Genomic DNA, 71,331 nt, shown 5'->3' with positions numbered 1-71,331 from the left:
GGTCTGAGAGTAGTTCCAGGTCTGGTCCACTCCCGTCCTGCATCCAGTGAGGAATATGCACAGTCGGCTTAACACCCGTGGCCCGGGCAACTCTCTGTAAATCCTGATCCTGGGCTGAGCAGTTATGGCACATTTTGAGCTTTAAGTTAATTTTGAAAGTTGGTTTGGAGCCAACAGTGGGACTTACCCTGAACCTCGGGGCTGTGTGTAAAATATCAGTCTCCTTGGGTGAGGGACAGCCGGTGTGCTGCTGTGACCTTCTCTGTCCGGAGGGGCACAGGTACACGGGGAGGGTGGAGGCGAGCAGTGGGGATGATTCAAGTCAACTCCTTGGAGTCAGGAGCTGTGCAGAACCCTGGCTCCCTGACCCCTTTAGCTGGTGTTGACCTGGAGCAAGATGGCACAGGAGGTGACGGTGGTGGGGGAGGACCCATGGGCATCCAGGAAAGGGTTTGAAACAGAGACCTTGCCTTTGTTGAGCTGATTCTGCGGAAGGCAAACACAAGCAGTGTGTTTAGGGGGCCATTACTCTGTGTCTGGTCTTGTGCTGGTGGTAAAGATGCTATGGGTGTGCTCCTTGCATGCAGGGAGGGGTGCAGGGCTCTTCCAGGCTATAGGCTGGGGGGTGGTCCCAGTGGAGAGTGGCTTGGTCCAGTGGCAGCAGCTCTGGTGAGCGACTCCTCAAGCACAGAAATTCGGCTGAAAGTCCCTTCAAACAGTCCCGTTGGTCTTGGCAGTCAGGCTGTGTGCGTTCTATTCATCAGCGTCACCTCTGAAATTCCCAGGGGCCCCTCTACGTGGAGTGAAACAGAGACAGCACGTGTGCAGCTGGAAGTGTGTTTCCGCAGCAGTCAGGGCCCCAGGCGGCCCTTGGATGGCGTTCTTGAGGCAGGAGGGGGTTTATTTCTGGGACATCTTACTCAACTGAGAGACACTCCCCAGAGAAACGCGAGCCTGGGGCCGGTGCTGGGAGGGAGCGCTTTCTCCAGCAGAGATGCCTGCCTGCTCAGACACTCCAGGCCTTTCCTGGGAAGCTCAGATGCTCTCCTGGCCATGAGAGATTAGACGCCTCTGGGAGCTGCCCTGATAGAAGTCCGAGCTGGGAGGTTCTGAGACCCAAACAACTCATAGAACAGAAAGGGAGTTTGTGGCCCCAAGAGAAAGAGTCAGAGGCCAACAAATGACATGTTACCGCAGGATAGGGGACAGCTTTGCAGGCAGAGCTACTCAGGCAGAATGGAGAGATTTGCGTTTGTGTGCTCTCTCCTAGAAAAGCAGCAGGCACACGGCAGGTGCTCAGTAACTGTTGAATGAAAGGGCACAGCCCATCTCCACTTCTGGGCCCATCTCCCCACCCTGCGATACTGGCTGGAGTAGGAGGCAGGGAGGTGAGGGGTCCCAGACTTGTGCTCAGGCAGGGGGTGTAGGCTGACCTGCACAGGAGCTCATGTGAGAGCAAAGTGCTGCGACATGCTGTGGGGATTTCTACAGCTGCTCCAGGAACTGTACCCCATGGGGAGTAAGCCCAAGCGAGGAACTCCCCTGCCCCTGCCCCGAGGCCGGTGCCCCGCTGGGGCTCACCCAGAGCTGGCTGAACCAAAGCCTCTTCACCTACTTTGCGATAAGAGGCTGAACGTGTGGACTTACCGGGAGCTCGGCAGCTGTGGGCAATCAGGCAATCAAACCTGCCTGCCTGTGATTGGGCTATTTCTCTCCTAGTTGAGCTGATATCTCACAAGCAGAGCACTAGTGTGTGCCGGGGACACCAGGCTGGGTTGACAGAGACCTGGCTCTCAGCCCCCTTTCTCAAGGACCAGCCATCTGACCGTGACTGTGGAGCCCCTCTCTGCTTCCAGGTACCAGATGGCATAGCCCTGGCTTTCAGGGGAGCAGCTGAACGTACCGTGGGACAGGAAAGGGAGAATTTCAGAAGCAGAGGTGGGCAGCGGACCTGGGATGGTGCGTCTCTAGCAGCTACAGGGAGGCGCTAAGAGGGAGGATGCGCTGGGGGGTACGTAAGTGCGGGTGCATCTGTTCATTTGTGTGTGTAGGGGTACGTGTGTACGGGTACGTGTGTACGGTCATGCAGATGCGTGTAGCCACGTGTGTGTGTGCCTGGTGTCTATATACGGGTGTTAAAAGATAAATTGAGGCATACTAAACATTTTAAGAGTTTATGGGAGCAAAATCGATTTGAACTGGGCAGTGCAAGCGGAGATGGGGCAAGACGTTTGTGGAGGAGGTGCGGAAGCGAGGCGAGGCCATTACTTGATTGGCCACAGCTGAAGGGGTTGCCTCATTTGGGAGAGCCCAGTTGGCTGCTTGTGACGGGTGGTTCTTAGGTTTCAATTTTGGTTTGCTTACATAGGCTACTAAGGCGTTAGAACCACCTCAGTATGTTTAATTTTTAACAGGTATTTCTATTTCTGCGTTCCTGTGTCCCACGTGCACAAATGCATACGGCCCTGGTCGACGTAACGTGTGTGCTTACATGCCTGTGTGTGTGCTTAGGTTACTGTCACCAAGGGCCCACACTCAGACTAGCACAGGCACTGACCAATCTGAATGACACTGTCAGTAACAGGGCAGCGGCTGGAGTGGGGGTCGGGTGGCCCAGCGGGTCCCGTAGGAGGGGCTAGGGTGACGGGGGCGGGGCAGGAGGCAGGCATGTGCAGAGGTACTGACTGGTTCAGATATAGTTCAGTGTTTTAATAGCTGGTATGGCCTTCCTAGTGCATCAGTTCTGCTATCACCAAAAAGAAACTTGGGTGAGTAATTAGGAAAATGTATTTCAGCTGTTAGGTTTTCAACAAAGGGAGCCATAGGATCGGATTTACGTGTTAGAAAGGGTACTCCGTTAATCCTCCTGTAAAACGGGGATGACCATACCCACCTTTATGGAAGGATGAGTTAAAGATGAAATGAGATAAACCCATACAGTATGCATGGGCGGGAAAGTTGTTAAAATTATTGGTGTTATCATTTGTATTACACAAATGGCACAGTATATGCTTCCAGGTGTGGTTTTGGAGATCACACAGGTCTGAATTTTAAGCCCAGTTTTCTGTGTATAAGTTGTAAAGTTGAAGCTACTCAACCTCTGTGAGCCTCAGTTTCCCTGTCTGTAAAATAAGGCCACAGCTGCTGCAATGGGTTTGCTGTAATACTGTGAACGCTGTCTCGCACACAGGAAGTAATCTATAGATGAGTCCATTAGTATTATTTCTGATGATGATGGTAAAAGAAGAGACACAGTCTATCAGAACCTGAAGGCCTTTAGAAATTACCTGGTTCTGCTGTGGTCTGGAGCAATGTGACATGGGACTGACCTCCTGAGGGGCCCACTGAGGCATGAGAAGGCCAATGGGCCTTCAGCTGGGATGGCTTTCTTCACTTTGCTGAGTCCTGGGACTTAGTGACCTTGTGACCTGTGTGACCGCAGCTGACCTTGGGACTTTGCAAGACGTTGGTGCCACACACGTCTTTCATTACTTTTTGTGTGTGTGTGTGGTACGTGGGCCTCTCGCTGTTGCGGCCTCTCCCGTTGCGGAGCACAGGCTCCAGATGCGCAGGCTCAGCAGCCATGGCTCACGGGCCCAGCCGCTCCGTGGCACGTGGGATCTTCCTGGACCGGGGCACGAACCCGCATCCCCTGCATCGGCAGGCGGACTCCCAACCACTGCGCCACCAGGGAAGCCCTTTCATTACTTTTGATCAGCTTGTCAATTGTTGCTTATCGCTGATAACTCAGTCCCATTCTTCGTATGTGTGTTGTGTCCGCAGCGTCCCTGGAACCTGGGCTCCTAGTAACTTTGGAGCAAGGGGAGGAGTGGGGAGGGCATCATGGAGTCTCTTCTCTGCTGGACACAGCAGTAGCCTGGCTGGCTTACCCAGGTCAGGGCTGCCCTGGCCCCATCACCTGAGAAACATCCTCTCCGTGTTGTGAGGTCTGTGTAGATGCTGCCTTTAAGTTAGAGGCAGAAACTCTGTCAAGACAAGGCCTCCTAGTTCCCCAGGTACCAAGGTTACAGGAACTTATTGCTCCTTTGGGGGCTGGTGAAGGAGGTGGAGGCTGATGGCCCGCAAGGTGTTCAGCTGGTTCTCAGGGAATAGTGGGTTTCAGAAGTTAGATCATCAGATACTAAAGACAGCAAGTGCATCTATGGCCTTCACGTTGTGTCAGTCACCACTCTAAGCAACTGACACGTATTAATGCCTCTAATTTTCACAAGAACCCTCTGAGGTAGGTACTATTATAATCCCCATTTTACATTTGAGGAAATGCAGATACAGAATAGCCCAGGGATCTCAGAAGCCCACAGCCCGGGCACACGAGGGAACTGGAAGTAGATCCAGGTGGCCAGGCCCTGGAGTCTGCTCTGCGTCCTCTGTTGGAGGATCGGATTGAAGGACAAGCCCCTGTCCTTCCCCAGAGTGAGATCTGGGCCGAATGTTGGGAAACTGAAAGCATGGGCATTTCTTCGGCACAGGAAGCCCTGGAGCTCCGCGCAGGGCTGGGCGGCTTGGGAAGCGGCTTACTCTGCATTCCACGGCGGCCACGCGCGGTTGCCTGGAGAGCCTCTGGGGAGCATCATTAATCACGGCGTGGCCCCTCGTGGGGACCGGCCCCACCCGCCCTGCCCCTCCTCTCTCACTTGCCAAATTCTCACTGAGAAAGGGAGAGTGGCCTTCCCTTGAAGGGTGGGCTCCTGGCCTCCCACAGGCGTGTAGTTGGAACCAACTCTGCCCTAAAGTTGATCTTTAAGGTTTTTCTGTGTCCCTGCCAGGGGCTTGGGTCCACGAGGCCCAGTCGTGGGCTATGGATGGGATGAGATGTATGAAACCTAGGCCTGGCCCAGGGCACGCACAGGCCACACGGCCAGGAGCCGAGAGGGCAGAGGGCTCACAGGAGCATCGGGGGCCCCGAGGGCTGGGGCACTGGGTCAGAGAAGGCTTCCTAGAGGAGGGGATTCTGGGAGCTTTGTGGCAAAGAGGTGAGCAGACAGGTGTGGCCTGCTACTGGGAAAAGGGTGGGAGTGACAGGGGCTGCTGGCAAGGCCCTTGAGGCCACGTTTGTTGAGTCCTTTTCCTCCCGGGTCAGGAGGGCTGAGACCCCTCTTGGTGCTGGGCCGCAGGGCCCCACCGTGCAGGCTCCGGTATTCACCCCTGTGTACTGGCCTCACGCCTCTGTGCGCCCCACGAGGCAGGGCCCAGAGCACATGGGCAGCACTTAGAGGAACAAAGGACCTAAGGACAAGTAACCGGGTGATTCCCCCCCAGACCTTGGCGCCCCAGCAGAGCCTGCCTGCAGCAGAAGCCCGGGCCAAGACTGGAGGACGGAAGTGTGGTCTTCCTTCACCTTAGCTGTGTGCCTCTCAGGCCCGCCTGAGCCCTGGATTCGTGTATGGGGCAGCTGACCCCGAGGGTGCTGCGTTCTCCTCCAGGGTCCCACCCTCAGCCCAGGCACCTGGTCGAGGGCCCTGGGGAGGCCTCAGCGCCCTTCCCCCTTATACCCTGTCACCAGGCAGGACTGGGGGAGATGCCGGGCAGTGTCAGCAGGGGGCTTCAGCCCTGATCAGTGCCCCTTACTCATTGGTTTCGGGGGACGGGGAACACCCTTGGCCCTACCTTGGTTTAAACTGACCTCAAAGCAAACACAGGGGTGTTTCCTGGGAGCCAGGCCACGGAAGTAAGAAGGCTTCTCCCTCATAGCCAAGGGAACACCACAGAAAATTCAGGGCCAGCCTCTCGCCGTCCTTTCCGCATCTCTAGCAGAGGGATCATCAGGACTTACATACCCTGAAGACCTTTAAGTTTGATTTTCTGTCTGTGGGCAGCTGGGAAAGCCTGTGGAGAGTGTGCCCACGGGCGATAGGCTCCTTCCTCCCGGCTCTGACTAGGTCTCAGTCAAGCCCAATGACCCCGCCCCTGCCAGGCTGGTGACATGGGGTGCGGTGGCTTGATTCTCAGGGGTCGGCGGGTCTTGAAACGTAACCTCTCCCGGGGCCGTTTTATATTCTCACCTCCAGCTTTATGTTTTGTTCAGAAGTGTTCCCATTATACTTTAGCACTTAATTCAACAGCCATAGAAAATATGCTCTTTTTACTTTTTTCATCTTTTTGACCTAAGATCATGTTGGTGCCAATTTCCTTTAAAATAATTCATTACCTGTAGACCGCTGGTGTGAAATCCCAGCGGTAGCACCCACTGACCCTCTCTCTGTAATTCCGTGGCCTCCCCTCGCTCACCCTCTCCTTGGGGAGCCTTGGCCTCTGTGTTTAGACACTAATGTTTTTTCTCACACATTCATTGTGCGGCTTTCCTTAATTTGGTGGCCCGCCGGGCAGCAGCAGGAGGCCACTCAAACATTATGTCAGTGATCTCAGAACTGACCCCCAGGGCTTTCTTCTGCCAGCGGCCCGAGCAGATGTGTGGCACACTTTATTAACTCAAGTACCCACGAGTTGAAAATTTCATTAGTTTGAGGGGAGGGCTAAGTCCCATCCAGAGACCTGGTCTGGACAGATTCTTTGTGTCAACCTGACCCCTAGCAAAACGGATTATTGTTCTAAGTGAGACAAGTGACCTAATGTTCTGCCTGTTACGCACACATGGTCTGTAACCTTTTAAAATATGAGTGTGGGAAAACAGCGTATTCTGCCACATCCCTGACTGCAAATTCCTGACAGGTGGCAGCCGGGCTCTTAGCAACGCCACCAGGAGCCTGGAATTATCCAGGGGCCACGGTGCTTCCCTTAGGGCAGGTAGAGGCCGGATCCGGAGAAGGGAAGGGGGAACCTTGGCCTCCAGCGCTCCTGAGACAGACCAGGGTGCGGCCTTAGCCTGGGGCACAGGACGGACCCCTCCTACGCTCCCTCAGCCTGGGTCCTGCTTTCCAGAAGCACTGGGGGAGCTCTGCCAGGGAGCACGGGAGACTAGCAGGGGAGCGCTGGTTGGTTTGCTGTGTAAGAGAGTTTTCTAAGGCTCTGTGCTGGGCGTTGGGTGCAGCCACGTACCTGCACAAACCCATCTGCTCACCTGGGTCCCCTGCCCCCATCTAAGTGACCTCATGTTCTACCTGTTAGGTGTCCATGGTCTGTATCCTTCCAAAACCCGAGTGTGGGGGGCACGGCACCTCCTGACTCCTCTCTGCCCACAGATTCCTGCCCAGTGGCAGCCGGGCCCTGGGGGAGAAAGGGCATGGTGAGTTCAGCATCTCCTGAGGTTCCCTAGCAAGGCCATGATCTGGGGCCCTCGTGGACGTGGTGACCCCGCTGTGGGCTGGTGTGGTGGAGGCAACGGTCTGTCGGTCTGGAGGAGAGGATGGATGAACAACCAGTTGGGCAGTGGGTACAGTCTCAATTTCATGATGTGGCTGGAGCGGGGAGGCAGATCTGACCACGGGGCCTGCCGAGAAGGAATTGAGCAAGGCTTGAACAGGCAGAGGAGTGGGCGAGGCTGGGGCCTGGGGAGAAGGAATTGAGCAAGGCTTCAACAGGCAGAGGATTGGGCGAGGGCGGGGCCTGCAGAGAAGGAATTGAGCAAGGCTTCAACAGGCAGAGGAGTGGGCAAGGCCGGGGCCTGGGGAGAAGGAATTGAGCAAGGCTTCAACAGGCAGAGGAGTGGGCAAGGCCGGGGCCTGGGGAGAAGGAATTGAGCAAGGCTTCAACAGGCAGAGGGGTGGGTGAGGCCGAGGCCTGGGGAGAAGGAACTGAGCAAGGCTTCAACAGGCAGAGGAGTGGGCGAGGGCGGGGCCTGGGGAGAAGGAACTGAGCAAGGCTTCAACAGGCAGAGGAGTGGGCCAGGGCAGGGGCCTGGGAAGGAAGGCCACAAGGTGTTGGTCTTGGTTGGAGTTTTGGGGGTGCTAAGCGGTGGCTGTGATCATCTACAGTGTGCTTGCCCTGGACTGTGTTTCCGGCTCAGAGACAGGGCAGTTCATGGGTAGAGAGAGAGATCCATGTGGAGTCCTCGGCAGCCTTTCTGGTGGCACTGAGTTCTCCAGTGGGGCCTGTTGTGGGCGTCCACCTGTTGACAATTTCATCTTTGGTGGCTGCATGCCTGGAGACCTAGGACGCAGCCCCTAGGCCTGGGCTTGTCCCTCCCCAGAGGCTCTGTGACCTGGCCTCCCAGGGAGCTGGGGAGAGGGCGGCCGTGGCCCCTACCTCCTGACAGACACAAAGCAGAGCTGGTTGTAAAAACTTAATTAAATGAAATATTTTAACAAGAAATTCCAAGAACAGAATGCACTGCTCGTAAGCAAACCCTCACAGAAATAAAAGCTGACGGGAAACGTGTGTTCTGTCCGACAAGAGAAAGTTTCTGCAGGAATCAAGATGGTGCAGAGAGGCAGCCTTGCTGGGCGGGCCGGTGAGCCAGGCCAGTTCCTGGGTCAGAGCCGGCAGGGGAGGGCTCAGCCCTCTGGGAAAGCCTGGACCATCCTTCACGCCATCAACACATGTTACTCAGCATCTCCTGTGTGCCAGGCTGAGTGTGCCATGCCTTCAGCGGGCACTGGTGTTTCTGTGCTCCTGTGAGAGGGATTTTTATAAGATGCAGAAATGGAGGCTCGGGGAGGTTACGTGACCTCCCAGGCTTAGGTCAGAGGTGCGAGTGAGGAGGAGGTGGGACCAGAACCCAGAGCACTTGACCCCCAAGTCCAGTCTGCTTTCCACCCAACCTGCGCTTTCCACCACAAGGAAATTGCTGGCTGGCCGGAAGCAGGGCCACTTCCAGGGCTGGGGTGTGCTGTCATTCCTTCTCTTGGGGGGCTACAGCCAAGCTCTGTCCCCACAGGGAGCTGAGGGGAGTGGGGAACCTCGTCCCTCCTCTGAGGAGAGGGCCCCGGACCGGTACTGCTGAGGTGTCACAGCGAGACCAGCCTGTGTCAGGCCCAGAGGGCGCATCATGTGATGGAGACAGTGGGGCTGCACTGTGGGCGGACAGGTAGTCAAGACGTACGGAGCGCGGGAGAGGGGGCAGGCGGAGCCCGCGCTGCAGGTGAGAGAGGAGCCCGGGTCCGCTGACTGACTCCCCAGGGTAACCTTGCCCTCATGTATGTGCCGGTGACGATGACGTGGCAGGAAACTTCTGCCTCCGTGTCAGACTGGGGCCTCTGTGAGGAAAAGGCACCATATGTACAAACCAAGTGACCGGCCTGATTTCTCGATTGGATTTTTCCTAGAATAGAAGTATTTCTGTAACAGTAGAAACAAATCCTCCCTGACGTAACCTGGTATATTTACTGCACACTGTCTTGCAGTGCCTTCCAGTGGCCTCAGTAGGACGTGGCTGGGTACCACCCTGATTGAAGAAAACTCCATAAAACTCTGAAAACTGCGAAGAACTTTCATTTTAGGGAGAATGTTTCATAGGATAAGAGGAAACTGCTTTACGAGAATCTTCCCCATCAGATTCTCTTATATTGTACATTTCAAATATTCTTTGGCAACATCAGCTACTGAAATGCTATTTTAAAGACACTTTACTTTTTTCCCTTTATTTTCCCTTCATTATTTAATTTATTTACTTATTTGGCCACGCCGTGCGGCATGTGGGATCAAACCTGTTCCCCCTGCCACGGAAATGCGGAGTCTTAACCACTGGATCGCCAGGGAAGTCCCTCAAATATTCTTTGATTTATCAAAGTGAACACTCACATTTTCTTGGACCTAGTAAATGTGTAAAGTGAGTCAGGGATGTGATTGGCTTAGAAATCACCTTCCAATGTAAGTGACTTTTTTGCAGCGGAAAAATTGCCTGCAAATTCTATCCTCCACTCTCTCCTACCTGTTTCCTTCCCTTAGACACCAAAAGGGAATGCAGAGAATATTCTTTTCTTTTTTTAAAAATTAATTAATTATTTATTTATTTTTGGCTGCGTTAGGTCTTCATGGCTGCGCGAGGGTGTTCTCTCGTTGTGGTGAGCGGGGGTTACTCTTCGTTGCGGTGCGTGGACTTCTCACTACAGTGACCTCTCTTGTTGCAGATCACAGGCTCCAGGCACGTGGGCTTCAGTAGTTGTGGCATGCAGGCTCAGTATTTGTGGCACGCAGGCTCAGTAGTTGTGGCTCGCGGGCTCTAGAGTGCAGGCTCAGTAGTTGTGGTGCACAGGCTTAGCTGCTCCGCGGCATGTGGGATCTTCCTGGACCAGGGCTCAAACCCGTGTCCCCTGCATTGGCAGGCGGATTCTTACCCACTGCACCACCAGGGAAACCCCCGCAGAGAATATTCTATCAGGAACCTGCATCCGCAGGACCCGCCTCTCACAACAAAACCAACGCCTTGACTAAGTTTCCCCATGCAAGGTTCTCATCTCACTCTCTTGGGAGAAGGCAGAAACACATGGGGGCCTCTCGTTACCTATCTACCTTGTCCCAGGAAAACTGCGTGAAGAATTTTCGATAAACAGATTCTTTTAAAAACATGGTAGGATGAATCACTGCCCCATTTTATTTGTGAAAGGTAGGAAAAAATTATTTTAAAGCTGGCTGCAGTTGGAGCCTGTTGCCCTAAAAGGAAGGCAAAATGTTTCCTGGTAAGAAGACTGCTTGTTTTGTCTTAAAGGAAAATAGGTCGATGGGCGTTTGTTGGAAAACGGGAGGCCCCACTGCCTCCCCAGGAAGAGTCAAATCCTCCTGCACTCCACAGTGACAGGAGTCTTCCTCTGTTGGGTGGGCAGGCAGGGTTTGGGGACCTGGGGAGAGTTGAAGGGGGAGGAGGAGAGAGCCCTAGAGAGATGGGAGCAGTTGGCTCACAGGACAGCTATGTGTTAGGGGACCTCGGGGAGGGGCCATATGTGGGCTGGAGCTCAATGGGTTGATTCCGATATTAAAGAGGAGGGAGACCTTGGAGGCTGCATAATGTGACTGCACATCCAGGCAGCCAACACTTGGTGGCGTAGTGAGTTTTAGGTTTGTGTTCTGTGTATATTGGATTTGCTCCAAGTGGGGCACGCCGTGGTCATACTGGACCCACAGGCTGTCAGTCCTGGGAGGACCATAGGAGGCAGGGTGACCTGCGCAGCATCACAGAGCCAGTCAGGTCTGCAGCAGAGATGGAGCCAGGCCTCCTGACTGCCGTGGAGGGCCTCCTCCGAGTAGAGGCCCCGCTTGCAGATGGAGACTGCCCCACTGGCCAGATGGAGGACTCCAGGGAGGCCAGATCTCCACTGGGGTTTCCCAGGACATGGTGGCCCTGTGGGGAGCGTGGAGAAGCTGAGCGGCCGCAGAGGAGGAGGAGGAGTTGGGGTTGGTGTGTCCCGGGTTTGGATTATTCCCTGCCTGCGGTGTGACTGGGGAGTTGAGGCTTTATGTGCCTTCTGTCTTAGCCCCATGGCTTTGCCCCATACGCAGACCTGAGGGGAGTTTGCACCTGTACCTGTTATAGAATAAGACTCAGTCCTGCATGGCCTAGGAGACCTGTGAACGGGGAGGCGGGGTGCCAGGGCCGGGGAGGATAAAGCTGAAAGGTAAAAACACAGAATCTGGCATGGGAGCAAGCACCCAGAGGGAAGGGAAGAAGGCAGTCCAAAGTATCAGGCTCCGGTCAGTGAAGGTGGCCTTCTGTTATCCATCACCCGGGGCGTTAAGAGCCCTGACCAGAGGTCAAGGTAATAAAGCAGGCAGATGAAGCGATCTAAGACATCAGAGAAAGGAGGTACAGTGGGAAATGCCACTAAAAATGGACCAAATGAACTGGCCTGATTGATTAAAATGCACACCCACTCATCTTGGAGCAGAGGAAGTAGTGGTGGCTGGGTGGAGGCTGGGAAGGCAGCAGGTAGGTTGGAAGGGAGTTGGAGTTAGGGGGAGGCCACTTCTTACGGGGGGGAGTGGGTGTGTGGAGGGGCAGTTCCAGGGCTAGGAGCAGGCGTGGAGGAAAGAAGAGACACTTGAGCTTCCCACCACCCTGAGCAGCCCCTGGCAGCTCAGCCTCCTTGGAGGACATGGAGAGTCTCTCCCCAAAGAGCCCACATCAGCCTTGTGGGTTTTCAGCCCCCTCCTTCTTCCATTCAAACCCTTTCGTGAGAGAAAAAGTCTACAACTACCACTTCAGTGCAATGGTCACTCAGGCAGTCAACAAACAGCCCACAGCAGGGCTGAGTGGGTTGTCTCAGAGGAGTTTACAGAAGGGAATCGTTTCACCAAACTCAGGGGACCCTCAAAAGAGGCTGGGCCCTTCAAGTACCCAGCCACAAGGTGGAATGTAGAAGAAAACTGACAAAGTCTTAGTGGAAGCCCATTGCAGTGGCCTTGTTGATTTCAGAATTTGGTCTGGGGCAGCAACATGGGGCAGCAAAGAACATGGGTCAGTGCCAGCATGTGGCCTGGGTGTGCATCATAGGTGACCAGAGAAGGTTTCAAGGACTAAGACCCATTATTTTCATATATATATATATATTAAATCAAGTATAGTTGATTTACAATGCTGTATTGTATTAGTTTCTGGTGTACAGCAAAGTGATTCAGATATATATATATATATACACACATATATATCATTTTTCATATTCTTTTCCATTGTGGTTTATTACAGGATATGGAATATAGTTCCCTGTTCTATATAACAGGACTTTGTTGTTCATCCATTCTATATATAATAGTTTGCATCTGCTAGTCCCAACCTCCTATTCCATCCTTCCCCAGTCCCCTTTCCCCCTTGACAACCACAGGTCTGTTCTTTACATCTGTGAGTCTGTTTCTGCTTCATGGACAAGTTCATTTGTGTCATATTTTAGACTCCACATAAAGGTGATATCATATGGTATTTGTCTTTCTCTGACTTACTTTGCTTAGTGTGATAATCTCTAGGTCCATCCATGTTGCTGCAAATGGCAGGCATTATTTCATTCCTTTTTATGGCTGAGTAATATTCCATTGTGTGTGTGTGTGTGTGTGTGTGTGTGTGTATACACACACACACATTTTCTTTATCTGTTCATCTGTCGATGGACTTTTAAGTTGTTTCCATGTCATAGCTATTGTATATAGTGCTGCTGTGAACACAGGAGTGCATGTATCTTTTTGAATTATATTCTGGATATATGCCCAGGAGTGGGATTGCTGGATCATATGGCAACTCTGTTTTTAGTTTTTTGAGGAACCTCCATACTGTTCTCCATAGTGGCTGCACCAATTTACATGGCAAACCAACAGTGTAGGAGGGTTCCCTTTTCTCCACACCCTCTCCAGCATTTGTTATGTGTAGACTTTGTAATGATGGCCATTCTGACTGGTGTGAGGTGTAGCTCGTTGTGGTTTTGCTTTGCTTTTCTCTAATAATTAGCGATGTTGAGCATCTTTTCATGTGCCTACTGGCCACCTGTATGTAAGAGCCATTTTTTGCTGGGCTTGAAGGAGTTTCCTAGAGAGAATTAAAAAGGATCAGTCATGGAGATAAGAAATAAGAAAGTTTAGATAGTGCAGAGGACCAAGACTGATTCAGTTTATCTGGAGTGCATGACTTTTGTGTTCCCATTTCGCAGATGAAGAAACTGAGGATTGAGAGGCAGAGTGACTCTCCCAGGACCCCACGTCTAGTTTCCTTCCCTCCCTCTCTGCCCCCACTATCCCCTGGGACCCTAGGGCTCCTGTGAGTCCTTCCCATTTGGGCCTCCCCCAGCCTCCCACTGCAGAGCCTTGTTCATTTCTGTGTCCTGAATGCTTAGGAGAGTGCCTGGCCTAGGGAAGGGGCTTAATGAATAGCTGCTGAAGATATGAAATAATTTTCTTTTGAAAGAGGAGTTTGTCCATCCAAAAATCCCAGGTTGATGCCATAAAGAAAGGAAACCACAGATTAAGTACTTAATATTTGTCAGGCCCTTGCAGGTTTTCTTTTCTCTCTTTAAATTTTTGAATAAAGTAAAAATATATATATATTTAAATTAATTAATAACATAATAAATGCCCCTAAACTCATCATCCAGCATGAGAGTGAAAGCATGACATAACGCACACCTACCTTTGTGTCCTCACCCATCGTGACAGTTAATTTTATGTGTCACCTTGACTGACCCAAGGAATACCCAGTAGCTGGTAAACATTATTTCTGGGTGTGTCTGTAAGGTCGCTTCCAGAAGAGGTTAGCACTTGAATTGGTAGACTGAATAAAACAGATAGCAGTCACAATACTGCTGGGCACCAAGCAATCTGTTGAGGCCTGGAGAGAACAGAAGGCAGAGGAAGGGTGCCTTTGCTCTTTCCTGAGCTGGGACGTCCATCTTCTCCTGCTCTTGGACATCAGTGCTCCTGGTTCTTGGGCCTTTGGACTCTGACCAGGGCTTACACAATTGGCCCCCAGATTCTCAGGCCTTCAAACCCAGACACTGCTGGCTTTCCCAGTTCTCCAGGTTGCAGATGGTAGATCATGGGACTTCTTGGCCTCCATTTCCTAGACAATTCCTATAATAAATTTCCTGTTAAATCTGTTTCTGTGTGTGTATATATATATGTATATATATATATATATCTACACATACACATATATATATATATACATATATATGTGTATATATACACAGACACACACACATATATATATACACACACACAAACTATTCTGTTTGTCTGGAGAAGTCTGACTAATACACCCATCCTTTCCCCTGTCTCTCTCCACCATATGTAACCTATTTTGAATCTTGAGTCTACCATTCCTTTCCTTTAAAACTATAATTCCAGAAAATAAATTGTTTGGTTTTAGTTGATTTTAACTTTATTAAAAGGGTATCATGCTGTGTTTAGTCTTCTGGGACTTACCTTCTTATTCCATTTATGTTGGTAAAATTCCTCTACATGGTTGTGTGTAATTGTAATTATACTTCATTCGCTTTAACTTCTGTCAATATGATGCATTCAATTAATCCACTTTCTGTGTGCCAGGTACTTCATATACATTATTTCATTTCACCTTCATTACAAGCCTATAATGTAAGAGGGAACCACCCTCTCTTCCTGCTCAGAGTGCTTCAACCTATTCTTTTATTATTCCCATTTTAAAGATGAAACTAGAAAAATCAAGTAATTTTCCTGAGGTTATATAACTCATGAGTGGTGAAGCCTGAATTTGGCTCCAGAGCTTAGCCTTCTTTTGAGAAGAGGGAAGTAGTGGCTGCCCCAGCTCAGCAGAATTACAGGCAGGACTCTGCCCTCTTTCTACTGTTCTTTCCGTGAACTTCCAAGGCATCATGTAATTCCAGGAGTGTCCTAGTGACCTCAGCTCCGATCCATCTAGCCCAGCCCAAGTACAAGGCTCCTGGAGCTGTCCTGGGCCTCACTGCTCTATAGGGGCCTAGGTGCCGGCCTGAGTGGGACCTGCCTGATGGAAGGGAAGAGAAGGAGTGGAGAGTCCACCTGAGGGGCCAGGGAGAACTGGGGAGCTGGGCTGCTGACTGAGCTGCCCTTTCCTCAGGCTACTCTCTAGCTTAGAGTCTGAACTGTGGATGCCTCTGCTCTCTGTGTGGTACTCATGCTGCACAGCTATGGCCCAGACACAGCTTAGAAACAAGGGTGGGGACACAGGTCTACAGCTCACGGACCAGGCTACCTCCAAGGCCTGCGTTGTCTCTCTCACTTAAAACTGGGCCTCGGTGGTGCCAGTGGAGGGGTAAAGTTGACACAAAGGTCAGCGCTTAGTGCCTAGTGCCTGGGTATCACTGACCCAAAGCACTGCTCAGACTCGGAGGAGGCGTGAGCCAGTCTGTACAGGAGAAGGGCAGGGCCCTCTCCTCCTAGAAACGTGTGTACCTCCTACTCCACCAGCTTTTACGAGGCCCTGTAATGTTATTTGTTAGTGACCACCCAACCATCGCACCAACAAATGGAGTGCTTGAAGGGAGTGCAGCTGACCTCTTAATGTGAAACAGCAAGACAAGGAGATGAGCTAAGAGGTGGGGTCTGTTTCTGCACATTTATCTCTGGTTATTAGACACTTTTAGAGAGAACATCTGTTTGTCCACTCTGGCTCCCATGTTACAGGCCCCATTTGAGGGCCAGCTTGGCCCCTTCTCTGACTGAATGGGGACTAAGTCATAAATTAGAGCCAGAAGAGGGACCTAGAATAAGAAGTCAGAGGGGGTTTTGCGCATCTCACCAATAAAGTGCAACTGGGTTCCCCAACTGACCAGCCGCCAGGTGAAAAGTAAAAAGAACTGAGGGGGCTCCAAATGCACCTGGTGGTGCCCACTCTCAATGGACCCAACGATCACAAGTTTTATTCTGGGCACAGCACCACTAGTCTAAGGCAGGACCTGGGAGTCAAACCAAAGCACACAGCTTGATCATGCTTCCAGAGTTCCAGGGACCTGGGCTGGGCGCCATTATCTTATTTCTCCTTTGGTTTTAAACTTTGGATATTTGTTTTACGGGAGGAATAGCTGTGTTTATAGTAGTACTTTCCGAGTCATCTCACAGTATGTTCTCAGGACGTGTACATGTTGGCTCACTCTCAGGTCAATAGGCCAATTAATTGTACAAGAGGACAAACTTTGTTTTCTTGTTATGTTTCTAAAGGTACGTATAAAGACATAAAATCAATGCAATTGGTTAAAATTCTCCTTAGTCCCCATTCCTTTGGATGTTGTTTCTCTAGCCCACAGTTCCAATTTAATATTGGAGATACTTCTGCTTGGACATACCACTGCAACTTGAAACTTACCATGCAATCCCACACTCCCTTTCCAGCTGTCACTGATCATCTGTGAGTCCGTGCCTTACATTAACAGTCTACCCTCAACACGTTTCTCCTATTTCTAGTGATGCCCCATAGGTCTTCACGTTATGCAGGTTCAAAATGTCCTAACTCATTACCACAAAAAGAAAAAAAAAAAAAAAAAAAAAAAAAAAAAAAAAAAAAAAAAAAAAAAAAAAAAAATGTCCTAACTCTGAAGTCTGCTTTAGTCAGTCTTCCTTGTTCTCCAGGTCACTCCAGCAACCCCTCCAATTTTTGGTTCCAGTGAGTTTCCAAGGTAGCTCAGTTCTAATAGCTTTTGTGCCCATCCCTTCTGTCCTAAACAGTCGGCCCCCTGGCTCTGTCTTATGTCCTCATGATGCTTCTTGTATCCAACCGGTCCTCACCATCTGCAGCATGTATGACTTGGCTGAGATGTTCAGCATCTTTTACTTGGACCTTGGAACAGCCTCATACCCAGATTCATCTCATTACAATTCATCCTGCAAAAGCTGCCATATCAGTTTTCTCAAATCACAACCCATAACACCCTCCTGTTCAAATACTTTCATTGGATGCCTTCTCCAGCCAAGAGAGTACCACCTTTCACTCCAGCTTTCAAGACCTCCGCTGCCTTTCCAATCCTGTCTCCCCTTGACTTTTCCTGTGCTTTGGCCACCTTCAAACACACCCATCTATCTTTATTTGCTATTTTCTTCTTCTAGAATGTCATTTCTCCCTTATCTCTTATTAAAGTCTATGTAACTTCAAGATCCATTTCAATGGTCTCCATGAAAACTTCTTGATTCTTATCCTTTCCTGTTATAAAACCTTCATAGTACTTTGTTTATACCCATCATGAGACAACGCATTCCACCTTTCATAAACAGATGGACAGACAGACATCCAGGAACTGTGTCTTGCTGATTTTTGTCTCCTCTGTAGAGCTTTTGTGCTTAGCACATAGAAGCATTTAATAAATGTTTACTAAACTGGCCAGTTCTCCTTGTCTCCATTCTCTCTCCTTGCCATAAACTTGTTTAAATAATCATCTAATAATAATAACACTTCATTTCTACACAACATTAAAGGTTACAAAACTCTTTCACGTTATCATTTCAACTGATTTTCATGGGACAGCCTTTCAAGGCAGGTAGGATAGATATTATCCTCATTTTGTAGATAAGAAAACCGAAGCTCACAGAGGGGAAATAAGATGCTCAAAGCTCCAAACAAGTAAGGAATGTAGCCATTAACTGAACCCAGAAAAGTATCCTGATATGTAGTGGAAGACCAAGGTAGAGGACAAGCAAAGTCCAAGCCCTGCCAAAGATCCCTTCTTCCAACTTTACTGAGCATGATAAAGATATTCTAAGCCAGCCAGGGGCACCTCGTATAAGGGATACCAGTCAGGGAACTGAACAGATGGCACTGTGTGATTCTATGATCATTTTGAATTTCTGTCTATTTTTTCCTCCTCATGCCCCAGACACAGATATGGCCACGTGAGCACCAGGAAGCTTGGACTCCTCCTTTCCCTCCAAATTAAGCCATAATCCCAGGCCTCCTTTCAGTTTGAACACTCAGTAGATCCTTGCTGCTCACAGCTCGTCAGTGAAAGTCTCATAGAGTTATGCCTGGAACCACTTACGTGCTGCTGTGGGACCTGGGCCTAATTTCTCCCCTTATCTCGCGCTTGGAACTGACCCCTTATCTACCCTCTCATTCATTCACTCAACTATCTGTCCATCCTTCCACTCATCCATCCATCCATCTATCTATTGATTCATTAGCCAAAAGACTTTCCGTGAGTACCAGATCCATATATATTCCACCTCCCTATGACTCTTTCTGGCTCCTCGGTTCTAGACAGAAGAATCCTGCTAAGGTACCAAGAGGCTAATGTGTTTTCTTTTCCAGGTAATGCTTGTGCATTTTAAGAGTGGCCTTTACCAAGGGAATTTGAAGGCTTTATGAAAGAATGCTGCAGCTTGAATGTATCTGGGGATAAAAAGGGCCTTTTCCAAACAGGTCTCATGTAGGACTTGGAGTGGTCTCCAATTTCCTATTCCCCGAAGGTCACACCCTTCCTTTGTCCTCCAGTGCCACTGAAATGCAAGTTATCGCTGACCTTCCCAATGACATTAGTGACAGCTGGGCTGCACAACTTCTCTGCAGCCTTCCCTCACCAGAGCTCATCCTGGATGCTCTCACTGGATGTTGCCAGTGTTTAAAATCAGAGTTTGAGGTGAGTGGATATAGTAGGGGAAACGCTTGGGTTTTGATTACACTTAGGATTACTGGATATTAAGTTTGGAGAAATAAAGAAATTCAAGAGCATTAATGTATGCTTGGTCCCAGAAATGTTAGGAACACATGTCCCAAGTCTCCTCTCCTACCCTTACTTCCTCTGCCACGAATGGATCCTGGCTGAGCTGCAGGGAGCCTTCTGGGATCCCTACTGCCATGAAGCCCTTGCGGTTAAGACTTCTTTCTTAGCCATTCCTTTTCCACTGCTGGCAGGCCAGTCAAATAAAGGGCCTGATGGTTTATCTCAGAGCCTAGCAGAGAGCCTTGCCTGGCAAAAGCAGACTGGTTGGTGAGGAAGATTGTGTGGCACATAATAAGATGCTCCTGTGGGTCAAATTATGTGAAAGCCTTTGCAAATAGTTTTTCATTCTCACTTGGCAAACACAGTCTCCGAGATCAGTTATTTTCTTCAAGGTGGCAAAGTATTTCCCTCCCTAAATTCTCCTTTTCCCCTATCACTCAAAACAGTGTGTGTTCTAGAGGTTTTGAAATGCCAGACATTTGAATAAATTACCTCATTTCTCTATCTTTCAATATGAATGAGTCACATTGAGTGGTATGATACACAATAAAGAATTTATTTATTTGTTCTCGCTCTCCCAAAGTTTAGCAAAATAACTCAGATCCTGGTTCTCTTTAACTTGCAAAAAGTTCAGAGACCTTCAGAGATCTGATGCCAGCTTCGATGCAGGTCCAGTTCATATGTGTTTCTGCTTGTAGTCAGCTACCTGCTACAAGGCTGGCTTGGTGGATGATTATATTAATACATACAGTCTGAATTTTTCCCCTACTATGTAGAAGTTTAATTGGAGCAGAAGAATAAATGAGAATTGCTATAAAAAATTAGAAGGTGATAGTAAACTCTCCTGGAGCAACCTTTATGTAGGGGCTCATGCCATTGACTGTGGCCAATTGTAGCTCTTTCAGTAACTCCATTATATATCTCAGAAACATGTGGTATTTTTGAATGGACAGGTCAATCAATCTTTTGGACTCAGCAATGAATTTTTCATAGTAATCAGAGAGTTGGTCTGCAAAATCCTGTAGTTTATATGTGAACTGCTGGCGGTAATCAGAAATGATTTCCTTCACTGCAACAGCCCAGCTTTTAATTATTTCCTGAGCACTGGTAGAAAGCTCTGAAATCTTCTCTTTCCCTTTTCCATCTGCATCGGCAAGGATGCTCAGATATTCCTGGAAATCCTTCTGCACCAGTTGTTCAACCTGACTTGAGAGTTGGGAAGCAAAGCCAGCAGCACTGACAGTGTATTTGGAATGGAAGTCCTTAAGGACATCTACTAGGTTCTTGATCAGGTTGATGATCTTTTCTTCAAGTTCATAATATTTCACTGTCCAGCCAACCATACTTGGATCAAAATATTCTTTGCGAAGAGCCTGCACATACTGATGGAGCTGCTGTAACTCTTGAGAAGCTTCCTGAAGTTTGTTTTGAACAAGTTCATTAAACTCACCAAAGTTATGACCTAGGTTTTCTTTCAGGAGTCTAAAAACAAATGAAATGAATGTGTCGAAGGTTGTGCTGATGTCGTGTTGGATATCATTAATGAGATCAGTAAATTTCTTCTCCTTTAAGCGTTTAAGGTCGTCTTCTATCTCTTGGAAAATTCTTTGTAGAAACCTCTTAAGATCACTTAGCATCTCTGTAGTCTTGACAGACTGGAGGTCACTAAGTGCCTTTTGGATCTCTTGTGATAAAGATTTCAACAGTTTTCCATACTCTGAGCCTATACCTATTAGTTGATAGTACACTGAATCAAAGGGAAATTTATTCTTTAGGTCCTTGATTAATTCAGATTTCTCCATTAGGTCTTGGAAATAGGAAAAGAGTATTTCTAACCCACTATGGATCTTTGAATGTACCTGGGACAGTAACTTACCTACTTTCTTCAGGACCATAGTGTAAAGTTCGTCTTCAGTGTAGTTCCCGGCTCCTCCTGGGAGCTGGAATCTGGTGGACTTCAGGAAATCAATGAATGAGTCAATCACACGGTTGACTGTCACATTGTATTCCTGAGTAACTCCTATTAAGCTGTCAAACACCTTCTTCTGGAGTCTCTGGAAACCACTGTGGTCCTCCTGAGCCAACAGTTCCTGGTACAGACTCTTGGCCTTGTCCTTCCACTGTTGGTAGGTTCTAGTGGTGCCTCTGGCTATCTTTTGGAGCCCCACGTCCACCTCATCAATCTGCCTCACGGCCCCTTGATACACCTGCTCAGCGCTGTTCTGCAAACCTCTTCTCAGTCTTAAAGAAGCATCTCTCAGATCGAGTCCCGTGTACTCCTGGTGGTACTTGTTGACATAGTCATAAGAGGCCCCCGTGGCCTTGGGCATATTGTCTTTGAGAGAGCTTAGCAATTCAGACACTGCTTCTTCTTCCCAGTTAGCTTTAATCTGAACTTCATCATCCGATTCTGGGACCCTCTCAATTTTGACTATGTTGAGTGTTTTATCTGGAGAGGACTAAAACCAGCAAAAAAGGATGAAAAGACCATGTTTTCAATTATCTTGATTACATAATATACTACACTAAAACTTCATTAGCAGTTAAAAGTAAAGATCAGAGGATCTTTCATATTCTGATGGGGATTTATCTTTCATATGTCAGTTCATGTGTTTGTCTTACGGTTAAACAAATACACTCTTGTTAATTCCTCTTTAACACATGCCCCAGAAAGGACAAAATTATGTAAGGCATTTACACAGTAACATTTAACATTTAGGCCTTTCTAGGCCTGAAGATCAGAAGAGGAGGAGGAGGAAGAGAATGGGGAGAAAGAAAACAGGGAAAGACTAATTCAGAGAAAGGAGAAGTAACAAAAAAGAAAGAAGTCCAGGGCCCATCGAGCAGAGACCTAGAAGACCAATATCAGGGGCCATCCATCCTCTAAGCCTATGATAAACTTTAGTGACAGAATCTGATTATTTCCTCTCCTCTACTAGTGGCATCTTTGATTGGGCCCTGGCAGAGCTTGTAAAGTACACGAGAGAAACTTGGCATATCTAACAATCCTACTGTGGGGAAGAATTTTGAAGCCTCAAATACTCCAAGAAGCCCCAGTCTGAAAAATGTACTCAGCATATGGCAGAGTTTTTCCATGATTTAGGTGATGAGGCAAAACTCTCATCTTTCTAGAACTGCCCAAATGTAATAAAATAATAGTGGTAATATGAGGTCATGTGTGCATCTAATACAATCAGTAGAAGACTCCTAATACTTTCTGGAGAATAGCTCCTCAGAAGAGAAGTTCAGCTTGCTCATTGCTTGTGTTTCACCTAGTTTGGGAAAGCCCCTAGGTAATACTTTGTATTACCTGCCCATATTCTCTGTTTGCTCTTGGGGTGTGTAACCCACTAGTTGGGACTCACCTGAGGGCGGTAGTAGAGGTTCCATCTCCTTAAGGTACCGTTAATGTTCTTCACGTCGATGACCACAGTGCCTATGGCTGGGGAGGCTACTGAGGAGGAGTGGTGGTTCTCGCTTTCTTGGTAGCGCAGACGGACATCAGTTAATGTCGGGCTGGTGATATTAAGGTCGACCTTTCCATTCCAGTACCTGAAAGCAAAAGAAAGCAGATGGGCTGTCATGAAAGGGACGTGGAGATGGCAAACATCATAATGACTGGAAAAGAGATGAAAATAGAAGTTCCATACCCAAGTCCTTGATATCTGCCATCTTCTTCATACTCTGCACTGAAGTCATGGTGTGCAAATGATCCGTTAATTTTACAGACTAACATGCCACCTTCAATTTTGTGTGTTCCCACAACTGTATGGGAAAGATTTTATGTTTCATTAGATTAGTAACTGCAGGATATAAACATTTTCATTGTGAAAACAGAGAATTCTATCTTAACTGTCTTATATGTTTGAAACGTGGTCCTCACTTAAAAAAACAGGAGACCGTTTTAGTCCTAAAATGATTACAGAAAAATCTATTTTCTCTGAACCTATTCTTCTGCAATGTCAGTAGGTTTTCAACAGGATGGTTTTCACATGTGGGGTATACATGTGTCTCCTTCCCGCCTCTTTTCAATTTTGCTATAGAGAGCAATTTTGCTTCGAGCCATATCTAAATACATAATTATTTATTCACAACTCGCACTGAAGAAATAAAGCACGTAGGGGAGGCAGGAAATTTCCTTACCGTTTAGGTCATATTCCAGGAACTGAATGGTGGAGCTGCATGTGGAATCCAGGAATGTTTCAATGTGATCTTCTTTATTTTTCAAACCAGCACTCCAAGTGGCATTATACAAGGGAGAGGCCACCTCGAAACGTGCAGTCAGTGTTCCAAAGGAAGGAATGAAAATTCCAGCAGGTACAGAGAACTTCATGGAAGGAATGTCAATAGTCTGCTCAGGCATGGTGATGGTTGGCAACTCGAAGTCTGCAATGTTGCTGGCCACCACATTTAGATCCAAAACAGCACTGCCAACTGAAATACTTTTTGGAAGGGTGAAGTGGGACACAGTTAACTGAGATGCAGGCACAGTTATCTCAAAACAGGGAACTGAGGAGACTTCTGGTTGAGAATATTGTGTTGACACATCAACTGTGGGGAATTGCACTTTGGGTAGTGTTGGTATGTTGAGGGCAAATGGCAAAGTACTTAGCTTCTTGTAGATTTTTATTTCACTGAAGTCAAGTATGTAGGATGGAACCTGAAGATCTGTAAAGGGGACGTGGAATGTAGGTGTGACGTGAAAGGAATTTAGGTTATATAGTTTCAGTCCTGGAATAATGAATTTATCAGCCAATTCTCGCACGGGGATAGAAACAGGATAGCCATTGGGGTTTTTGGTATACACAAGGGCAGTTGAAGCACGGAGATACTGTTTCCTATCGGTGGTGGTGGTTACATCCAGCTTTAGGAGGTCCCATAAGCTCTTGTCATAAACTGGTAGGACAACATCTTTGAGGAACCATAGGTACCCTTCTAAGGAGCCTGCCATGTCGAGGCGTGCCTTTTCTTGGTCATTGGAAAGCTGTATGTTGTTCTGGAGAGACCCAGAATGAACCTGGACCTGACTTTTCCAGCTGATTTTCTGGTTCTCAGTGTTAGCATTCAGGGACACTTCCTGGCCAAGGTAATTGATATTAAGGAAGGAACTGGGCTGACGTGCATGGACCTGAACAAGGGCTGATATTTCCCATAGGGAAAGTTCCAGGGTGGCTTTGCTTGTATGCTCTCCAGATGTTAAAAAGAGGCCCCCTAGCTGTAAATGGTTTTTCGTATCTTGTTCCCAGATGGCATATATGCGTTGGAGAGTGGTTTCTCCAGCAAAATTTTCTTTTACTTCAAGGTTCCAGATACCATCTACTTTGGAAGCTCCTAGCAGCTTCACAGAAGATCGAGTACCCTTGGAATTCAAGTAAGTGCTGGCCTCACTGCCAAGAGTTCCTGAATATTCCTTTGAAAGGATAAAAGCCTTGACACCTCCTTTGGTAGATGACTCAATGGAAAAGTAAGAGGTGAGACATTCTAAGCTGAGCTTGTGGTCAAACGCCCCTGTAGCAGTAGTGTACACGTGGGGCCAATTGAAATCATACTTTAATTCAATGGATGAAGAGACAGTAGGTTTTGACCTGGTATTTCCATTAAGTTCTTGCTTGAAATTCATTCTCAAAAGTGGAATTTGGACTCTTGCGGTTGTTGTCATGGATGCATCCATGTTTTTCTTGGTGAAGCTAATAGTATTGTCATGATTGCCCTCCACGAGTTTGTTACTCAGAGACAAAGCTGTGGCTAACTTCAACCCTCTTTTCCTCGTCAAACTTGAGGTGCCCTCTAATTTGTACTGCAGTGCATCAATGACAGAAGAAGAGGAAGTAAGAAAATGAGCCACAATATCTGATTGGTTATAAAGACCAACATTGGTATTCAGTGTGATGACACTTGACTTAAAGGAAAAATCATAGGTAATATTGCCCATGGCTGGAATTAAAATTTTGTTTGTGGTACTCAGTACCTTGAACTCTGGAAGAGAAAGCTCAAGAAGATTCCTAGGGACATGAAGGGTTGGCAGCTCTAGGAATGGCAGGACTAATGTGTATGAGGGCACGTAGGCGCCAGAACCTGGGATGGTGATGCTGGGGGTGCTGATCTCTTTGGGGATCACATACCCGAATGTCAACATCTTCACTGTGAATGGAGGCACTTCAATGTTGGTAACTGGAATAGTGTACCCAGGAATCTTATAGATCCTGGGTTGCTGGTTGAGGGATTTTTCAACCTTGTACTTATCAAATGTAATTTTTGCTTCATTGTAGGATTTGATAAAAAAATCTAATGCCTTGTTTCTGACTGTTTCGAAATGCCTGTTGAAGGAATTGATGTTACGATTGATAAATGCATAAAATACATCCAGAGGAACTGGGATGGAATGCTTGTCTTTGTTTTTCTTATACTGAGCCTTTACACTTAAATCAAACGATTGCTTTGTTGTTTTCAAGAATTCCTTCAAGCCTGTCTTTTCCCATAAGGAGATACCTTTCACCTGGGGCGTTGTGAGCTTTGTATAAGGTAGAGTCATTTCAGGGATTGTTAAAGGAATGTTTAAAAAATCCAGGTTGGCTTCTCCATTTATCCCTATGTGGGCCTCGATGCTTTTCTCATTGTTTCCAGCAGAGAAATTTTGATTGTACTTATATTGATTGAACCTGGCACTCGCTTGCCAACTTGCTTGCTGGGCACTAGGACTCAGAAACAGTGCATAATTATTCAAAAAGTCTATCTTCCCTGTCAATTTTAATGGAAAACTAACTCTCAAGTTCCCTTCATTGTTTGTGGATGTGGTAAGCGCACGTGGCTGTGCTGAAAAGAAAAGAGAATTTTTCAAAGTTCCAATAACCTTTCCATTTAAATGCGCATCATGGTTGCCAGTTATCTCTGCCTTCCCTTCTCTAAGCAGTGCCATACCTTTAGCAGTTAGAACACTTCGGCCCAAGTACTGGCATTCAGCTTGTGACTGGATTTCAAATGTAGAAAAGTTGAGGAAGCGAGATTCATAAACTATATTTTGGTTTACTCTTAGGTGTTTGCTATTGATCTTATTAGACAATCCAAAGGACGTGATGGGTCCTTCCACAGTAAAGTTACTTTGGGATTCATGTGTTCCCTCATCTGAGAATTTGTGGCAGGCCAATTTCCAGGACCCTGTTCCAGAAGAAGTCCATGCTAGGTGTCCAGCTTCCAACAGGGTCTTGATTTCACTGCGCAGGTCAGCCTGGCTGGAGAAGTCCAGTTTGGGGATGTTCAATTTGTGGAAGTACTTTGTGTTGCTGTCCAGGGTAAGCTGATGATTTATCTTGACGAGCACACTGTTACTAAGCTCCAGTGTATTTTTTTCTGTGTGTAAACCTGCCACTGTGTTTGATTTTCCCTCAATAGCATTCCCAACAAATAGCACTTCACTCTCATGCTCTGTTTTCAGGTACTTGCTGGAGAACCTCATAGATTCCTTCAGAACCAGTGGATTAATCTTAGGGTCTGAAAGTTGTGCGTTTGCTTGAAAATCAAAATTGAGAACTTCTAATTTGGATTCTCCTTTGGCAGTGACAGAAGCCTCAATCTCTGCTTGGTTCGCTGAAGCAGTTACATTCTGAATGTCAGCATTTGCATCTAATATGAGAAGGGGAGATTGGATTTTCAAAATGCCATACAGCTTGCCAAAAGTAGGTACTTCAGTTGTGTGTGAGATGTGGGGAAGCTGGAATTCTGGTATGTGAAGGTCAGAAACTTGAAAATCTGTAACATTGAGATGTGGGATGACAAATTCTGGAATTGTGATTTCTGGTAAATGGAAGTCTGGCACAGGGATTCTAGCAAGAACCGTGTCCACCCCGCTCAGATCCCTCAGGTACACTTCCGGGACTGGCCACTGCAGCTCACTGTTCAGCATCTGGTCAATGGTTCTGATGATCTTTGTTTTTATCTCTACCAAGTCAACTGTAAAGGAAGGGATGTGGAAGGTATTGAGGACAGTAAATTCTGGCGTGGAAAACCTGGATGGGATTTTTATATCTTTCAACTTTTTGAAGTTGATCTGAACGGATGGAATCTTCAGATCTGTCAGGGGGACAATGAAGTCAGGAGTCTGATATGTAGCCTCCTGAAGGGCACGGAGACTGACTTCAAAGGCAGGTATGGTCCCGAAGGTGGTCTGGATTTTGGGAACAGTGAACCCTTGTTCTACTAATGTTTTCAGGTTTTTGGCCCAGTCTTGGAGAGAATACTGTTCTGCAAAGTCAGTAAGGTTCTTAGCAGCAAGAGTCCACCAATCAGAAATGTAGGTGACAAGTGTGCTGTAAACCTGGCCAACTAGGAACAGGTATCGCTGGACTTCCTGCTGCATATCCATTTGATACACTCGGTCTCGTACATCTTCCAGGGTCTCTTGGAATTTGGCTTTCATGTGAACTACAGAAACCTGTAACCAGTCAAAGAATAAGGTTATTTTGGTGGCCTTTAGGTTTTCCAGATGGACTGAGACTGTGGCCTTGACGTCCTCTGTAAACAGTTTTAGTGCTTTAGCTTTCTGTGGAAGTCCCAGAGCCTGAATTTCACCATTGATTCTCTGAGTCACCTCACGAATTTTGTTATTGGTTTCATCTACAAACTGGTGGTAATCAAATGACCTTAATTTCTTTACTAGCATGTCAAGGAATCTGTTTATTTCTTCAATGAACTGTTTAAAAGACAATGCTTCAAGCTGCTTGAGAGCATGGTCGGTAAACCCAATCAATTCCTCAACAAGATCTGCCATCTTGACTTGTTGTAGGACACTGCTTAGCTTCTGAACAGTCTCCTGCAGCTTATATTGGTGGGCCAACTGCACTGATTTATCCATTAAAACCTGGATGTGGTGGTCTATTTTATATGTCTCAGTGAACTCATGGACCATGACTCTGAAAGCATTGATTTCCTCAATTACTTCAAAATCTTCAAAAAGATTTGTAACACAGTATTTGACATGCTCAATAATTTCCTTTATTCTTTGAAATGAGATTGTAGTTCTCAACTGATCTAAAAGCACTCTGACATCAATAGCTTCAACCTGTTGTTTGACCTTTTCAGCAAGGTGCTGGATGTCTACATTCTGAATCTGTGCATTGAGCTGCTGCAATTTTTCTTGTATCTGGATTCTGATTTGATACTTAGTATCCATATTTTGAATCCAAGATGCAGTACTACTTCCAAATTTGTTAAAATCAATATTTTCAATAAACAAACACAGATTGCTGATTTCTTTTAGTACAGTTACACGGATATGATAATGTTCATCAAGACTTTTCAATTGTTCAGTGATTCGATCAATAATCTTAGCAAGAGCTGCCTTAAAATCATGTAAATCATAATTATCTTTAATATACTGATCAAATTGTATCACATATGTTTGTAGCTGAGACAGTTTTCCATTAAGGTTGATTTTGGCATTGTCTAATGCGATCTGCAGATCATTTTCTGTAATTCTATAATATTCTGTGAAAGCAGTTAGTTTCTCCTTGGCACTCAAAACTTGTTTCTCCCAGTTGAATGCATTCAGATAATCATTAACTTGCTGTGGGAGTTTGTCCAAGGCTGCTATGTATTTCCTCATGCGTTCATCAATATTGATGTGTTTCAATTCTTTCTGTATAGCTTCCAGTGCACCTATAACTACCTCTCGAGTCTTCTCAAAATATTCTGGCAGGATTTTAAAGAATGGGAGGTTGATGGTGTGAACATCTTGGTTCTTATCATATTTTACAGAAGCAACAAGAGTGAATTCTTGGGGCTGGTCAATGGCGTCCCTCAGCTCTAAAGCGTCAATTACACTGATGGGCTCACTGAGTAAAAGTGGCACTGTAATAGGGGAGTCCAGCACAGTGAGGTCAGCCAGGGCTCGTCCACTGAGCTCAACACCAACTTTGTCTTTAGTGTTGTAAGCACTGAAGTCCTGGCTGTATTCATTTTGGTTCAACTGGGTCTTGAGTTTCCAGGTGCCTGTCTGCTCGGCCAGAGTGAGCAGGGCACTGATTTTATGATCAAGAGCAGTACTGATGCTCCTCCTGGACATGAGATGGTGACTTGTGGATCCTCTGTAATCATGAGAGAAAGTAAAGGCCAGAGGTTCTGCTTTCAACAGGAATTTGCTATACAGCTGCCCTGTGTGTTGTCCCCAGAGAACCAGTTTCCCATTGCCATTAGTATGCATGTCGACGGTCATTGTAAATGGGGCCACTGCAGAGTGGAAAACATTGTTGAAATGCAGGGAGTCCGAATTGTAGTTTGTACTGATGTCCACGGTTGAAGCAAGCCCAGCGATGTTAGTGTTGAGCCGATGGCTAAACTCTGTCCCCTGCACCTTAGCTACAGTGTCTGCTTTATAACTTGCTGATAAGTCAGCATAAGAAAGAGTGTAGATGTGTTTTAGTTCATTATTTTGGTAGGCTCCTTTTATGGTCCCACCCACATTCAGCTTCAGAGGTTCAAGCCGTAATTTTCCATTGTTGGTCATACCCAGAGCACTGAATTTCAAGTCATTGTTTAAAGTAGTTACCAGGGAATAGGGCTGTAACTGTAGATTAAAATTTTGCTTATAAAACTTGTCAGAGCTATAAATGTTGTCAAGTTTGGAAGAGAAGTCCAGTGATAACCCTGCAATGTTCAGATTGTTTGTGTAGTCAAGTTTCATTTCAGCGTATGAGCCCATCATGTCATTTGAAAGCTTGAGTCCTTCCTGGTTGATTCTGACGTTGAAAATGTTTTTGCTGTCGACCCCCAGAATCATGGCCTGATAAGCACTTCCCAGTGACACCTCTGTGAGGGTAGCTCTTCCATCTAGACTGAATTTTGCATGGTGTTCCCGGAAGCGGCCATTTGTTGTTAATTTCAGGGATGCCCCAGAGAGGCCAAGCGCGGCATTGAGTTCATTCTCCAGCATTAGGGGACTATACTTCAAGTTGGTCATTGCACTGGTAGACATTCCATCTTGGGCAATCCTTAGTGTTGCCTTGTGAGCACCACTATTAATTCTGTCAGTGCCCAAGATGTCAGCATTTAACTCAAGACCATGGGAGTTTAGTGATCCAGAAAGCAGGGTGAAGAACTTCAGTGACTTGTAATCAGCCTGATACTCAGAACGTAGCAATGCACTTTGCTTAGAGAAGGTCAGATCCATCTTGTTCGAAGTGGCAAAGTCCTCATACTTCCCATTGGTGTCAGATTTCAGAGTCAGCTCATAGTTCTCATATTTCAGGGATGCGGTATTTTTCATGAGGCCACCTTGCAGATCCAAGGTGGAGGTAATAGAGACTGTTCCATCTTCATATCTTCCTGTTATCTGGTTGGTGCCCTGGAGGTAGGAGGAGTTAAATCTCAGGTTGGATTCTCCACTTAGCTGGCCAGTGGTAGGATCCCTCTGATAAGACAGGCCATATGCGCCTTTAGCATACAACGAAGAGGCTCTGAACTGCCCATCAATTGTGACTTCTTTGACATACAAATGCTGTTTCTTTTTTGAGTCTAAATGGACTGAAGCAGATATCTGTGGTCCCCAGGCACTCGATGCATCGAATGTTAGAAAACCTTTTGAGGCTGGATTGTTTCCAATTTTCTCTACGTGACTGAATTTGACATGTGAATCCAGGAATTTGTGGTGTAGAGACCCATCACCTGAAAACGTGAGTGTATTCCTGTGGTCATACGTTGTTTTTGCAGATCCTAGCATAAAAATCAAAACACATTGGTTAAATGAAGTCATGCACTTCCACAACAATTTCTATGTTGAAAGTCTTTCAATAAGAAAGTCCCATTGGTCCAGGTCAGTTGCGCAACAGTCTCCTCCATTTATAACATGACCACAAAATCTGATAGCAAAAGGCATTCCTCCTGGAAGCCTTCCCTGACCACCACAGACCTTGCTGGGTTCCCTTGTCCTCTACTGTACCTTACACACTATACCCTATCACAGCACCTCTCACACTGAATTCTAATTGCCAGTTTATCTGTTTTCTCTGTTAACTGCCTAGTAGAATACTTGATACATAGGTGTTTAATAAATATTTCTGAAGGAAGAAAGGGAGGGAGGAAGGAAGGTAGGAAGGAAAAAGAATAGGGTTCCAAGTAGCAAGAACAATGTCTGCAAGAAAGCCCAAGTTTTTCCCTTCCTAGAGGAGGCTAGCCCATTGGAACCTGCAGCAAATTCACTCTGTGAACCTCCCCTCGAGGCAGGGCTCACCTTGCACGTGGTAGGAGAACAGGTCGACCACGGCATCTGCCTTCACATGGAACTGAGCCTGGAGGCTCAAGAGGTCTGTGCTGGTGTTGCCGCCAGTATAGGAGGCGGACCAGTTGTACAAGTTACTGTAGGTATTTGTGGAGAGGTCTAGAACACCCAAGAGAGGCACCCGCAGTTGATACAACTTGGGGATTGTAAAAATGGGGACTTGGAACTCTTGAGATGGCAGGTGGAATCCCACAGGCTGGAAGTTGAGGGCCGGTGTCCGAATAGTCTCTAACATCTTTACATCTTTGGAGGATTTGCCACCAAAAGGCAAAGGGATCTCAATGTTCACACTGTTCTTGTTCAGGGTGTATTTGATCCGACCGTCACTGAAATGAAAAGCAAAGACAATGTCCCCACAGTCAGACAGCAAGCCCTCGAAGTTCTCTGCCACCTGAGCTTCTAAGCAATAGTGCATGTGTCTAATTTCCCATCCTGCACTGCACTGTTCCTCCTGCTGCTCCCAGGGCCTGGCGTCCCTTGGCTTTAACCTCTACCTACAAACACTCACATCCGTTCACATCCCTCCCAAGAGCTGTGTCCTTATTTCTACCATCCCATCTAAGTCACAGTCAATTTCTCTTGCTCTTGTAGTGACACAGTCGCTTCCACCTATCTCAAAGAGCTTTTCATAATCTGCTTATATAACTAGCACTTACTTGTTCATTTGTCAGCGTCTACACAGTGTCTTCCTGTGGGGGGAAGGATTACACCTTACCCAGCTTTTATTTTCTCACCGCACCTAATCTAATCTAGTACTGCACACAGGGGATATTTGATACATAGTTGCTCAACTGAATTGAGGCATCTTGACACGTGGAAAAAGCACAGGCAGGGGCATCAGTAATCTTGAGTTATAATGTCAGCGTCAATCAGTGGGAGCTATGCTAGTGAATTCGCCTTTCTGAGTCTCAGTGATGTTATCTGTGAGGTGAGGATAATAGTACCGTTTCTGCTGATCTCACAGAGCTGGTCTTGGATATGAAATGAGAAAAAATACGCAAAAGCACTTTGCAATCTTTTCAGTACTATGCACATACAATGGACTATTTTGACAACTCACAAGAAGAAAGTAGGATGGCAGAGTGTAAGTGTAGTAAACAAATAACTATTCATTGCATCACTCCATCGAGGACTGGATGCTGCCTATCCAGATCCCAACATTCATGATAAGGTCCCGTGCTTGATAAGGCCCCATCCATTTCTAAGGTCCTGTGGTCCTGCCTTTTCAGCACAGCACAGACAAGACTGTTGGTTGGAAACACTAGGAGGGAAGCAAGAGGTTCCTGGGTCCTCTGAAGCTGCCACTTTTTTTCTCTTATCTTCATATTTTGTCCATATGAGTGCTTTGGTGGATTTTAGCCCTTTCACACACTTATCTGGTCTATTAAACTTTGCTGCCCAGACACAGACTATGGAAAGGCCCATGTGACACAGGTCACTTGTTTTCTAAACCCTGAAGATAACACAGAGAACAGTCAATCCAGAACAGACTGTAGTCTTTTCAGCTCATGCTCTGAGCTTTAAATTTTCATGACAGAAATCAAAGCATCACATGTATGTCTGTAAGTACAGAAGGGGACCGAGCATTTTACAATCTGACTTCCCCATAAGGATGATGCTATTTTGCTAAAGTGACATATGCTCTCAGAATGTGCCTTCATTCCATGCCCAATGGCTGTTCTGACCCTGTGAGCTCAACAGCAAGCCTGTAGCCAACAAGTCTGCCAGCCACTCTTGAATTCTTCACGATTATGAGTATATCCTGTTCCTGAGCATAAGGCGAGTTCACTTATAGTAGAGGAAAAGTGAATGGCTTTCAAATTCAGTTTTAAAACTAAGTGAATAAAACATCTTAGGGTGAAAGTACCAGAATCTTCTAATTACTTTCTTAGGTTTTTTGTTTTTTTTTTTGACTGGGTTGGCATTCACATTCTGACCTCATATTTAATAATGCAAAAATGCCACAATGTTTATGGGACAGTTACTAATCTCCTTAAAATGCTTACCTTGTTTCCCTTAAAAATGTAAATTAAAAAAAGTCTAAATCATGCTAAGTAAAATCTTCCATTTACTTTTCATGGTTCAAGAAATTTTTCTGGTTCCTCTTTTTACCTTTTTAAGAAGAGGTTTTCTGGGATGTGGAAGTCTGGCAATTCCATTTTCTGGAGGTACAACTTTTGTAGGCCACTGAGATGATTTTGTAAATTCTGAGCATAAGGAAGGTTCCTCGATGCCTCCTGAAGCCATGTACTTGTCGCCTACAAAATAATAGAAGTTTTCAAAGCAATGGGCATGGATGGGCATCAAACAGAATTAACATCAGGTGATAATCCATATTTGACAGCTCTATCATTAAGCAGGACGGTATACTCAAAGTTAAAAAATAAATCATAAAAATTATGAATTTTGGTTGTCAGTAATTAATCTCTTCCTGTATTTTATAAAAGGAATGCGTAGCATAGTCAAACCCCTAGTCAGTGTCCTGAAGCTCCCTGTGATATCTTAGGCACAGGCAGCTCTTCTGCTTAGTAGTATTCATTTGGTATTTAAAAATATAGCCTTGTGTAACTGGGTAACTCTGCATACGTGAGTGCTTCTTTTTCTCCCCGGGAATTTCCTGGGGGTAGGTAGCATGCCTTATCCATCTTTGGATACTCTTTCACCTAACTCAGAGTTGACTATGTAATTAGCACTTATAACCATGTATTTATTGACTGGCTGATGTGTACTTACAACTACTAATTTGGAACCCACGTGCCGGAAGGTCATGTTTGTTTGAGGAACTCTGTGATCCAGGAGACTACTGGCATACATATTCAAACTTTTAGGATAATCAGAGAGATCCACAGGGAAACTGGAAGCTGCTTTTTTGGTATCCACGTTGGTGCCTGTGTTCCATTCAAATTCAATCTTCTCTTCATCTGAAAACACACACGTGAAATAGTTGTCAATAGCGCCAGGTCAGCTCCTACCCGTGGTTGTCAACACTGCCATCGAGTACACTGTGCTCTGGGAAGTGCTCATGTTGGGAAGACGTGCTTACCATAATGCCATGCCACTTTCTTGGAAACTGTTGAGCCATAAGCTGTAGCAGATGAGTCCATCTGCAGGAGCAATTTTGAGGGAGACCACTGGGTGAGGATCTCACTTCTGGCTTCTGCTTGCAAACGGGGTATGGAGATAACACCTTTGATTTTGCCTTCTTCCTTCCTGTCATAACTATTGAAAAAGAAAAAGTTGACATCAGTGACTCCATTCATTCCAAGGAGATAGGCAGGGTTCAATGCAAGTTCCATTTGTGGCGATGAAAACAAGATACATGAATGGCTCAGAGAATGACCAGAGACTGAACTTCTTAACTTCTAAAGCTAACTCACTACAAGTTCAGGACACTCCAGGGAGGTATGGGAGAGAGAAGGTTTTTGAAAACTGTTTGAATCCTGCTCTACCATTTACTAGCTCTACTGCCTTGGCCAAATTATTTAACCCCTCCGAGCTACCATTTCCTTATCTATAAAACAGGGAAACTCATACCTATCTGCAGTTTATTATGAGGGCTGAGATAATTTCTTTAAAGTACCCAGTATAGTGCCTGATGAATAGTAAGTACCCAATGAACGGTAGGCAGATCCAACTGGACACGTGCAGAGGGTCACAGTGTTGAAGGCTCTGTCTGCCCCTTGAAGTGCAGACCCCTCAGTCAGCTTTAAAGCTGAAAAGGAAGAAAGGAAAGAGCCACAAAGGCCCACAGCTCAGGTCAGACCCTGCCTTGAACCTTCCTTACCTCACATGGCCGGTGAGGGTGACCTCAGTGATTTTCTTATTCTGGATGTCCAGGGTGAGCTTGTAAGACTTTTCTTCCTTAGAAGATTCATCACGAACTCTGAGGACTGTCCCAAGGTCAACGTCAAAATCTGGAATCTGGATTTCACTGGACAAAGTCTTACTCTGCCGGTTATATGTGAACATCATAGTAGCCTCGCTCTGCTTCACACCTGGAAGAGTGTACAAGAGAATCAAGATGTCTATTCAGAAGATATGTTTAGGAAGGAAAGAGAGAGAAAAAGGCAGAGAAACCTCAAGTACTTAATGTGCTCAAATGAGGGCACAGTTCAGGATTTTACCTTAAATTTTTAACTCAGTGGTACTTGCACATTTGTTCAATCTGTAAGTATTTACTGATTGCTTACCACGTGCTAGGTACTGCTCTTGGCACTGGAAGCCCCTGCCCTCATGGAACTGACATTCTAATGGGAGGGGTACAGACAATAAGCAAGTACATTATTTATGTCTGGTGGCAATACATGTTTGTTAAGAAGAAAAGTAAAACCGGATAAGGTGATAAAGGAGAGAAAGGGATAGAAGAGGTGCTATTTCACGTGTGGTGGTCAGAGAAGTTCTGACAAGAGGATATGTGGGCAGAGACCTGAATGAAGAGAGAGGCTGAGCCACGCTGCATCCTGCAGGGAGAGCCTTCCAGGCAGAGGGAATCAGAAAGGCAAACGTTCGGATATGAGAAAAACTCGGCGTGTTCAGGGACCAGTAAGGGCTCGGAGTCCTTCTGTGCCAGGCACACGTGACATCTCTGTATGATCGTCTGCCTACGACACCCTTCCTGGTTCGCTGCCACCCTACCCTGCCTTCCCCTCTCCCCGGCTCCTCCTTTCTTTGTCACAAGATTTCCAGGTTTCCTTAAATTCACAGGTCAATACCCATTTTATATCTCTTGTAAAATCGTTACTTGACACTTCTTTTCAGTACGTGCCCCCTCTTTCCTGTGGGTTTTGTTTTCCTTGTTGAATTTTGTGACATATTATTCCTACATAAAAAATCTTCCAAAGTGAACATTTAAAACCTGCGCCTCCATCTCAGGATGTGGCAGCCCTGTTCTTCAGCTGCTCAGGCCAAAAACTTCGAGTCGTCCTGATTGCCTTTTTTCTCTCACCCTGAACATCTACTGTATCAGCAGATTGTTGTCTGCCCAGTCTTCAAAACATGGCCAAATCCAACCGCCTTTGCCATCACCACTCCAACCCAAAGCACCACCGTCTCTAGCCTGGATTACTGTGATGGCCTACATACTAGTTTCTCTGCTCTTGTCCCCCTCAAGTCTTTCTTCAACATAAACATAAATCAAACAGTAGCTTCTTCAAAAATAAACAAATAGGACATAATCAAACTTATAACCACAGCAAAGGAAACCATGAACAAAACGGAAAGACAACCTACAGACTGGGAGAAAGTATTTGCAAACGATGCGGCCAACAATGGCTTAATTTCCAAACACACAAACAGCTTATATGGCTCAATATCATAAAAAACAACCCAATCAAAATATGGGCAGAAGAACTAAACAGACATACAGATGGCAAACAAGCACATGAAAAGATGCTCAGCACCGCTAATTATTAGAGAAACACGAATCAAAACTACAATGAGGTATCACCTCACACCAGTCAGAATGGCCGTGATCAAAAAGTCTAAAAGTAGCAAATGCTGGAGAGGGTGTGGAGAAAAGGGAACCCTCCTGCACTGTTGGTAGGAATGTAAATTGGTGCAGCCACTATGGAGAACAGTATGGAGGTTTCCAAAAACTAAAAAGAGGGCTTCCCTGGTGGTGCAGTGGTTGAGAGTCCGCCTGCTGATGGAGGGGACACGGGTTTGTGCCCCGGTCCGGGAAGATCCCACATGCCCCAGAGAGGCTGGGCCCGTGAGCCATGGCTGCTCTGAGCCTGCGCGTCCGGAGCCTGTGCTCCGCAACGGGAGAGGCCAGAACAGTGAGAGGCCCGCATACCACAAAAAACAAACAAACAAACAAACAAACAAAAAAAACTAAAAAGAGACTTACCATACGATGTAGCAATCCCGCTCCTGGGCATATACCCAAATTAGACAAAAGCTCTAATTTGAAAAGATACATGAACCCTAATGTTCACAGCAACACTATCTGTAATAGTCAAGACATGGAAGAAATGTTGTGTCCATCAACAGATGAATGGATAAAGGAGATCTGGTATATACATACAACGAAATACCACTCAGCCATAAAAAAGAATGAAACACTGCTATTTGTAGCAACATGGATGGACCTAGAGATTACTGTACTAAGTTAAGTAAGTCAGAGAAAGACAAATATCATATGCTATCGCTTACGTGTGGAATCTAAAAAAAATGATACAAATTAACTTATTTACAAAACAGACTCACAGACATAGAAAACAAACTTATGGTTACTAAAGGTGAAAGGGGGTGGATGGGTAAATTAGAAGTTTGAGATGAACAGATACACAGTACTATATATAAAAGATAAACAAGGATCTACTGTATAGCACAGGAAACTATAGTCAGTATCTTGTAATAATCTATAATGGAAAAGAATCTGAAAAAGAATATGTGTATATGTACAACTGAATCATTTGCTGTACACCTGAAAGTAACACAACATTTTAAATCAAGCATACTTCAATTAAAAAAAATAGTAGCTTCTTACTTCACTCATCGTGAAAACTAACATCCTTACACAGCCTAGAAGACTATCCTTCCCTCACAACCCCCTACCTCTCTGACTTCATCTACCATTTTCCTCCCTGATCTCCCTGCTTCAGCCACACTGGCTTCCTTCCTTTTCCTCAAACACAGTAGCCATGCACCTGCCTCAGGGCCTCCGCACCAGCTCGCCCCTCAGCCTGTAACGCTCTTTCCACATGGCTTATCCCCTTCCCTCCTTCAGGTCTCTTTTTTATGCTCCCTTTACCTGGGAGGGTCTCCCTTATCATTCCAAATGGCACTGGCTTCCCCCAGCCTTCCTCCTTGCTGCCACTCCTGACATTCCCTAGACCCCTTTGTGCTCTATTCTTCTCCCCAGCACTAATCTGACTTTCTGAATATTTACTTGTTTGGTTGTTTACTATAAACTCCACAAGGATGGGGACTTTATCTCCATTGTTTACTATTCTAGCCTCAGCTCTCAGAACAGGCCTGACACTTATCTGGCACTCAGTAAATATTTGTTAAATACATTAAATTAAATATATTCTGCTTGCGAGTCCTAGACCTGAGACCGAGGGCAGAGATAGAGGGACCCTTTTCTGGGCACTTGCCTTTTGCCTGAGTTACAAACTTCAGCGTGTCCACCAAAGCTTCACCATCTCTCTGGAGCTCGTAGAATGCCCTGGCAGAATATTGCTCTACTTCTCCTGTTGGCTTCAGTTCCAGTTCAAATCTAAAGACGTTACAATGCGTGTGATGCATCATGTTAGAGCTTTCAGGATGAGGAGGTGACAACGTCCCCAAAACAAGTCAGCCTCAATTGCAACAAAAATCTGGTCCTTATTTAACATTGTCTCTTGTCCTTAACTAATGATCCCTTTCAGTCCCTGCGAAAGCCCAAGGCAAGGGCAGATCCCAGGGTGCCTGGGGTTTTTGGACAAGCAGGAGTTGGTTGGTTGTGTCAGCAAAGCTGAGAACAAGGATAAGACTTGTCCTATAACCCTTATTTTATTTTTTGGCTGCACTGTGCCGCATGTGGGATCTTAGTTTCCCCGACCAGGGATCGAACCTGTGCCCCCTGCAGTGGAAGCGTGGAGTCTTAACCGCTGGACCACCAGGGAAGTCCCTTGTTTATTTTTTGAGCAAAGACCTCCCTTAGGGGTCATGACGCCTCACCTTCCAGCACCGCCCCACTCCTACCCACCTATGAAGATGCCCAACCCTAGACTCAAAGGTTAGGTAGGTACCCTTCAGGTGTGTTGGGCAAAGGACAACTGTTCTAAATAACCAAAGGACAGTGCAAATTCCTGAGGCTGGTGACGCGACATCTACAACACAGCATTTTTTCTTGGCCCTGCTCGGTTGCCATAAGGTAGGCGGTAAGCACATGCTGGGTGGGGACACTGAGCATCTCTGACCTGGTGTCCCCAGTCAGCGGGTAGTAGGAAGAAGAGTCTGTGGAGCTGGCGTTGGAATAAGCGACCGTGGTGCAGTAGTTCAGGCCAATAAAGAAAGGCTTGCAAGTGGACCAGGACTGCCTGTTCTCAACGAGAGGTGGGATCACTTCCGTTTTGGTGGTAGACACCAGATGCAACGTGTTACTGGTGAAGGAAGGAAAAACCTGAGTTACCTTCAAGTCATGGACCGAAATGAACATCACTGATTCTCCCAGCACAAACGCCCCCTTATCCTGCCCTCTGCCACCCCTCGTCCACACCCACCTCACATTCTCTGATTTACTCAGAAACACAGAATAGTAAGAAGAACACCAACAAAGCTAACAATCACGGCGACTCTTCTGTTTCCCGAAACAACTGGCACTAAGACACTGCACTAAGTTCTTCACATTTGTTATCTGTAATTTCCACAACGGCGGGCATTAAGAGTCTCCTTTTACAGAGGAAAGAGGCTCAGAGGGGTCAGTAACGATCACTGGGACCTGACCTCAGGGCTGCTCCTTCCTTCCTAAAGTGTGGATGAGAGGTGTCCTGCTTCTTTCATCTGAAATCTCTCTCTACTAGCTTCTTTCCACCAGCATTAAACATGCTCAAGTCTCTTCTCCCACTGTGTGTGTACACACACACACATACACACACACACACCTTTCCTTCCCTTCTAGCCCCCTCTTATCTCCCTCACAATCAAGAAATGTGTCTGCCTTTGCAGTCTCCACTTTCTTTCAACACCCACATCTCACTGAACAGGGATCTGACTTTCACCCCCATGGTGCTTCTGGAACTGCTTTCATCAGCAGCTCCAATCAGCTCCAAAGGACATTTTGAGGCTTTGTCTTCCTCGATCTCTTGGAAGCATTCAGTAGAGTTGCTCACTTATGGCCAGATTAAGACTTTTGAGTCCAAAAGCCCTGGAAAGATGATGGTATCCTCCCCCCAAGTATGTACTTAAAAAATTAGTAAGTGCCAGAAAGTTCAACAATGTCCTGATTTCATCCAAGGATGAAAGGATCTTGGATATATCATGTTCTTTTCTCAGTATTGTTTCCTCACCTTAGGGGGTGCCCTAAGACCAACGTTTGCTGGTGGGCTGGAACCCTAAGTGCCAGCGTCGGCCTGTCTGTGGGGTGATCCACCCCGTGGCCACTGCTGGGCTTCTGTGCCCCTTTACAGCTTTGGTCGCCCCTCCTCACTCATTGCTGCTTATCCCTCTCCCCTTCACACGTGTCTGTTCTGCCTGTTTCTGTCCCTAGTCCCTCAGGCCTTACTCTATACTCATCACTGTTGGACTTCAACAACCGCTATGTGCCAGTGATGCCCAGATCTGTATTTATAGCTCAAACCTTGTCACTGAGCTCAGACCCACTGGTCCGTTGACAGCTGGATGTTCTCGTCGGCTGTCTCACAGGACTTCCAGTGCAGCGTGTTGAAAATAGAATTTGTCACTGTCCCCCACACCAGCTGCTCTTCCTCTTTAGTCCTTACTTCAATGAAGGGCACCCCGACTCCTCTTGCCTCTTTCTCCGCGCCCCCCACGCCCACCATATTCAGTCAGTCAATCACCAAGTACTTGTGTTTCTACCTCCTAAGGATTTCTGGGGTTGGCTCACTCGTCTGTCAACCTGGCCCTTATGGGGTGTGGCCACTAGCATCTCCCTCCTGTACGTGACTGTAACAGGCTCCTGATTGGTCTCCCTGTTGCCAGTCATGCCTCCTTTCCACCCATTTCCCGCTCTGGAGTCGGAGTTTTCTAAAGCACCGACCTTATTTTACTTATGCTCCCACTTTAAACCCTTTTGCCTTCAGAAGAGCCCAATCTCCCTAAGACGGCTCACAAGGCTGACCCTTGCCAGCCTCTCACTTCCTCTCTCACCGTGTTCCCCGTGTACTTGACCTCATGGAATTTCTTGTAGTTCCCAAACCGTATCATTTTTCCTTCAGGCCATTGCATGTGCTTTTCTCTTTGCCTGGGAACACTCATTCCTTTCTCTTTTTGTCTGCATAACTCCCACACAGCTTCCAGGGATCAGCTCAAGTGTGGCTTTCTTCAGGTTTTCCCTAACTGCCACAGGCTCCGTGATACGTAATTTCATGGTCCTCTCCTGCTTCCTCTAACCGAGCCCTCACTTGATAGTCACTGCTTGCCTCACTATATTTGAATGGACAAATTAATGTGTCCAAAATATGGAAACTGAGGTAAATCAACGTTTGAAGATTCCATTGAAAATGGAGCTCTCAATAGGAGGCTGCATCCCATAATCAGGAGAGCAGGACTTCCATGCTTTACGCACTGAACTAGCCCCTGCAAATCAGTATGTCCTTTGGTGGTTCTCCTGGGAAAAATACCCATTTCCCAAAGATGACTTCTCTATAGCTAGTGCTTCTTCATTCTCAAAACAAACAACAAGAAAACACAACCTAACAGCAACTAATTAATCAGTAGGTCTTAAGTCTCATCTTAGTAAAACGTGAAAAGTCGAGGAAACTGTAATTATATACTGAGTCTAGGCCAGGTTAAAAATAGGTAATCCAGTACCTTCTCTCTCTCCAGCACACCCCCCAGATCCACTGGGGCCTGAACTATCTCAATCAGCTGTCTAGCCTGGCCAAACCCTGTAGTCATAATTCCTTCTTTCAAACTGGCTCATCAGATCTAACTGAAAGAATTACCTGCCACTGAACAGCCTGACTGGCCTCTTAGGAGAAGGAACGATGAACTCCAGCTGCCCAGCTTTCAGGGCTACTCTCGCCTCCAGGCCTGTCTCATGGAAGAAGTTGGTGTTCATCTGGACCCCACTCCTAGCAAAGTCCGGAATGATGATGCCCATACTTGTCACAAACTCCACAGACACAGACGGCTTTGTCACCAGTTCTGCCTGTATCTGTAAGTCACAAAACAACCTATTCAGCTTTGTTAAATAACCTCAGTCCCCTGCAGTCAGATCAACCATCCTTCCCACCCCTGGGCAAATATCTCTGGATGGCTCACACCAGAGAAAACATTACTGAGATTCATTTGTAGGAGGAAAAGCCAAGTTCTTAGTCTTCCAGGGCCAGACTGATACCCAGGACTAGGAAGTGCCCAAGTTAACTTGAAGCATAACAAGACACAAGGACGACAGAAACAGCTGAGTTCTCGTGCTACTGCTGTGCCCGAGCAGAACTAGCAAGGTGGTGCATCCTAGTGGAAGCCTAACGTTTTCATAAAAGTTAATGAGGTGATTCCAATAGTGATGCACTTCGTCTTGAACTGGAAACATTTTTTAAATTGCACAAGACACCCACCCTGGAGGAAAAGAACCACCTCAGGAAGGAAAAAGTGGACAGAGTCTTACACTGGCTACTTCCAGTTTCACTCCAGCCTTGATTCCAGGAGTGATGACTCCAGAGGAGGACACCTGCAGTTGTAATCCAAGTCCAGTGGGGAGTTCAAAGGCATTGTCCATGAAGATGTAGTGAAGAAACAAGTCACCCTTTGAACCTTTCCTTACGAGCTCTTTAATCTGTAGATCCGACAGGGGAGACGAAAAGTATGCCTCATCAAAGTGGGCTTTGTGAAATGCGACCCCCCCCATTAGACAATGGTTATTCTTCTTTATCCAGAAAGGAAGGGACCAGCATATTTTAATTAGCTGAATAGTTTAATAAGATGAATGATTATTGATTTCAACAAATTGGGATACAAAAAACTGCCCTGTGTAAATATCATGTTGTTTTCAACTGGTGATTTAGAAGGCATTTCAGAATATTTCTGGGCCTCTGAGATTTAAGAACTTTAAATATCACTGCATAGCACGGCTTAATTCTGATTTTCTGGAGTCTAAACGTAAATGAGGGTTTACTTGCAGCACAATATATTATAGTAAAACCAATTTTTAAAAATTGATGAGCTGGGACTTCCCTGGTGGTCCAGTGGCTAAGACTCTGCGCTCCCGATGCAGGGGGCCTGCGTTCGATCCCTGGTCAGGGAACTAGATCCACATGCTGCAACAAAGAGTGTGCATGCTGCAACTAAAAGATCCTGCACGCCTCAATGAAGATCCTGCAGGCCACAACTAAGACCCAGCACAGCCAAATAATTAATTAATTAAAAAAATAATTTAAAAAATAATAAAAAAACAAAACTGATGAGCTATTTAGATGATGTACATATAAGTATGCATTATTCTTTATTCTTTATAACACATCTGCAAAATAACTTGAGATCTCTTTTATTAAAGCCACATTATTATTCATTATATCCTAGGGAGTATACTTGGATATTTTCTCCCTTTTTAATAAATTAATAATTATAAAAAACTACAGGGACTTCCCTGGTGGTCCAGTGGTAGAGAATCTGCCTTACAATGCAGGGGACGTGGGTTCAATCCCTGGTCAAGGAACTAAGATCCCATATGCTGTGGGGCAACTAAGCCCGCGCACCGCAACTACTGAGCTCACGCACCTCAACTAGAGAGCCTGCATGCCACAAACTACAGAGCCCATGAGCTCTGGGACCCACACGCCACAACTACAGAGCCCATGTGCTCTGGAGCCTACACGCCACAACTAGAGAGAAGCCCACGTGCCACAATGAAGAGAGAAGCCCGCGCGCCACAATGAAGAGCCCACATGCCACAACTAAGACCCGACGCAGCCAAAAATTTTAAAAAAAATCTTTAAAAGAAAAAAACCTATAGTTAATATTTAGATAGTGGATTACAGTTTTCCACATATGTTGTTTCATAATCAGTGCATCATTTCAATATTAAAAGGAACCTGTAGCATAGGTAGAGGGAGACACACTTAACATTGCTTTCCAGATGAACAAATGAACGCTGTTAAAAGATACATCTAACATGATGAATAGCTTAATTTCTAAATGTTATCAATTCCTTAGGATCCAAGAATCTTCTTCACTGAAATTCAAGACAAACCTGCCTCTCTGAAGGAAGGAAGCACTTTCTCTGGTTTGTGTGGCTGGGATCTTAAGGGAGCCTGGGAGATCTAAAAGGAGCCCAGGCTAATCCCGTCACCCTATGACGGGGCCTGGCCCACTTACCATCTGAGGGACCCCCTGCAGGGTACGGACACCGCTCAGCAGCAGCCTCCCCAGCAGCTGGAGGTCCTGGAGCTTGACAAAGCCAAGCTCTTCGCCCAAGATGTGGAGGTAGGCTCTGGCTTCTGGGAAGTCTTTAGATTTCAAATCTTTGATCAGCTTCTCAGCGTTGAGCATAATTCCGTTGACCATGTCCTGGGATTTTAACAACAAAATGTCTAGTGAGGTGCGAGCGTTGTCAAACACACACCCATAGATTTAGATGTGGGACCTACCTGCTGCAGCCGTGATGGGCCTAAACACAAATGCTCAAGGCGGGGGCACAGGGCAGACACGGAAGTCAGGCCCCCACCTTTTATCAAAAGGTAGATAGCTCCTCCAGACTGAGACGAAGAACGCTCAGGGACAGCGGCGCTTCCACTCTGTTCTTAACTTGAATGATGTAGGCATAGTAAGGGCGATCTCTGCTCTCCAGGACGCCAGGATCCCAACGGCTCCCCAAGATTAGAAGACCCTCTGTCTGCCAAGCCCTCCCCTGCTTACTCCCTCTCTCCTTTGATGAGGCAAAAACACTAGGGGTTTCTTGGGAAAGCATAGCTGCTATATACATTGGCCAAAAGCTTGAAAAACACCTGGTCTAGGTATGTTCTTATCTAGGTAAGTTCTTAGAGATAAGGATTCCATAGACTGATGCTTAGGCATTGAGGAAGAAAAGAGTGATTGATTGAAAGCCTCCAAACAGATCAAAGACCCTCAGCCTCAAGTGGAGGTAAGTAAATCAGAAGACAGAGGTGGGACCATTTGCAAGCATTGGAGGAGTAAATTATGGCCCTGCTTCTCAAATTGAAATGTGCACACCAGTTCCTTGGGGGTTTCGTTATAATGCAGGTTCTGATTCAGCAGAGCCCAGTAGGGACCTGAGAACCTGCATTTCTAACAAGCTCTGATGTGATGCCAGTGATGACCACACTTTGGGTAGCAAAAAGCTAAAGCATAAGAAGCTCCAGATCATACAATCTATTTTCTACTCCTTAAGTGGAGGCTTATGCTAGCTTCAAAGAGGATTTTGCTCCCATAAGCTAGTGCACTGGTGTGGGTGAGAGCCAAAGAAAGTAGCTATTAATAATGAAAATATGAAATTAAAGAGTATAATACTATCTGCTTCTTGAGTAATCAATGTAAGAGTCAGGCACTTTGCTTCGCTTTTTACATACTTCAGTTCATTTAGTCTTTAAATATCCTCGTGAAGGGTATGGATTATTAGCAATCTGGGGATGTGGAAACAGACATAACATCAAGCAACTTGCCCAGGTATGCAGAGCTTGAAGAGAGTGAGGTTAGATTTCAAACCCATGCCCCAGAGTTCACACTATTATGAAGTCTATGTTAGAGAGCCTCTGATTATGTTAGAGAGGCCTCTAATGAGTCTGGATGTGGGTAGACTGAATCTCCAGGAGGCCCATACCTACAGAGGATACTGGCTCTTATCCTCACTGGACTGGTTAATAATAGCCATAGTTGTCACTTCAGTTAGATAGTACCTTGGTGACTTCCAGGCTTAGACAAGAATGTTTTCGCATTGAAACCCAAAGCTTTCATGGAGAGGATACTTAACAGAAACATACCTGCTCACGTTTATCATCTTTGTTGTAGCCAAAGTGATCCACCAAGACCTTGGAGACATGCTCAGGAACTTGCCCATCAACCCAGTACAAAGCCTTGTTGACACTGTCTGGGAAAAATCCTTGCTTCCCAAAAAGAGCTTCCAATGTTGGCTCGAAGCCTTTTCCTTGCAAACCAATCTGAGAAAGAAAATCAGGCAAGAAAATGCCATCATGTTTCTCTGTTGTCTGTCAGCCTTCCATTCCCCTCTTTATGTCCAATTCATTAAACAAGTATTTGGTGACTACTACAGGGCAGGAGCTGAGCTTAGCACTCCACGTGAGTTGTCTTGTTTAAATCTCACCAGAATCTTGACAGGCAGAACTTATCACATGCCTGTTTTCTGGAAGAGGCAGCTAAGGTTCAGAGAGCATAAATAGTTAAACCAAAGATTGAGAGTTGGGAGTGGACTTGGGGTGTGAACCAGAGCCGTCTGACTGCACAGCCCATGCTCTTCCTTGGATTTGGGGTCTAAGGGCTTCTCTGAGACATCTGCACTTCCATTCATATAAGGAGTCATGCTTCAGATGATCCCTAGTGGGGAGGCAGAAAGGTGAGGGAGGAGGGAAAGAAGTGATGGTACCACTGCCTGATAATTCTTGTTCCTCTGTAGCTGGCTCACAGCTCCCTTGACTTGACTTTATGTTTACGATGTAGAACAGAATGGCCTAGAAAACATAAGACTCTGCTTCAATCTCACACATACCTCAAAGAGGTCAGCTGGAGCAAATCCAAAGACTGAGAGGGTCATTTTCAGCATGCTTTCTTTAGGAAGGTAATTACTTGGATCAAATATAAGATTCCCTTCGATTTTGCCTGAGACTGGGTCAAGCGATGGAAGAGAAATAGATTTGGAAAGGTGATAGTTCCGGGAAAACTTTTTGAAGTCCATGACAGTTGGAAGTTGAGATTTTTTCAGAGCTTCTTCCACTAACTTTTTCAACCTAGATGAAGAGGAGGGGGATATTGTGAGCCGACACACATCACGTTACTCTTCCACCCCCAAGTAAATATGGATTTCCAATCGCTACCAAACTATTTGGGTTTCATTTGCCCCAAGAGCTTGGCTCAGGTCTGCCACCCTTTCACCCAGATGTTTGTTCCAGAAGAAAGAACAATGTATGAAGGGAAGGCAGCGGCTAAATCAGAATCGAGCTTTGGAATTTCAGGCCCCTGTGGCAGAGGGGGACGACTTCACTCACTCCTGGACATACGGCTCTTCTGAGTTTAAGATGTTGGCGATGTGGGAAGCCACAAAGTTCTTCACTTGCTCGTTCTGTTCCCGTGTGAGGACTTGGGTGATTTTGTTAATATCTGACTGGGAAGGGCCACCCATCAGCATGAGATAGGCAGCCAGTCGCTTATCCCCCGGAGAGGTGTCATCGAGGAAAGTCTGAAGTAGGACTTCCCGGACCTGTAGCCAAAAGAGGAGACTGTTATCCCTGTCAGAACACAGAACATGCCTGGCAAACGTGCCTGGTCTTACTATGCGCAAGTTGAATTTCTCTCTAAGAATCCTTCAAACGCTGGTACTGAACCTTCTTGCCTGTGTTCCCTCCAGAGCAACCAGCTCAAGGAAGGGTTCTCAGAAGACACCTATCAAATGCATGTTGAATTCAACTGCATTAAAATACACAAGTTATGGCCAAGTTACAACTTGTCGGAGATCTGCCACTAACTGAAGATAAAGTTGTCTTAACATAAATTATCTCAATATGAGGATAAAGGTGGGAAGGGACAGTGAGAATTTGGTGCTAATAAGTAAGTCAGGTTGTCTGCAAAGCTCTGGAGCCACTGCCACTTTCTGGGGCCAGTCTGACTATCCTAGGCTAGGGAAACTGGGGAAAAATCAGACATGTTTTCCCAAGATGGGAACATTGGTCAATCTGGCGGGAGGACAGCATATGGTGAACAGCTCACACTCCGCCTGCTGGAGTAGCATCAAATATTTCTCTCACGTCCACATTACTGCTAGGCAGTCACCAGGTGTGCTGAAAGTTGCAATTAAAAAGCAGTAGAATAAAGTTGCTAGAATGATGAGATTTGGAATCTCATTCCAAATCCTTGTCCGTCTGAATAAACTTTTCACTTTCCGTCCTCTTCTGTGGACTTTACCTCGTCTCTAAGCTCCATTTTCCGCAGGGCCTGGATGGCAGCCTTCTGAATCAGCAGTGATGGCTGTCTGCTTTTGATGCATTTCAGGACGGAAGATGAGAGTTTGGGGGTTAGTTGCTCCATGGTTCTACCAATATTTCCAATGACCTGCATTGAAAAGAAACAAGAGGGAATCAGGGCACAGAAGAAGTGAGGGGTGTACAGGAAAACTGCACATCATACAGAAAACTGAAAATACCCTCAGAATCAAGTAGGTGTGATCTTCGTTCCCAGTGCAGTCATTGCGAATCTGTTCCGACAGGTAATCAGCAATTTCCAGCAGGTCCTGTGTCCCCGTAGGGTTTGTCTTATGATAGCTACAGAACAAGAGGTAGGATTCAGCGAGCATAGCCAGATTTATCTTAAAATATACACTTATATTTGCTGATTTCTTATTTCAAATCATTACTCTCAAAATGAGCAGTAGAAAACAAAAGAGTAAACATCGTAATTTGAGAGGGAAGGGAGGGTACAAACTTAATACAGAGAAGCGGGGTCTTCCTTAGCTCCTATGAGGAGTGCCAGTGTAAAACTCACTTGTTGATCACGTGACTCAGAGCATAAAAGGTGGCCCGGCTCTGCTGCTCCTTTGCCGTGTTAAAGACTGTTCGCAGCCTCTCGGCAGAGGGCTTTGGGATCCAGGCCACCAGGTAGGTCACGACATCTATCAGAAGGGGGTTGGCTTTCTCACTTTTCAGCCACTGGAGGATGTGAGTGTAACACTGGGGCTGTCCGCACTGAATCAAGGCTTGTAAAGTGATGGGGCTGAGAAGAAAAGGGCAGAGAAAGTTATAAACATCACATTCTAGGCAGCTAAAATATCCTTGGCCCATGGTGTTCCCTCTGTCAGGAATGCCCTTATTCCCCTTATTCACAATCCAAATCCAACCATCTTCCAAAATCTAACTCAGATCCCTAGAACCAGAAAGCCTTCCCTATAAACATTATCCACCAGAGAAGCACCATGGAGCAAAGTCTGAAGAAGGACCCCCTGGACTCAACATCCAGAAAGGTCTGTCATCCTTTGGTCAGAACACAGAACTTGCCAGGCAAACACTCGTCCAGTCCTCAGTCCCTTCTCTGATCTTCACAGCACTAACAGTGAGTGCGTTGGAGTAAAGAGAAGGCACGGTATTATTTTGTTTGCCTGAGTTCTCTCTCCTGTAGCCTATAGGCTTCCAGAAGGCACAGACTTCTTTTTCTCTCAAACACTCCAGGGTACCCATTATAGAACTAGGAATTAGAAGATACACATCAAAATGTGGGAAATATTTCCCTCCTGTCTTAATACACAAATATATATCTACCTTGGATGCAATGTGTGTGTGTGTGTATTGCCCATGGAACTCTAGACACCTTAGCTGATATTTCTCTATCCAGTAAGTGTTAACTGACTGACTAATTGATTAACTGGGTTGAAATTTCAATGGTCCCTGAGATTCTCTGTTTGGCCGAGGTCTCAGCCACCTACCACAGGTGTATAATCTATGAAAGATTGAGCTGTGACCATTCAAGAAATACCTGGACACCTCGATCAGCTTTGGCAAGAGGGACGTGACTGCCTCATTGCTGAGGGCTCGCAGCTCAGTCACCAGTTTATGGAAGAGGTTAGCTCTCTGGGCATTCTGCTCAGAGACATGCAGTTTCTGCAGCTCCTGGAGGGTCTTCACGATGGCCTCGGCCTGCTTTGGAGGCGATGTGGACTTGGTGCTCTCAAAGGCAAGACCCACCGCCTCGGCACCTGGAAGGAGGAATGTGTCAGAGGGATTCTGGCTTTACCTCTGCTTCTCACCCTCATCTTTCTACTGGAAACTGGAGATCAAGGAGGGGTCAGCAAAGGGGACAAGTAAAGAAAACTATCCAGTACTGTACTTGATGCCCATTACGTATCTATCTGGCTCTGTGCTAGGGGTCTGACTTCAGTGTTTTCATTGACTCCTCACACTTTCCCTGAGGGTAGTATTATTCTTCAATTTAAAGATAACGGGGGACTTCCCTGGTGGCGCAGTGGTTAAGAATCCACCCGCCAATGCAGGGGACAGGGGTTCGAGCCCTGGTCTGGGAAGATCCCACGTGCCGCGGAGCAACTAAGCCCATGCGCCACAACTACTGAAGCCCGTGCGCCTAGAGCCCGCGAGCCACAACTACTGAGCCCGCGTGCTGCAACTACTGAAGCCCGTGCGCCTAGAGCCCGAGCTCCACAACAAGAGAAGCAGCCACCTCAATGAGAAGCCCGCGCACCGCAACGAAGACCCAATGCAGCCAGAAATAAATAAATAGAATAAATAAACTTATAAAAAATAAAAAAATAAAGATAAGGGAACTAAGACCCAGAAGCGAGCCACTCACCTTGCCCAAGACCTTTCTGGGTGTGAGAGGCAGAGCTGGAACTGAATCCAGGCTTTTGTGACTCTGGTATCGGATAACCTTTCTGCCTAAAAGACCTGGTGAGGAGGCACTGCTGCTGACGTGGCAACAGCTGAAGCTGACTCACTGCTGCTCACCCACCCTTTCTTCCAGTGGGATCTAATGGCAGCTTGTGGGGGAGGGGAAGACGTTTTTGTGTCCCCTCCCTTACCCTGCTCTCACCTGTGCCAGGGAGGCAGGTGAATCAGCACGGAAATATGGTGCAGTGGAAGGAGTCCACTTAGAGTAGACCTGGAGGCCTATTTTTCACCACCTCTAGTAGTCTGTGACTGTGAACACATGACTAAGCCTCTCTCTGGGTCCCTTTCCCCTCTGATGGGTATAAAAGCACACGTTGCTACCACCTGACATCACAGGTTGCTGAGAACAACGAGGTAAGACATAGGACAGCTTCACATACAAGACACATGCAGGGCTGGGGTTGGACTAGAGGTCTCTATAGTTCCTTTCAGCTCTAAAGACTGATCCCTGACCCTGAGGGTCTCTCTCACTTGCCCCACCCGGTCCAGGCCCCAGGCCTTATCATGGGGTGTATGACGTTGTCCCATCTACCAAAGGTTGACTTAGGAAACCAGTTTCCTACCAAAAACCCAGGTAGCTTTGGGGAACTCCCTTTCCTTTAATCCCATTGCCAGCTGACATTCTGGAGTGAATGTACTTCCTCAGTAGAATGGCCCACGGCCAGAACACTAGAGCCCATGACCTCATCACCAGCAGACATTTCATTGGGCCCAGCAAGGAGCTAAGCCATGGTTGGTACATCATGGGCAGATTTCCCAGCCCTGGCAACCAGGTGCACATAAAGTCTTACCTTCATCAAAGAAGCGGCTGTTGATCTTAGGTGTGTCTTCAAGTTTCAAAGTCTGTGTAACCTGTGCCATCATCCCATACTTATTCCTGGTAACAAAGGAGGCACATCATGTCATCAATGGCCAGCTCCCCAGGCCATTCTGTTCTTTTCATGTTGAATGTTTCCCCCACCTCTGCTTCTACCCAAATTCTGCTCACCTTTCAACCCATAGTTATAGCCAACTGTCCTTCACAGGTGTAGAGAACAAACAGATAGATACCAAGGGGGGAGGAGGGGTGGGAGGAATTGGGAGATTGGGATTGACATATATACACTATTGATACTATGTATAAAACAGATAACTAACAAGAACCTACTGTATAGCACAGGGAACTCTACTCAGTGCCCTGTGGTGACCTAAATGGAAAGGAAATCCAAAAAAGAGGGGATATATGTGTATGCATAGCTGATTCACTTTGCTGTTCAGCAGAAACTAACACAACATTGTAAAGCAATTATACTCCAATTAAAAAAAAAAGCCAACAGTACCACCTCCTGGTCATGTTGGCTGTCCTTCCACCAGAAGGACACATGTACCTTACACCCTCCACCATTCTGGAGCGCCCAGAGGGAATGGACTAACATTGTGCTTTGAAATTCCTTTGCACCTCCCACAGCACAGTGCCAGGACTACAGCGGCTACTCAATATACATTAGTTGACTGATCAGTTTTCAGAATGGATTTGGATATGTAAGTCTCTATGCCAATTCCCAAATCTTCTGCAAAGCCTTTATAACCAGGGCAGGCTGTAATGATCCCCAGTTTTTCCTGATCTATAGCCCTTAAAGTCTGGGTCTCAGATATCTTGTTGGTTCCAAATTATTCTGCACGCCTAAGACTTTCCTACCAAATTGCCTGTTAGCTTGAGACAGGAGGACAGGGATGGGCTCTGCTCTGTACCTCTTCACAACCCCCTCCCAGGCACAGCCTAGCTTGCAAGAGGGCACCTGAGAAGCATTCAGCTCCTACTGGCTCCATAAATAATGAATCAAGGCTGCAGAGAGTGACCTACTTATAGGAGAAAGGCAGGAACAGGTGTTGCTCCTTGCAGATGGCTTCTGACACGTGCTTCCTCTTAGAGTCCAGGGTGTACTGGCAGGACTGGCTGCTGCCAATCAGCATTGACAAGGGGCGGGTCTGTGAATGAGATCAGGGGAGAAGCATTTTCATCAGTCCCTGGGGCTTGAACCTGAGTCTTCTGCCATCGGTATTTACCTTCAGGGAAGAAGGTGGGGGAATGGGGGTTCTGTACCCCTAGATAAATTCAGTTAGAGAAGAGAGCTTGGTGCTTGACATTTTGACAAGGGGATGCAACAACTCGGCAGATCCAAAGCTGAGTCAAGCTATAGACTCGTCTTATTCTACCACAGTGGACCTATGATCCTGCACAAAGTATATATAACCTGGTATCCTACACACGCCTGTCCATCACACCAAACATAAACACTTCACAGCTGCTACTGCTCCTTATGTTTTCTTTGCCTAGAAGTTTTTCTCCGAGATCCCTTATAGCTCTAACATTCCATCATTTTAATAATAAAGAGGCTGCTGCCAGTGTGAATAGCAATGCTGATGTGCAACTTACCATGCCTTTGATCAAAGCAAGGGGGCTAACTCCCGTGCTAATGGGCTGGAAGTGATCACAGTTCTCCAGGTTTCTTTCAATGGATATTTCTGTTGCCACATTTCCCTTCCTTGTTTTAACGGTAACGTCACTGGAGCAGTTTCCATACACGGTGTCCTATGGGAGCAAAAGATACAATTGGTGTATTCAACATGGGGAAACATCTTTAGGTTCTTGGGGTGGGGCTGGGAAAGGAGCCAGGGAGAAAAGGCGGATGCAACGTGGCTTTGGGAGAAAGCTTCATCCTCTTTGACAGAGCGTGGGCATTGCTGGTTCCAAGGGCGGCCACAGCTGGAGTGAGAAAACCACTTACAGGTGATCCTGGTTCTGAGGCATACCTGCCTGCCCTCCTAGGACCTGGCCAATGCTGGTTTTATATTCTGTGCTCGCAGGGCATTTTCTCTACTGTTCATTTATGGCTCGTATTCCAATCTGCCTTGTGTTATATGTGTCTTGGTTCTCACCCCAGGTCCTGAGAACTCCCTGAGGAGAGGCCTCTGCAGGAGGCAGCAGTGAGTTCTCCGAGAGTAGCGCAGTATGGAACTCAGAACATAGTAAGGGCTCAAAAGTGTTCGTGGGACTGAAGTAAATTGAATTCTCTCTCCGATCAAAACCTGAAATTCTTGAAAGAGGCTGGCAAGTAGATTCAATTAGTTTCTGTGTTTAAAACACACAGAGGCTATACCTTGTGGAAACAGAACAAAATCAAACAAAGGAGTAGGGTGGTTGGGACTCCCCAGAAACTGCTATAAAATTAGACACAACCTGCTCAGGCTGTGTGGGCTGAGCCCTCAGTGAGCCCAGAGGCTGGGGCGAGCCCTGGGCACTGTGCTTCACACCAATATCGGGCCTCCCGTGTAACTAGCCATGCAGCTGAGTCAACGATCCACCTGATGTATAAGTGGGACCCGGCTCCAATATGTGAAGATGCGTTCAAAGGGCCACTGTTATCAGCTTTCTAAATTCTCACCAGAAATAACACTTGTTTAGCCTCTTCTGTATCCGGGGGAAGCAGGAGGGCAGAAAGGATGCCCCTCTTGATGTTCAGGATGTGTTTAGGCTCTTCTTTCTCTGGGTAAAGTAAAACTTGCTTCCCTTCAGGAACAGCCAGCCTGAGATCGTACCTGTCCCGGAGAGAGTGTGGTCACTGAGTGTCCTTTCTCCACCATGAGCCTGATGGACATAAGCTGGGTGGCTTTGTAGCCTCCTTTTTACTGATTTTCTTTTTCTATTTTTTCTTTATACATATCAACATATATACATATTTTTTCAAGAGCATACAAGTATGTGTATGCTTTTGGTATTCTCTCATTTTCCTTTTTCGCTTGGCTCACTCATCCTCTCTCTCTTTTCTACCCACATGGGGTCTCTGCGGCCACACTCCCCTACAGAACAAACTACTGGGCATCCCATTTGTATCTCCACACTCAGACAATCCTGTATAGAAGCGTGGGAGTGAAAACACCCGCATAGAAAGAGTTTGTCGTGCCTTGTTTTATCCAAATGGGATGGTATTATGCGTACTTGTCTTCTTCTTGTTTTTCTCATTTAATTATACTCCATGAAAATCCTTCTGAGTCACTGGTAGTGCTCTAACAGATTCTTTTTAAAAAGTTGTATAACATTCCATTCTATGGTTATATATACTTTATTCATAGTCCCCTGTTGGATGGCATTCACTTTCTCTTCCTGGATTTTTTAGGGTTTTTTTTTTTTTTTTTTTTTTTTTTTTTGCCACATGAACAACACTGAAATAAACATTTTTATGCATCTATTGTCACACATTACTACTTTTCTTTTCATGGGGTAGAGTCCCAGCATTTGAAATTGCTGTGTCAAATGCTACAAGTATTTTTAATTATAGTAGATATTGACTCATGGCACTCATTCTCAGCAGCAGTGCACGAGGGTACACTTTTCCTCACAGGCTTGTTAGCAACAAGTGCTATAGCTGTTTTCAATTTCTGTAGTCTTATGGGATTAAGGTGATAAATATCTCGTTGTTACATTAATTGCATTTCCTGGAGCTTCTTTCCATACACTTGTTGGACATTCATTCACTCTTTTATATGATCTCAGGCTATGTCTAAAGCCTGGGTCAACTCTGATTTAAGGGACCTTTCTTTGGGAACTTCCTTAGGGGGTTTCACACGGCCTGGCAGCACCTGCTCTAGTTAAGTCAGAATAAAGAAGACCAGGCATGTTTCCCACAGCTGTCCATCCTCTCAGAAAATTCCAGACACTGATGCAGGCTCACAGGAAAGCCTTGAGGTGGCCAAAAGCAGGAGTCCTTTTTTGCAGGAGGGTAAGGACCAAAAAGGAACCATGACTCCCTTCTGTCACTGCACCCCACTCCCTCAGATGCATCTAAGTCTTGGATAAAATAAGAGGTATTGGTAAGAGACAGAAGCATCAAGGCCTATTCTGACTTCCGAGTCTAATGTTTAACAAACTGAAAGAAGGGCACGGGGTGGGGGGAGTTTCCGATGTTACCAAATCAACAAATCCATGACTGTCCATATTTGCACACACTCAGGACACTACAAACTGTGATCTGGAGATGAGGCAGGGATGATCAAAATATCTAACAGGGCTTCCCTGGTGGCGCAGTGGTTGAGAGTCTGCCTGCCGATGCAGGGGACACGGGTTCATGCCCCGGTCTGGGAGGATCCCACATGCCGTGGAGCGGCTGGGCCCGTAAGCCATGGCCGCTGAGCCTGCGCGTCCGGAGCCTGTGCTCCGCAACGGGAGAGGCCACAACAGTGAGAGGCCCGCGTACCGCAAAAAAAAAAAAAAAAAAAAAAAAAATCTAACAACCAGTACAACGTGAACACTGATCAGTCAGAAGTGATGCCAGTCATAAACAACAGGAATGGCCTGGTCAGTGTGCACTGGCAAAATGCCAGCCCTGGAGGGAGATCAGCTCAGGCCTCAGCTCTCCCTGGACCCCTTGAAGCTGGTGTCCTCCGCTGAGCAGGCCCTGCACTGCCATGTTTGGCCACAGCAAGTCCTGCCGGGACCCTGTCTGAAGACTGCGAGGCGTAGTCTTGTTTCATTCTTTACACGTGAATTCACTTGTTGAAACAAACCATCTCAGCTTTACCGTCTCAAGGAGTTTTAAAACGTGAGATCTTTTAGAACCACATTTAAACGATAATTAGGGGAACTTCAGTAGGGGAGGGTAAATACTGCTTCCCTCTTTTGAATTGTGAAAACTCAGCAATTCCCTGATCCACGGTGAATAGAGAATACCAATACTTATACTCACATACATGCCCAACATAAACACACACATTCATGGCTCAGTGGACACACACACACACGCTCATGCACAACACGTGCAGTGGTACTCAGAGCTCAGAAACGTAAATGCACAGGCCCACGTCTTACTTGGACATGGCGGCAGCAAACTCCTCAGAGTTCTTGGCCTTCTTCAGCAAGGCTCTGCCCTCAGGGTTGAAGCCATACACCTCTTTCAGGGTGCAGTGGCTCGTCTTCAGGATGAAGTTGCAGAGTTGGGGGACCTCCAGCTCAACCTGACAACAGAGGGTAACAGCACATTAAGACTCTCCATCAAGAACACAAGATCCCCCCTCAGCCCAGGGCTTTCTGGCCTTTTCCATGTCCTAGGGTACCATGCTTCTGAAGTTTTCCCCTATGCATGCAAAGGATGATATCTTTTTATTGGTTCTAAATGTACTCCCTTTAAAGATGTACAACTGGCTAGAAGAAAGGCAGCCTAGGAGTGAGGGTTTGGAAGAAAACCAGGAGGCAGGAGGAGGGCTATCATTGCTTTCAACAGCGAATGTCTCCTTAATGTAAATAGAAAAACCAGAACTCCAAGACCACTGTACCTATCAGGGCCTATTCAGAGCTTTGCATGCAGCTGTAGTTTAAACAGATCCCTAGTTGTTATCCAGCACTGTTTAAAGAACTTTCTGCAGTGCTGGAAGCGTTCTATATTCTCACTATCCAGTATGAGAGCTGCTAGGTATGGGTACCTATTGGGCATGTGAAATGTGGCTAGTGTGACTAAGAATCTGAATTTTTACTTTCATTCAATTTAAATAGCCACACGTGGCTAACGCCTACCTTATCTGACAGCACAGACCCTGGGACCCTAGAAAGAAGAGGGTGGCCCAGCCTGAATTCTTTCCCACACGAACCCCAATAGTGGCCCTTAGATCTGTTCCACAGGAACATGGATAGGAGTACAATCAGTCTCAACAATAAGTTTTATTTGAGAACAAATTGCACTTAAACTTTTTTCTTTTTTTCCATTTTGCCTTTAGTAGCAGATACTATCTGACTTAGATGATAAAAACCGCACTCCAGAATGCTTTCCTGGGATGCCCACCTCCCTTGACTCACCTGCTGGACATCCCTCAACATATTAAATCTTCTGGTCTGCAATCCTGATATTCTAGATCACATATTCTAATGACATCTTGGAAGATAATGGGAAAATAAACCTGGTGGGTAAAATATTTTTTCTGTGGCAGACAACTTCTCAGCAAAGTGGCTGACTTTCAAACTGAGGGCCAGTCCAGCACTTGGAGATTACGACAGTCCTGGCACAAGCTGGTTTGCTCAGCCCTGGGCTCCAGGGTCCCCCAGTGGCCCTCCATCTCCCCTCATACCTTGCAGCTGATCTTGGTGGAACTTCTTGAATCAGCAGTCCCGGGGACTCCACTGGAACTCTCAGCCTCATAGTTGTATACATATTTCCTGAGGTGCTTGAATCGTGTTGCATCTTCTGCAATGAGGAGAAATAAGTCAGCTACATAGCAGAAATAACTTGCCTGAGGTCAGTCAATCCTGGGCAGAGGGCGATAGTGGCAAAGATAATAAAAAATGGTAATTAGGGGCTTCCCTGGTGGCGCAGTGGTTGAGAGTCCGCCTGCCGATGCAGGGGACACGGGTTCGTGCCCCGGTCTGGGAAGATCCCACATGCCGCGGAGCGGCTCGGCCCGTGAGCCATGGCTGCTGAGCCTGCGCGTCCGGAGCCTGTGCTTCGCAACGGGAGAGGCCACAACAGTGAGAGGCCCACATACCGCAAAAAAAAAAAAAAAAAAAAAAAAAAAAAAAAAAAAAAAAAATGGTAATTAAACTCAAATTATTTTTAATTGATTTTGCCTTATACTTAATTTTCCTTTATAGATTTAGCTTCTGCATTATGATTTTGCTGAGGTTAATATTTAAACTAGCTGGTAATCCTTGAATATATAATATGAGACACAAGGCAGGGAGTGTCAAGTAATGAGGCTCAGAAAGTCTATAGGAAGACTCCCTGGAAAATTAAGAGTTGATATCATAAAAGCAAATATCTCTCATTGCCTTTTCAGCTTGAAAATACCATAATTCTGTGGCTCTTCTTTGAGTCTACCAAACATCTGAGGCTAAGTTCACTAAGCGTTAAGGGTATCCGGCTGATTTAAGAAACCCCCAAGAAGGAATTTCCGGAGGTTTCCACAGGGCATGAGAGGCGTTTTCTGAACAATTGGAGAAAAAGAACATTTGGGTCATGAGCCCAGATGCAGTGATGCCAGACGCCCACGAGATGGCAGTGCTGCTCCATCAGAGGGCAGCCTCCGGCTCTTGTGAGAACACAGGGTACCATTGCAAGGCCAGCTCCTTTGACCCCTAGGGGTCAGGTAAATACAAAGGGGTGGGCATCTGGATTTCTGCACAAAGGTTAAAGTCAGCATTTCCTCACCTTCCTGCGCTTCAAATTAATGATTAGCCCCTGACAAACAGGACAGATGTCTCTTTAAAGTGTCTATGGACCAACAGTTGACGGTCCCTTCCCCACCCTACTCCCAGGCTGAACTTTTAGGACAGATGGGAAGGGTGGGTAGAAGAGAGCGGAGACCCCTTGGAGGGGGTCAGAGGCTCAAGGAACTGGCTGCTTGGGCTCAGAGCAGGGTAGGCCAATCACAGCATCACAGCACTTAAGTGGCCTGAGGTGCAGGGGGATGGGTGGGGGATGGGTGGGGGGGGCCCTTCCTTGCCCCAGCGGGAAATGCCTTACTTGGACAGCTCGGGCTGACATTTTCCAGCACGGTGTCTCCTGTAAGAAATGGAGAACGACAACTGTGGGTTTTCCCGAAGGGTCCTAGCGTCTGACGGGGAGGACAACTGCAGAGGACTTTTAATGTCTTGGAGGGAAGCAGGTTTTGAAGAACCCAATCCCCAGCCCCTCCCACTACCTGAGTCTGGAGGAGCCACCCAGCTGGCCCTGTGCCCCTGTCCCCCGACCCTGTGGACGTCCTCGCTCTGACCCAGGCCCAAGCTGCCCCAGACCCCGCCCGTGCCCTGGCTTCCGCCCCCCACCCCCGGCCTGGCACCCCAGCGGCCGAGGGGGCCTCACTCACTGGCCCGGGCGCTGGCGGCGAGCAGCAGCAGCAGCGGCAGCAGCGGCAGCAGCGCAGGCCTCGGGGGGCCCATGGCCGACCTGAGCGGCGGCTCCCTCCCGCCCGCTGGCTGGGCCTGGCCTCCTCGCTGCTCGCTGGCTCCTTAGGGACCGGCGCCCACAGGCAGCAGCTCCGCACCCACACCGGCTCCGCACTCGCACCCGCCGTGGGAATGCGGGGCCGGCGCCCGGGCCCGTTTTATACGAGGCCGCCCGCGCAGGGCTGCAGCTGAAAGAGGGCCGGGCAAATTGCAAAAGGTCCAAAGGGCAGCGTCCCGGGCCTGTTTGCTTTTCCGCCCCAGGCCCGGCTCTGAGCCCCGAGGAGGGGCAGGCGAGGGGGCTCAGCCTGGACTCAGCCAGGGCCACTGGGGCCTTGCCTCTCGCCTGTCCTGTCCCCGGGGTCTCAGGGCCCCGGGCCAGTGGGCTCAGCACCCGAAGCGCCTGCCCTGAGCTAGGGGTGCCTCCGGGAGATGACCAAGCACAGGAGCCCATCTCGCCCCTGCTCCCCGAGCTGTATAACCACTGGGGAGCCAGTCCTTCACAGCGTCTCGGGGGAGACATTTTCCTACCCCTTCCTTCCCCCTTTAGTGGACTCTGAGTTTGCATGGGGGCCTGTAACCCAGGTCAGTACCCGTGGCTCTGGGTCACCGGCCCTGGATTCAGCCCATCTGGAGGGAGCAGACAGCAAGGGGAAGGAGGGAGGTCTGGTGAGGGACTGACCCCCACTCGACCTGAGGGACCACGTCTCGGTCAAAGCAGAAATCCAGCAGCGTAAATCTTCTAGAAACCCCAGTAAGGTGGGGCCTTTGGAAAAGACCAGCCTCCCCTGTCTTCCCCCCAGCGGCCCAATTTCTTCTTCAGAAATTGAGGAGAGGAGGCTTTTCCCCACGTGAACTGCTTCTGGGTTTCCTCACGGATGGGGGAGGCCAGCGAGGAGAAGCGGAGTAGTGGGTGGACGCATAACGTTCCTCCTAAACATCCCGGAAACGTCTCCATGAATCCTTCCCTTCTTTTCTAGGTACTGTCCGTTTCCCACAGGAAACTTTTGCCAAGGCACAGTATAGATATTTCGGCAACACTGACTTACTGACCCAGAAACGATTATAAAGGGTGAATGATGGGATGGTGCTGTGATGGGATGGACAAATGTCTGGGACTGGCCATGTCCACAGGGCACCTCCGATCCGGTTGGGGAGGCAAAGTGTGTAGACAGGAAACTGCTGGTGAGCAATGAAGGTCGGCTGAAAGCCATGCTAAACTGTGTGGGGTGTAACTGCTGGAAGAGAGCAAAGGGAGGCGTGGGAGGCGGGGGCCCTGGAGCAATGAGGAGGGGCTGTGGACTGATGGGGACATGAAGCCCCGGAGGCAGAAGGCAGTATTTGTTGTTACAATTTGTTATTTATGAGATGTATCCAGATGCAACAAACTACTTGTGAAGTCATTTAAATCTTCTGGTGCCAGGAATGCTGGTCAGAAGGGTCAGTTCTGAGATAGTAACAGTGTATAAGGACCCCCATTACCTTAGCCGAGACTCGCAGGAGGATGTTTGTCTTGCTCCTGGCACTTGGGTCGCCACACTTCTCCTCAACTCATGTATTTTCCTTAGCCAGGAACTCCCTGTGGGCAGCTAAACTCCCTTCAGTGATCAGCTGCTTTGCATCCAAGGTATATTAATATTGTTAAAAGTGGGTATTACAGAGGTTTCAACCCAAGGCTGCTCATACCTACACCACTGAATTCAGAGAGGTCTGGAAAAAGTAACTGCCCCCAAACCCCGTTTCTCTGAACACTTTATTTGAACTATTTTACGTGGATTGTCTTTCCACGGGAGGAGCTGCTGTTAGTATATCAGGAAATGGTCATGCTCCCATGCATGTGGGTAAAAATATTTAGGTATAAAGAAACTGAAACGAGATGGTTAACTTCAATTTATAAGCACAAGGCCAGGATTTCTCTGTTGGACGACAAATGAAGCCACTGTCCTATAGTCAGTGTCAGTAGAGAACATTAAATAAGACGGGAATGTAATGTACAGCATGATGAACATAGTTCATAGCACCATTTTGTGTATTTGCAAGTTGCTAAGAGAGTAGATCTTAAAAGTCTTTATCACAAGAAAAGAAAAAGTTGTGCAGGGGGATGTACAGTGTCAGATCTTGGCATTGTGATCATTTCACAATGTACACAAATATTGAATTATTATGATGAAAAAAATAGAGAACATCATTTTTATGATTTGGGAATCAAAAAATGAATCTGCTAACTTGGATGCAGGGAAAACTTGTGGGTTGCTTAGATGCCCCTGAGCTGACTGTCACCATCTCTAATGGAGACTTGGAAGCATCGGGCTCAGCTTCTCTTTCTTCCCCTGATTTCCTCTGAAAGGTCACCCCAGTGCTGGGTAGCAGCCAGCAGTACTCATCCTCTCACAAGCTCAGGGACAGAAGCACCGCAGAGGAAGTGTTGGATCACTGAGTTGACTTGGGGACACTTACAGAAATACTGTAAGGATTAGTGCGTAGACTTTTCTTACATGACTAAATCCACTTAGATCTTTTGTCAAAAGCTATTTTAAAATACAGCATTATTTGTGAACACAGATATCACCCTTCATCTCTTTGCCTTTAAGAAGAACATTTCTCAGTTCCCTCTCCTAAACACATTCAAAGTTTCAAAGGACAGTGACCTGTCTTCACAGAGACATCAAATGGTGTCAGGAGTCAGGAAATCTTCTAGTATAAGGTATTCATTGAACAGAGAAAACCCAGGTCGAGGGAGGTCAGCTGATGTAAAGGAAAGCAGTATGAGTGTTAGACTCAAGAAGACCTGGGATTGTGTCCTAGCTGGGTTTCTTGTGGGGCTTGTAACCTGGGGTGACTTCACTTTCCTAAGCCTCTGTTTAGCCATCCCTAAAACCGGATTAAAAATAGCAAACTTCCTCATAGGAATTTTTGTGAGAATTAAGTGAAACAATTATGTAAATAATTGCATTGATAGCATGATGCCTGGCAAAAAAGACAATGAACGATAAATTATCATTTATTATGTGTGTGTGTTGGAGTGGAAGTATATTTAGAGGGTAGCTATTGAGCTAGCTAAGCACAATGGATATAGGGACAGAGATTAACAGAACAAAAACAGGAAGTCGCATTGGGGAAAGAGAGCAGAAACACGACAGGGCATCCTTGAGGGTTGCGCACAGGGGAGAGAGAACATCCATTTGTCTCTGATGATTCCTAACTTTTCTGGGGATTTGAAATCACTGTCCTTTCTGGGGGTGAATGGAGGCCTTCCTACAGCAAGCAGGCTAGTGACTCTAGCAGAGACACATTCTGATAGCACAGAGATTAATCTCAGCTAGTGGCTATGACTTGACAGTCTGTGAATGCAAAGTCCCATAAGGTGAACCATCAGTCTGAGTAATCACAAAGCTCTGCGTACCCATTAGAAAGTCGCCTGATTAGTGGAATTTCAAGGAATTAGGTAATGCCAAGGATTCCAGTTAATAGCCTCTAGAAGTGAAAACTATGCATTCTGTTTATCTGACCAGAAGGGTCCTGGTCAAGTTCAGGGACCTATGGAGACTATTAAAAGCCCCTCAGCAGCCCAATATCCTGAGTTAGTGTAGTTCATATCCTGAAATAGGTGTTCAATATGTATTTGCCGAATACAAACGAATCTACGCCATTCAGTTATACCCCACTGCTTCCAGGATATTTATGTACAGTGACCAGGATGCTAAATCAATCTTTACAGTGACATAAAACAAGGAAATACAATCTGATGCAAATTATTCCCAGCTATACTGTTCAAATAACACATCTGGCAAATAGGGACCAGTACTGACAATGACTAATTAGCGTATCTCTTTTCTGCCTATGAAAGCATTATAATTGCAAATGATGCCCAGAAGCTGGAAAGTAAACTTCAAGAATTGTAGACGGAGCCGTGCCCAGTGTGGTCTGTGCATGCTAATAACAAGTGCACACACACATATATACAAACACATACACAAATGATAAATGTCAAGGAAAACGTAGTGCATTGAGGTGAGTGGTACAAGTGGAAGATGGTGGGATGGGCCCAGTGTCGACCAGATGAACACATTACTGATGGATGATTAACCTCCAGTGGGGAAGCAGAAAGAAACTTTCCTACTTGGTTATTCTGCTGTCCGGGAGGTAAGGTCAGGAGGCTGGGCAGCGGTTCTCACCGGGGAGAAGAGTCCGAAGTCAGCACCGTTCGGCATGTGCAGTCACGCTGTGTGTGTGCAGCTGTCACCACCTTGACCATGAAGGTCTCACCCCTCCACCCTGCCACGGCCTGCTCCAGCCCCACCTCCTTCGAGGAGCCTTCCTCTGGCTCCAGTCCAGTAAGACCTCATGGCGTCTGACCCCGGTCTCTTATCAGTCAGTTTCTTCACAGGGCAAGTGATCCTGAAGGGCCTTCAATACAGACCTGCTGTGGCCCTGAACTTACATTTGTCTCTGGTGATACTATCTAACTTTCCATGTGTTTACATGTTATCTTGCCAACCAGAGAGAGAAGCTTGGAGGATGAGAACTGTGCATCGTTTTCACCTTTGTATTCCTCTTCCCTCTCCCTCACCAGCACCTCGCACGAGGCAAGGCAGATGGTAGCAAAGGAGTAAACGCTGTGATTATAATGTGAGACGGTCCTTGTGAGACAGGTGCAACTCAGTTTTACTCTCAGGTGCCGCTGCATATGCTTATTTCTTAATTGAGACTGCATGGTGAATCTGAATCAGCACGAGAGAGGCAGGATCTTGGAGCCGGGATCACGGGACAGTCTCGGACTCTGAGTATGGCTCCTCACCTGTGTGATGAGTGCACAGGACTAGGTGACCTTTTAAACCCACTGCAGCTCTGACTACTTTGATTCTGTGAAGACTCTGGAACTTAAAGAAAACAGCACATCAATTATCCTGTGCTCGGACCTCACTATGGTGAGGAGCTGTGGCTAAGGATTTGGAATCACTGAGCAGGATGGATTTCTAGAAGGCCACCTACCTCAAAGACCTGCACCCATAATACTGTGCAAGGAATATAACCCTTCACCCATTCTAAACAGATTTCCAAATAAAGAGAGGCCATGCCCTCCTGGGGACACTGGGGACTCTCAGGAAGTTCTTCCTCATGTTTAACTTTAGGCTTCATCCTTGCCTTGCCTTCCTTAGGTAGACCTTAGCTTTTCCTTTGAAAGACTTTTTGCTGGTTTTGGTCGGCTGCTCTTCGCTGAATTTTTTTTTTTTTCTAAGTTTTCTTTGTCTTCTCATGGACTAAGGCTCAGAATGCACTAGCCTCGAAGGGCTGACTGGCGCTGATGATAAACAGATGGCTGGCTAGCTAGACGAGCCTCGCCATCCCCACGTGACTGCTGATTCTCTTCAGGTATTTAGGGAGCCTCTGAGCACTTTGTCTTCTGAGAGCTTACAGGTGAGGAGAAGGGCCTGAATACACATCACAGCTAATAAAAAAATGAAAAGATAGAGCGTCCAGAGTGGGGTCTGCACAGCCAGACTTCAGTGGTCTGATGTAGGTCTCAGAGGTCCTGGAGGAGGTGGGACTTGAGTGGATCTTGGGTGGGTGATGGGCAGGTTTTGGGTAACTGGACTGGGTGGCACCACTGAAAGGGCAACGGCAGGGAGCTGCCACTGTTTGACACGCCTGACAGTCTGTAACCCAGCCAGCCAGCTGAGTCCGTGGAGAAAGCTGGGGAAAACCAGGATGGGGATCAGCAGGGAGCACACTTTGCTGTGCTCCGGACAGAGAGCTTGCTGGCTAATTCAGTCTTTGATTTAACTGTGAGTTACTGTGTAAACTGCACATTAGACATTTGGCATTAAATATGGAGCATATGGCATTGAAACTCTAGCTAGTATAGAAGGCTATGATTATTGGGCTGGATTCTCCTTGTCCAGAGCTGTGAAGAGAAATGGAGGAACAGGGATTCCTAGAGTGTCAGACAAACAGAAGGTCTTTTAAAAAATAATTAATTAGGGCTCACCTGGTGGCACAGTGGTTGAGAGTCCGCCTGCCGACGCAGGGGACACGGGTTCGTGCCCCGGTCCGGGAAGATCCCACATGCCGCGGAGTGGCTGGGCCCGTGAGCCATGGCCGCTGAGCCTGCGCGTCTGGAGCCTCTGCTCTGCAACGGGAGAGGCCACAGCAGTGAGAGGCCTGCATACCGCAAAAAAAAAAAAAAAAAAAAAAAAATTAATTAATTGGCTGCGTTGGGTCTTTGTTGCTGCACATGGGCTTTCTTGGTAGCTTTTCTTGTTGCGGAGCACAAGCTCTAGAGTACAGCTTCAGTAGTTGTGGTACACGGGCTTAGTTGCTCCGCAGCATGTGGGACCTTCCCGGACCAGGGATTGAACCCATATCCCTTGCAAGGCAGGCGGATTCTCAACCACTGCGCCACCAGGGAAGTCCCATACTGAAGGTCTTAGAGGCAGACTCTAGACAATATTCTTACTTTATAGACAGAGAAACTGAGGTCTCAGCAGCCTGAGGTTCTTTCTTGTTCTCGTTGTTTTTCCCAAACAAGGGCAAATGTAGGGCAAGAACTTGGGTCCCCTAGTTTATAATTTAGAATATTCATTATACACCAATTGCACTAAATCTATGTTGACTACATAAAATTGCTTGGAGATTGCTTTACTGAAAATGAATCTTTGATATCAGTGTATTTCCTTATAATCTATTGCTCATTAAAAGTGAAAAACTTAATTGATTTTTTTGTGGGTTTGTATTCAGAATAAACATTGTTATGCTACTAATTACATAGAATCACAGAGATTCAGGGTTTCAAAGGGCCATTAAAGTCAGGGTTTCAAAGGGCCATTAAAGTCACTGCATCCAACTCATCTCCTAATAAGGGGATCTCATCAGACTGAGAATAGCTGGGCACCCATTAGCAAGCTGCCTAAATGGTGGAATTTTGTGAAATTACACGATGCTCTAGTCAGCATAGCAATTAAAAGTCCCTAAAAGGGACATTCCTCCAGCCTGTTTATCTGCAGAGGACCAGATGGATCCTGTGTATGGACAGCAATGCCCTGTGGTCATATCTCAGGTTTATTCTATTTCTGTCCTCTGTCCAGGTCAGACCATCCATCACAGTGAAAGCTGAGGAAGGTGCCAGTTTGGGGATGGAAGTTTCTGATACTGTCTTTATCTGTATTTTGAAGTCAAGAGCAAATAACTGCCAGACTGGCTGATGTTATTTTCATCTGTACATCCTTTCTTTCCTATTAGCATGGGGGGAGGAGTCAGGCCATCCCCCAAACCCAATCTGGTTTGGTGTCTTGGTATTCGAAGCAGAAAGTGGGTAGAAACGTGCTGTTTAGTATCTCTGTCTTCTTTTTAATAGTGGCACCTACCTTTTAATAGTTATTTAAAAAAATAATGGCCACCTTCAGCTGTTTTGAGATCTACCTTGGAAAAGGACTTCTTTTTTATCAGCTTTATTGAGATAAAATTCATACCATAAAATACACCCATTTCAAGTATATAATTCAATGTTTTTTCGTGTATTCAGAGAATTGTACAACCATTACCACAACCGATTTTTAGAAAAATTTTAACACCTCAAAAAGAAATCCTGTGCCAATTAGCCAGCACCCCCTAAATTCCCCATTCCCTCATCCCTAGGCAGCCACAAATTGCCTATTCTAGACATTTCATATAATGGGATTGTACAATGTGTGGTCTTTTGTGACAGGCTTTTTTTTTTTACCTAGCATAACATTTTCAAGGGTCACCCAGGCTGTAGCATTTCATTCTTTTTTATTGCCAAATAATATTCCATTGTTTGGATTTACCAGTTTATTTTATTTATCTGTTCATCGACTGATGGACATTTGTGTTGCTTCCACTTAGTGGCTATTATAAATAATGCTGCTATGAACATTTGTGTACAAGTTTTTGTGAGGACATATGTTTTCATTTCTCCTAAGTAAATGAAATTGCTGGGTCATATGGTCATTCTATGTTTAATCATTTGAGGAACAGCCAGACTTTTCCAAAGTGCCTGCACCGTTTTATGTTCCCATCAGTAGTGCAATCTCTCTGTATCCTGGCCAACACTTGTTATTGTATGTTTTTTTGATTACAGCCATCCTAGTGGGTGTGAAGCAGTATCTCCCTGTGGTTTTGATCGGCACTTCCATGATGGCTAGGATATCGAGCATATTTTTGTGATCTTACTGGAAATTTGTGTATCTCCTTCGGAGAAATGTCTATTCAAATCCTTTATGTTTTAAACTTTTTAATTGAGTTATTTTGACTTTTTTATTATTAAGTTGTAAGAGTTCTTTACATATTCTAGATATGTAAAGCCTTTTATTAGATATAGGATTTGCAAATATTTTCTCTCATTCTGTGGGTTGTCTTTTCACTTTTTTGATGATGTCCTTTGAAGTACATTTTTAATTTTTTCCTCATTATTTATTTATTTTTAACATCTTTATTGGAGTATAATTGCCTTACAATGGTGTGTTAGTTTCTGCTGTATAACAAAGTGAATCAGCTATACATATACATATATCCCCACATCTCCTTTGATAAAGTCCGCTTTGTTTGTATTTTTGTTACGTGTTCTTTTGGTGTCATATCTAAGAAACACTGCCTAAAACAAGGTCAAGAAAATCTACTTCTATATTTTCTTCAAGGAGGTTTATAGTATTAGGTGCTATATTTATGTCTCTGATCTATTTAGAGTTAAATTTTGTATATAGAAGTTACCTTCTAAGCCTTGCTTTTGGAAATTTCTAGGTTCTGTGAGCCTGTACCTGACTCTGAGTAACCTCTCCCACCTCTCTGCTAATAGGGCGTGACCTGTTCCTGACAAGGATGATATCAGTTCTCTTGCTCAATGAGTGGATCAGTCCCTTGTTGGGTGCTGCTCCTCCCTGGTGCTTTCCAGGCAGTGACCAGTCACCAGTGACTGAGAGCCACAGTCACCAAGGGGACAGGCCCTGAGCCCTTGTCTTCTCAGAAGGAAAAATGATATTTTTGGTCTCTGAAGCTAAAATCCCAAGCTCCTTTTCAAGTCCATGACCCTCTGATAACCATGCTTCCTTTTTCCTTCAGAAAGTAGCCAGTGGTTAGAGAAATGAGGCTTTTCTGCACCCAAAACAGCTCACATGTTTTACAAGGAAATATACAGAACTAGAAACAAACAAACAAATGAATAAAATAAAGTGACATCAAACACATTGGAATGGTTGCTTTGGGGAGGAAGAGGAGAAGATCAGGAGCTGGAGGGTGGGGATGGGGAGTTAGGATGGAAAATAAATAAATAAACCAACAGACTGAGACAGGGGCCCTTGTAGACCTGTAACAGCGTGCCAGGTGCTGAGGAGGGGGGATAGTCATGTCTCCTGAGTGGTCACAGAACAAAAGTCCTATCATTATAAATGTTAAAAAAAATTAACATTTATCAAGAACTCAAAATGTACAAATCATTGTTACAGTTAACTTTCATAAATTATCTGATTTAATATTCAAAAGATAAAACCTGCAAATTAGGTATTTTTAACCCTCGTTCCTACAAATAAGGAAGGGCTAAAGTCTACATAAGTTATGCAATGTCTTCCTTGTGATCCCTAGAAGAGGCAACTATGAATGTATAAGAGGATCAAATGAGCAACCTAAGGTTCATCTCAGTGACCCCAGGCACATATACTTAAGTTGCCCTTTATCTGGGGAAATAAGCTAGTGTCTTATTAACAAGAGCTGCAATTGCATGTTGCTTTAAGGTTTGTTAAAGGCTTTGCTATCCATTTTCTCTTTTCATCTTTCTAATAACCCTGTGAGTTTTATATTAGATATCACAGGTGAGGAACCTGAGGCTCCCTGGAGTTAAATGACTTTCTGGGATCACCTGGCATGTAACTAGCTGAGCTAGAACGCAAAATCAGGTGTTCTGATTTCATATCCCAAGGAGTTCATACTCCACCATCCTGAAACTTAATGAGAGGATTAGGGAACCCAGGACTTTTTATGGAATTCGGTAGAGAGATAAGGCATGGGGGTTCTGAGCCTTAGCTGGCTCCCAGAGAGGACACTCAGAGAGGCAACATAGAAATACCATAGCAAACCACTGCCAGAGAAGGAGATGGGGCTTGGCGGCATTTCCGAGGGGCTGCCTTTGATAACATCCTGATTTCTGATGAAATGTACTTAGGGAAGAAGCAAAGACGTGGTGAAACACCTGTGGTCGCTGCTCCTTGGATGTGTTAATGTAAATACTGTTCATTGCAATTTTCCCCTTCTAAATGCCTTCATGCATTTTTACTAAGTAGGTACACAAGAAGCTGGCTCAGACACCTCCGTTCTTTTTCCATACTTATCTTGCACATGATGGCCTTGCACGATTATTCCTATGGATCAACACTCCGGAATGTGAGACACTGTTATCCCATCCAGAAAATATCTCTGAGAATGAGTCAGTAGGAAATGATATGTCTGTCTTCTTATTCCGGACCAGCCCTTGGGACTGGAGTCCCTGGCAGAACACTGGCGGACCCACAGGCAAAGCTAAAGGCCATCTATGTAACTTAATCTGGACAAGTCCAGTATAAAATGGTAAATTGAGGCAATTAATTCAAATCAATATATTCCTCTAGACTCTTACACCTTTTTTACCTGGACTTCTGAGTTGAATACGGTGATGGATGTCTGAATTATCCAGATAATTACTTCATTCTCACTTCATTAATAACAGAACTGTGTCTCCTTGTTAGAGGGCAGGGGAGCTACGTGCACCCTCACTGCTCACAGAAGCTAGAACCTTCCTGAAAGGAGGGAGGTACCGGGGTGGAAGAGTCAGATAACGCGAGCAGCTTCCAAGGCCATCCCGTGGATGAGCACACCACCATCTTGAGGGCTGCTCCCCCCGATACACCCCTCCCTACAATCCTCCCTCGGAGGCAGAGGAAGCACTTCCGTACGGGACCTCCTGCTCCTCCCACTCGCCCCCTCACTTTGCCCCTTCTCACTCTTGCTGTCACTCCCTCAGTGAACTCTCTCCTGCCCTGGTCACCCAACCTCAGCCCTAGTCTCCATTTTCTCTATTAAGGTTGTCTGTCCTAGTCTTCCTCCTCTTTCATGTGTGCTTCATCACCGCCACCATTTTAGTACCTCATTATCTCTGAATTGATTTATAGTTTGAGTTACTTTATGGACTGAGATGCTGGCATATAAGTGAATATGCTGTAATGACTCCCAATATAGCCTGTGTATTAGTTTGCTCGGGCTACCATAACAAAGTACCACAGACTGGGTGACTTAAAACAACAGAAATTAATTTTCTCACAACTCTGGAGGCTAGAAGTCCAAGATCAAGGTGCTGGCAAGGTTGGTTTCTTTTGAGGCCCCTCTCCTTGGCTTGTGGACAGCCACCTCCTCTTCCCTGTGTCTTCACATGGTTTTCCCTGGGTGCCTGTCTGTGTCCTAATTTCCTCTTCTTATTTATAAGGACACCAGTCCTAGTGGATTAGGGTTCACCCTAAATGGTCTCATTTTACTTAATAACCCCTTGAAGAGCCCTATCTCCAAATACAGTCATGTTCTGAGATACTGGAAGTTAGGACTTCAAAGTATGCTTTAGTCTGCTCAGATTGCTGTAGCAAAATACCATAGACTGAGGGGCTTAAACAATAGAAATTAATTTTCTCACAGTCTGGAAGCTGGAAGTCTGAGATCAGAGTGCCCGCACGGTCAGGTTCTGGTGAGAGCTTTCTTCCTGGATTGCAGATGGCTACCTACTCCCTGTGTCCTCACATGGCAGGGGAGTGGGAGTAGGAGATGGGGGGGGGAGACAGAAAGAGAAAAACAACGAGAGTGAGAGTGAAAGAGAGGAGGGGGTAGCTCTTTGGTGTCTCTTCTTATAAGGGAACTAATCCCATCATGAAGGCCCTACCTTCATTATCT

The 71,331-nt window shown here is 46.3% G+C and overlaps 1 protein-coding gene across 2 annotated transcripts; it reads right to left on the bottom strand.

Moving 5' to 3' along the window:
* Positions 1 to 19,530: 19,530 nt before the first annotated feature.
* Positions 19,531 to 59,542, bottom strand: APOB (apolipoprotein B). Of its 2 annotated transcripts, XM_081254551.1 has the most exons (29): positions 59,337 to 59,542; positions 58,994 to 59,032; positions 57,603 to 57,718; positions 56,353 to 56,498; positions 53,933 to 54,086; positions 52,924 to 53,079; positions 52,351 to 52,475; positions 51,299 to 51,384; positions 49,582 to 49,801; positions 48,598 to 48,825; positions 48,260 to 48,377; positions 48,022 to 48,168; positions 47,109 to 47,320; positions 46,613 to 46,850; positions 45,870 to 46,046; positions 44,248 to 44,439; positions 42,542 to 42,709; positions 41,877 to 42,088; positions 39,171 to 39,353; positions 38,364 to 38,485; positions 35,048 to 35,258; positions 34,307 to 34,482; positions 33,997 to 34,184; positions 33,376 to 33,521; positions 31,216 to 31,589; positions 23,139 to 30,698; positions 22,646 to 22,760; positions 22,361 to 22,547; positions 19,531 to 21,454 (listed from the first exon to the last, which is right to left on the bottom strand). In XM_081254551.1, the coding sequence occupies exons 1-29, from the start codon at positions 59,407 to 59,409 to the stop codon at positions 19,817 to 19,819; spliced, it is 13,707 nt and encodes a 4,568-aa protein (XP_081110677.1). In that variant the 5' UTR covers positions 59,410 to 59,542; the 3' UTR covers positions 19,531 to 19,816. The 2 variants fall into 2 exon arrangements, with proteins under 2 accessions (XP_081110677.1, XP_081110678.1); XM_081254552.1 differs by lacking the exon at positions 58,994 to 59,032.
* Positions 59,543 to 71,331: the final 11,789 nt, after the last annotated feature.

This window comes from Mesoplodon bidens (genome assembly GCF_964165515.1).
Source record: "Mesoplodon bidens genome assembly, chromosome: 14".
NCBI lineage: Eukaryota > Metazoa > Chordata > Mammalia > Artiodactyla > Ziphiidae > Mesoplodon > Mesoplodon bidens.
Note: the sequence above shows the minus strand (reverse complement) of the source record. Positions and strands in the feature narration are given on the sequence as shown.

Coding starts and splice junctions, on each gene's coding strand:
- APOB (XM_081254551.1), bottom strand. CDS start 59,409: ATGGGCCCCCCGAGGCCTGCGCTGCTGCCGCTGCTGCCGCTGCTGCTG. Junction 51,385..52,350: donor TTCCTGCCTTTCTCCTATAA/GTAGGTCACTCT, acceptor CTTTGTTACCAG/GAATAAGTATGGGATGATGG. Junction 42,089..42,541: donor TGAAACTGGAAGTAGCCAGT/GTAAGACTCTGT, acceptor TGTGACTTACAG/ATACAGGCAGAACTGGTGAC.